The sequence below is a fragment of the Ambystoma mexicanum genome, chromosome 5q (genome assembly GCF_040938575.1).
Source record: "Ambystoma mexicanum isolate Mex_15411 chromosome 5q, UKY_AmexF1_1, whole genome shotgun sequence".
Classification (NCBI taxonomy): domain Eukaryota; kingdom Metazoa; phylum Chordata; class Amphibia; order Caudata; family Ambystomatidae; genus Ambystoma; species Ambystoma mexicanum.
In genome coordinates, this window is record NC_090933.1 from 1,114,139,647 (window position 1) to 1,114,211,735 (window position 72,089).

Here is a 72,089-nt window from a genome sequence, read left to right on the forward strand (position 1 = left end):
AAAGCAGCAGATTTGGAAGCCAAAAAGGCAATATATTTCCCAAACATTTCTGATTTTGAAGTAACAAGTGTAAAACAGTTGTCAGGATGGTAGATGATGGTAAAGGAGGGTTTTAATATGTTGTTTGTTGTTCGGTTAATGAGTTACAAGGTCGAGCCCCACAAGAAGAGCAAGATTTATGGAAAAAGCAGGAGTGTCCCACACTGAGGCAATATGGAGGCAGGATAGCACTGGAAAGCCAGTTATGCCTCTAGCATTATTGAGGGTAGCGCTGGAGCAGCTGCACTACCACATGCATTTGACTCGAGAGAATCTTGCTGTTATAAATGCAGAAGATTGGTTTTCACCAAATTTATTGGAACATGTGCCACAGTTTATCGTAAATGGTGTGGTGTGCAGAAATGTACAGCAGGGAACACTTTGCGGACAGTGAGAGGAGAAATCTCTAGGCCCAATGGGCCATTTCAACATCTACATATAGATTATGTGGATATGTTGCAGACATGCAATGGCTCTAGTACCTGCTGGTCGTGTTATGCCCGTGTTCAGATGTATTCTCATGAGTGAGGTGTTCTCAAGATGGGGTGTGTGCAAAGACCTATGGTCTGACAATAGGCTGCAGCCTATCACCCACAGGCAAATGGAATTTGTGAATGTTTAAATGGACTTCTTAAAGAGAATATAGTCAAAATCAAAATTACTTTAAAGAAGGGGTGGTTACATTGCCTACCCCTTGCATTATGTGCACTGCAAAAAAATCAGCCTGGCTCAGATCACCACCTAACTCCTCATGAGTTGGTGACTGGACGCCATATGAGAATACCTCTTGCTCCTCCTTCGAGGTTAGAAACTGAAGCCCACAGTCTAGTGAAAACATTAGGTGATGAGATGCATGATTATTTGGCAACTATGACCGCTAGTGTCTGTTTTATTTCTCAACAGTTCAAGAACCGGAGGGAGGGGTCAAAGAGGATTGAAGAAGACAGCAAACCAATTGATCCAAACAATCAATTGAAGCAACCTAGTGTATTTCCAGCAGACCAGGTGCTGGTGCGAAGGTTTGTTTACACCTCGGATAAACCCTGTTTCGAGGTACCATACGAAGTGGAAGAAGTTACTGCCACAGCTGTCAAGCTATAAGGAATACAAGCCTGGCTGCACCTGCATGACATTAAGTAGAACAAAAGAGAGACAGTGAAGCAAGAGAAGAAGTTACGTGCATTCAGACCCCAGATCGGTTACCAAGACCAAAGATAAAAAATATAAGGAGTATAAAAACACTGTGGAATAATAATGACATTTCTTAAATCTAATAAGGAATTAATGGACGTGCAGCTATTCTAGAACTATTTTAGAAAGGTACAAGGGACAATGGGCCTCATTACAAGTATGTTGGTTCGGAAATAGCATTGCCGGTAGTTCCATACCAGCACCTTTTTCCGGACCGGTATAGTCTGAGTTGCCATGCCGGTAACACCGGCATCGCAAGTGACCCACCGCATCTGGCAACACCATTGCCGGTATCTACGGAGATACGCGGCAGCTCTGCCTGACATACCGGCAATGCATTAGTAAGTGCACATGGGGAGGAAGGCAAGTTAGGTTAAACAAATGGCAGAATAATTTGTCCCTACCAAAGACACAGTTCTGTTTGAGGATCCCCCCGACCTGGGCAACCTGTCAGTAAAGTGTATTAACAAGCCCAGTCCATATAAGTTTAAAGTAGTCTTGTTTCCTGCTAAAAAATGTTCGACTAACCCAATGTACCTGGTTTAGCAGAGTTTCTTTGACGGTTCGTCGTGGGACCCTCGTGGGTGAACTCCCTTTAAATCAAGAGCCACAGAGTGTTGAGATTCCACGAAGAAAATGTGAACACTGTCGTAGGGAGTGCAACTTCGACCTTTGCGGTGCTCGTCGATGATTCGTCGTGTACGTCCTGTGAAGATGAGGCGTGCGGTGCACCTCGATGACAAGAGTGTGTTGCCGCAAAGATGACTTGATGAAGAACATAGGCCCGGCAGAGGGTGTCGGGTGTCGGCGTTGGCGTCAATGATTGGGACTGGACCACGGCTGGCTTTCGGATCTTCGTTGGTCTGTGTTTTTGTGGACTTCGGGTGGTGGGAAACCCACAAGCGGATTCTCCTCGGCTCGTCAACAACCTCGACTTTCTCCAGCCGGACAAATCGGTCGACGGTGATGGCAAGGGAGTCCTTGATTTCAAAGTGTTTTAGGCAATGGAGCATTGCAGCTCCGGTCGATGAGGTTACATTGGTCCTCTGAACCTCAGTCGACGGTGAAGGTCATCGACGGCCTGAACATCCTGCTGCTTACTTCAATGTTTCTCTGCGGTCCCATCTCCAGTCGACAGCTGTTTAGGACTGACTTCCAGTGGGCCTTGATGAAGATCAGCTTCTGCATGATGTTCCCTCATAGCTCAGGCAGAGGTCTCCTAGCCAGGTCCTCTCTTGGATCAGTCCTTGACAGACACGACAGCTTTCAAATTTTGACAACGGCAAGCAGCAGCAAAACCTTCTTCTTCCAGCTGGGCTTCAAGGTTAAGCATCAAGTTTCGACTTCAGCTTATGAACAATTCAGTTAAATGAGAGGTCCCCAGATATACTATTCTATCTCTCATTCAAACTGCTGAGCCAGGCTCAGGCAGCCAATCATTCAAAAGGGAATTCAGCAGGCAGGCATCCAATCAGGCTAACAGTGCATTCAGGCCATTCTCTTTGATCCAGACACTCAAAACAAGGTATGTGGATTAGGGCAAGCACCCAGCCTTTCAGCACACCACACTGCATTCATGTCAGTTTCAGGCAGGGCTATCTCTTTCTTTGTGTCACACACAGATACCAGACACCCATAACATGAAGTGCATATTGGTCACACACTCGATTCATCCAGGTCCCACCCCAAGGTTGTACCCAAAACATTCAGTCACTGTGAAGGCTCCAGACAGTGTGGCCTGGACTTCCCTACAGTCCCATATATGGTTCTTCCACCTAGCAGCCAGTCAGGGGAAGGGACAGAGTCAGAGCTTACCAGGACTTTGGGAAAACCAGGTAACAGGTTATAGAAACCAAGAGGCCACAGGTGCCATCTTGTCTTCTATCAGGAATCCACTGATTCCTATAGCAGGGCCTGGGTATCCCAAAATGGAGGATACTCAGAGCACCTGCCAAATTCAGCATGGAGCTGCCACCAGCCCATGCCCTGCTCTGTGGTCCACACACAGGTGCCCAGAAACATATACTAGGTGTACAGGGTTGTACCCCCACCCATGGGTGCCATAAGGGTATCCCAAGGGTCTGTTCACCACAACCAAAAAGAGGAAGAGCTGCTCTGCCATGAGTCCCACTTGGACTCCTGTGCTGAGAACAACACAGAACACACATGATAAGGGAATACAGGACAAGGACATGGAGGCCCGGTCCCTCCAATGCCTTTCCAGCATCACACTCCCCACATCGGCTTTTGGGTACCCTATGTACATTTTCTTTTCTTCTCTCTTCTGTCACTGATCCTATGTACTGTGTGGGAGAGGAGCTGGCTGGTTGGTGCTCAGTTTCGTCAGGCTCCTGTGTGGGTTGTGGCCCCTCATTAAAAAAGGTGTGCTTGTGCGCTTACCAACATGGCGGATAACGTGTATGCAGGAGCTGCTCCAGGCGAGGGTGTGCAGGCTATGCAAGGAGAGCACAAATCACACAACAACAGGGTGCTCTAGCCCCAATGCCAAAATTTGATGTTTCAGTGCCCCCCCCCAGCCTAGGCCCCAGCTGGAAATCATGGATTGACCATGTGGACATGTATTTCAAGGCCATGGGTGGGACTGATTATGAAAGCAAAGTTGCAACCCTCCTATATACGCCTGGTCCGGTGGTGCACCAGATCTTTTAGTCGTTGCAGCCTGTGGACGTTTAAACGAAAAATGCACTGCATTAACATTTAATGCCCCTCACCAACATGGACTATGAGAGGATTGTGATGTGCAGTCCGAGGCAGAAAGATGAGTCCTTGGATGCTTTTCATGGCCGTCTCCGGCGCATGGCAGCGAACTGTGCATAGGAAAATGAGCAGGACATGATTCACAACCAACTGATACAGGGTTGTGCATCTGGTAAGCTATGCCATCAGGTACTTCACGAACCGGGCCTCACCTTGCCCCGCATCCTTGAACGCAGACGTTTGCACCAGGTGGCGGAACCACATGCTTCCATGATGGACGCTGCTATACGCGATGCTCAAAAATGACGAGGTTTGTGGCATAGGTCATGGACAAGGGATGAGAGAGGCCCTACGGCCCACAGTGCAGGTGAGGGAGAGCAGCAACAGGTCACTGGAGTCATGTTTGTAGTGTGGGTATGACCTTCCGCAGTGCACAGAGTCCCTGGCGAAGGGAAAAGCCTGTGTGAGGCGCAGGAATGTAGACCACTATGCACGCATGTGCAGGGCTCCACTGCCGGTGGTGGTCCAGAGAGGTCCCATCCATGCTGGATTTTTCAGGCAGAAGCGCCCACCAAATGTGGCTTTCGTTGATCAGGAGGAGGAAGGAATAGGCCAGGAGATGGAAGATGAAGAGGATGAAGAGAAATGTTATTTCATCTCGAGTGTGAGCGTTCTGAAGGCAAAGGCCAGGAGACAGCCCAAGTGCTTGGTGCGAGTGGATGGTTCACCAGTGCCAGTGCTGGTGGATACAGGTGCCTCGGTCAAAGTCATGGCAAGGATGCATTATAATACCTTGAAAGACCCCCTGTCACTGCAGCATCCGAAGGCTAACATTTTCACATTTGGGGGTGATCCACCAATCTCACTAGTGGGACGTTCGTGTCGCAGGTGGAACATCGTGGCAGTCTGATCAGGGCCAGGTTTTTGGTGACGGATGTAAGCACCAACACCCTCCTGAGATGCGCTGCAGCGGAGGAACTGGGAATCGTGAGCTTCATATACAGTGTATAGTGAAGGATGTGCAAGAGGTGCTCTGAAAGTTTTCAGAGGTGTTTTTTGGCATTGGTCAGATGGTCGGGGATCCAGTGAGATTGCACATTGACGAGTCCATCCAACCGTTCACCCTGAAACATCGAAGAGGTCCGTTTCATCTAAGGGAGCTGGTGGACAAAGAGCTGGAGAAACACGTGAATCTGGACTTCATCGAGAAGGTTGAACACCTGACACCCTGGGTGTCGCCCATTGTTATAAGACGAATGCCCCAAAAGCCTGACTCTGTCAGGATATGCGTTGATATGTGCCTTCCCAACAAGGCTATCAAGATGAAGAGACACCTTACCCCAACAATTGATGACATCATAACTGAGCTGTAGGGTGCTGAGGTTCTTCTCCAAACTGGACTTGAGGGCTGGATACCACCAAGTTGTTCTACACCCAAAGACCAGGTACATCACCACCTTCACGATGCACCAAGCCGAGAACATCATCAGGGGTGCCCTAGTGGACCTGGATGGCATCCTAAACATCCACAACTACATCCTAGTGTTTGCAAGGTCAGAGGTGGAGCACATAGCACGTTTGGTCAAGACACTTGAATGCATGCAGACACTGGGCCTAACACGCCACAGAGAAGAGTGTGAGTTTCTCAAGACTAGCATCAAATTCTTTGGCTTTCTGTTCAAGGAAGGCGGTGTGTTGCCTGATCCCCATAAGGTTAAGGATATCATGGAGGCCAGACCCGCAGAGAATGTGACGGAGGTGTGCAGTTTTCTGGGGATGATAACGTACTGTGGGCATTTCAAAAGGAACCTTGCCACCTGATCCGAGCCCCCGAGGAGCCCACGAGAAAGGAGGCTAGCTGGCAGTGGGGCCTCCTTGAGCAAGCATCGTTTGAGGATGTGAAGATGGCCCTCATGGCTGAAGATACTCTTCGATCCCTCTCTCCCATCAGAGGTGGTGGTAGACACCAGCCCATTTGGCCTGGGAGCGGTCCTGACACAGATGGACTTCAAGGGCGAGGTAAGACCCACTGCGTTTGCCAGTTGCACCCTGTCTGAGACGGAGCAGAGGTACTACTAGATTGAGCGCAAGGCCCTCATGGTGCTGTGGGGGTGCAGCATTTTTGGCTGTACGTGTTGGGCAGACCAGTGACAGTTATGACATATCACAAACCCCTGTAGCCTATCATGCCAGGCTCATCATCCAAACCACCAGCTCGGATAGAGCGATTGATGCTGGCACTGTTGGAGTATGGCGTTTCGCTGGTGTACCGACCCGGTACGAACAATGCGGCTGACTATTTGTCACGACAATCCCAGGCAAGAGGACTCAAGAGTCCAAGACCACGTTTGAACAACAGTTGAGGGTCCGTGACAAACTGGCAATCGCCGACTCAGGGCTGCTACTGCGATGGGACAGTCTGGTCAGACCTGCTAGTAAGATTCAGGAGGTGATTGAGCTGGTGCACCGTGGCCACCAAAGAATGGCCAAGACCAAAGATTGTCTTAGGCTGAAAGTGTGGTTTCCTGACCTGGAGAGGAAGGTCATAGAGTTTGTGGTGGACTGTGTGTGGTGCCAGGCAGCAGCCCCAGTACCGAAGGAACCCCCCATTGAGTTCATGCCTCGAGGAATGCAACTATGGGAGGCAGTGCATGCATATTTTAGGTCTGCTAGACATTAATTTCCTGGTGATGGTGGATAGTGGTCAAGGTATCCAGAGGTGGAATTCCAGGAGTCGGTGTCATTTGACAATGTGGTGATGGCATTGGAAAAGATTTGTGCGACTCATGGTCTCCCCCAAGCCTTGTGCTCTGACAATGGACCGCTATTCCAAGGGGAAAGCTTCAGCCAACTCATGAGGGAGCATGTACTACACCATCGGAAAATTACTCCGGTCTGGCCGAGAGCCAATGGGGAGGCAGCACGGTTCATGAGGACCCTTAACAAGGTGTTCTAGATTACTCAGGGCCAAGGACAGTGTATCCAAAGGGCCCTCTATTAATTCCTGATGGAATATTGGACACCCCCCCACTGTTCTACGGGGGTGGCTCTAGTGGAAGCAATGTTTAAGACATGTCCAAGAGGCCTCATGCCTGACACAGGGGGCCGGGAGCTGGCGGTGATTGATGATGACCGAGATGAGGAGGAGAGAAGGTCCAGAAATTAAGGTGAGAACATTATAAGAGGGCTCTTACCATACCCGTTGCCCCTGGGAATGAGGTGAATGTAAGAAACCGTCACCCCAGGGAAAACTGTCTCTTCCGTATGAACCGAACCCCATGTACATGATAGCACTAAAGGGGTCAATGGGGACTGCATCTGACAGGAATGCCAGTCACAAGAAATGCAAGTTTCTTCAAGAAGCTGGGAGAAGGCACTCGGCCGGAGGTGTCCCATGGAAGAGAGTGTGCAGAAGAGTCTGAAGAAGGTGGAGGGTATGAATGTTCTCAGATTCCCCTGGCCCAAGGGGATGCATGTGAGGAGAGGCTGAGCTGGGAGGCGGGCCGGTGATATCCCCAAAGAGTAGGGAGGGGGAGACCTGCTTGCCTGAAGGACTATGTGCTGGACACATGAATCGAACAGTTCAGGATATCGTTGGAGACTGAGTAGACATATTTATTTGCTGGTGTGTTAATGGCCTGCTGTTTGTGTAATGGTCTTGTTGTTCTGTTGTTTGTTGTTATGACCAAGGAGGAGTGTGGTGTCCCTTTAAGTTATACACAAGGCGGAGTGATGTAACTCTGTTGCGTTTGCCATCCACATAAATGCGGCACATCAGGTACGCTGGTCAGAGCACGCGTGGGGCCCGGACGGGAAGCAGTGTCCTCTGTGCTATCTGCGGCGCAGGAGGGACTCACAGTGCGGTAGGCCTCACAAAAGGGGGCAATTCTTACATGAACCACACTGCTCCCTCTAAAACACAACACCCTTTGGGTTGACGTGAATGCAGACACCGTTTAATGTGGTGTATACTTGTGCAGTCATGGTTTATTTTCATTGCATTCTGGCAATTGTAAGTCCTGGATTTGCTACTGTAAATCCTGAATGCAGTGACAGCAAGGCTGGAAATGCTCCGTCTGGTGAAGTGATACATCTGGAGATGTATGATGTGATATGCCAAACAAAAGTCATGACGTTTCAGGGATTCCAATGTGCACAAGGTTTAGTTGCTGTGGTATGTGAGAGACAAGATGCTCCTCTCCTACACTCCATCTGTGGGAAAGCCTGTGTGTGGGAGGCCTTTACAGTGTGAACGGTGAAGTCACACGCAGCAACTCAGCTCCACATACAAAGTCTGCCTCACATGGTAAAACCACAAATGCTGCCCGCAACCACATGCAGAAGCAGTAGGGCTGTTTCCACCGGATTCTCTGCCCAGATTTAAATCAGCCTGCTATAGGTCATGGCCACAGGCTATGTGTTCTGGGTATTGAGAATTGGTGAATTGCACTTGGGGTGTGGCTTCAAGGCATGTACCGTGTACAGTATCATAAGTGATGTCATGAGTTACATCACCGATGAAATTGTTGGTGATGTTTTCTGTGGCTTCATGTAACATGTGGCTAGGAGTTACACTGCCAATGACCACGGCCATTCTCTCAATATTTGATAGGTTACAAAAGCGAAGAGAAGTCCACACGTAATTTATAAGGTATTGCCTCAAAAAAACGAATTGGAAAATAACAAGGCTGAAAATGCTGAATTATTTAAATGAAGTTTTTTAGATATTTGTGAGCATGTTTTCGAAATAAAAAGAGAGTTGGGTTAGGGAATACATTAAGGTGGGGGATGTGAGTGGGGGTGCAGGAGGTCTAGCCCCACATTACAATTTGAAAACGTGTAAAAAAAGATTTGTTGTCGAAATTCGATTAAAACAAATCAATGTTTTCAACCTCGATGTTTTTTCCCGTTATTTTAACATAGATCCATTTATAAAGCGTTAGAAGCACCCTCAACGCATGTATTCGGTGGCCTGTCTTAGATGGGGCAAACTATTTTACATAAAATGCATCGCCTCCAATGTGGACCTCAGCAGACGTCTGCCACCACCACACAGAGGCGTAGCCAGGATTATCTAGCAAATGGGGCCTGAAGCTAATGTAGTTGGGCCCACTGCACTGACAAAAATATCTGTGCATGCCCACACGGCGCGGCATTTACAGATTTCTGGTGGGCCTTGCCCCTCAGGTCCTAGCCTGTCTGCGCCTTCGCCACCACAGGGTCTACAGTGCAATGTGTGGCCTCTAGACTATCCATTGTGTGCACACCTCTCCAACCCTCTGCTGGGTGTCAGCCATGACCAGCACTTCTCATCTGGAGTATAAATATGTGCATGGCTCCGGTCGCACATGTTTTATTCTAGCTTCTTTTACTTAGCCGTGTCATTTTTAGATTTCAACGAAACACTGGGAACCAAGCCTGGAGCTGCTTGCACATTAACAGGAAATGGAGAACATCTGGCGGGATTCTCGCCTCCTGCAAGCTTTGGGACAGAACAGCTGCCTCAGACGTGTCATCCAACTCGGTCAGCAAGACGGCATCATTACCAGAGCCATACATTTGCACTGTGCTCTATGGCCCACATCACATTTGGCACGGAAGCCATGTTGCCTCCCATCAGTCCTTGCAACTCGTTAAAATGGCGACATGCATGCTGTGTGTTGAAACATCTCGAAAGTGGAATGATAACTCCATTCGTTTTCAAGTAGACAAAAATGTATTTTAAACCTAAGAGGACAAAGCAACTCAGACACATGTCGCTTTTGTAGGAATGAAACAAAGGTGGAAACCATTCGCCATCTGCTACTAAATTGCCCAGGAACAAAAGAAATAGGCGAGAAATTCCTGTTACTGCACCTTTCGGCTTCATACACTAAGGAAGAGGGATTGTGGTGGGAGCGCTTAATGAGCGGAGAAAGAAACACTTGGACAATTGCCACAACACAGACTCTTAAATGTATTCTTTCTCTGTGAAATCAAAGTCAGCCTCCCACACAAACCAAAGCCGCTACAGCGATGCTAGCCGGGAAGGCTTTGCAGCAACGCTTTTCCTCTTCTTTTCTCCCTTCTTCTTCCTCTTTGGACTGTCTTCTTGGACTGTCTCTTACACAGACTTTTTCTGATGTACAGTTCCTTCTTCTACAATGTTTGTAAAAATCATTAATTTGATTAAATCAACTAAATAAATAAAACATTTTTTTTAATTTCATAGTCACTTCGATGCAATGCATGAATGAACACCTACATTACCATAAATATAGGTTTGTGGAACGGAGTGTAAGTTTAAGAAATGTCAAAATAGAGAATACATTCTGGCTTCTTTGAGTTGGCAAAGAAATGACAGGCGCAATCTGTATTGTTTCAGAAATATTGTAAAGCAGAACGATGCTATAGTGTGTTTTTAGTTTGGGTGGTAGGAGGCGCTTCATAAGCCTAAACTATTGCGTTAGAGTGAATACAGGGAGAAATGGCATATGAGAAGGTGTTTGTTTTTTTGCCAACCCATTGGCTGGTCATGGTCATGCTAATCCATATGACCATTACCCAGTTCCTGCCCCCCCCTCCCTCCCTCTTGGGATCTCTTTGAGCTATCTTTATCAGCTAACTGCACTTTAAGTGACTGCCAGTGTTATTTCAAAGCAGTCTCCTGAGAGTTAATTAATTAATGGGAATGGTGCACTATAAATGTCTTAACCAGGTCTACCTTCAGCCACTCAATTTATATGTACCATGCGTGTCCTTTATTGAGGTCCAGTTATAAACAAGCATTGGCAAACCCAACCGTGTGTATTAGGCAAGTGCCTTTGCCATGTCTACACAAAATCCCAAACTGTTGGCCTTGCCAATGCTTGTTTCATTTCATTTTGCAGCAGCGTGTGCTTTTTTGGACTGATTTCACAGATGCTTTCTGTTAAGGAGTGGGCTCTTCCGGTGGGAGGCTGGTGGACAGAGGTCATTGCTTCCTGCCTCAGATGGCTGGCATACTGTACTGAGGTCCTTCCTCTGGATGGATCGTGTCCAAACTGGCAGGGAAGTTCACGAGGAGAGGAGAGGAAAGGAGGATTTCAGCAACACACACTTGGCTGTGATTGCCAACAGCGGAGCAGTTCACCCAGAGAGCCCAGGAAGAACTAGCAGGCACTGAAAGCAGCTGGAGAACCAGCAAGCATGTCATTTCACAAACAAGGACAACCACAGGGGGGCGGCGCACATTCACAGGATCACATAAGTGAAGAGATTGTTAGTCCGTGCCAAGTGAGGGGGTGGGGGGGCTGCCTTTGTTCCTGCTCTTGTATATATTTCAATGTCTTGTACCCGCCCTGGTATATATTCCAATTGCTGTGTGTTTACCTGGTTGCTGTGATACAATAAGTCTGCACATGCCATGTTTACTTGTAGCCTGGGAGACCCAGAAGGATTCTGGATTCCATCCAGATCTTTTCAAGATCTGGTGAAAGTGCGGTTTGTCAGTTGACAAGCTGGACAGGAGGGCCTCCATGCACTCTTATACATACTTCTGGTGCTCATCTCACCTGTGGCTCCAGAGGCTTCTTCATAACAATGATGAATTTCACTTCAGACAGGAAGCGGTTAAAGATTTGCAAAAGAGTGAACGGTGAATAAATGAATGAGCAAGCAACTGACTGGGGGGAAGATGCAATGCCTGAATGAATAGTTGGCGTCTATCGGCCATTAAGACCCCGGGGGCGTGATTCTGGGCCACAGAAACATCGTGCACGGATAAAAACTAGTTTAGGGTTCTCGGCTCGTGGTCTCCACTGTATGATTTTGCTTTCATTTCCTACAATTGCTTCCCGACCATTTGCATGCATCCACTCCATTTGGAGCTGCCCAACTGTATGATTGGGCAGAAGAGCCAGCATGATCGGAAATAATGATAGCATTTGTTAACTTAGCAATTATTACCATTTACAGAATGCTAAATTCACAGGGAACAGTCCGTACTGTAACCCTTATACATTCTTGCGGCCGCTAATTAGTTTGTGGTCTTCCGTATACAGTGTTAGGAGGCAGAGCACCAACTAATACTGGGCAATTTGATTTTCTGCTTCAGGAACTCCATCTCGAAAAGTATTGGCCAGATGTCCAGAAACCTCAAACAACCATCGCCAAAGCCAACAGTTTTGGCTAGTGCATAAATATTAAGCTTTTGCTAGGCACTGATATTAGATGCACAGGTATTCTCACCATTTTGAACCTGTTACCATCAATGCCCACTACATTAATACCGCTATGGCTGTGCCTGTCAATTGGCTTTCCCGTGCCTACACAAAAGCCCAAATTGTTGGCATTGGAAATGCGTGTTTTTAAAGGACCCACTTCCCTGGTTTCCCGCTTTCATGTTATCCCTAGCTTATAGGCAAACCAAGAATTTGCTAAAGTCCGTTACACCACCTATATCTTGAAAATACTGATTGCCAACACTTAGGGCCTCGTTAGGACCCTGGCGGAATGGGTTTAACGGCGCCAGTAATGGTGCCGGCGCCGTTAAACCCATTCCGCCCTATTACGAGGTTCCCTCACGGGACCCGCTCTGGAAGTCTGGTCAGACCAGACGTCCTTTGCGGGTCCCGCGAGGGGACCGGGGAGCTAACAACGGGGCCATTATTAGTGGGCCCGTTGTTAGCTCCCTCCCCATTCCCATTGAGCCCTATGGGGGCTCAAATGGGAATGGGGATGGGTAAATTGAATGAGGAATTACCGGGTCCTCCAAGGCTAGAATGGCCCGGTAATTTCTCATTCAAGGAACCCAGACCCAGACCCGAGTTTGGAGGCAGCCATGCCGCAAATAGCAGCATGGCTACCTCCAAACTCGTAATGAGGCCCTTAGTTACCAAGATTCCTTCTTTCTTATTAAAAAAATGTTTGGCCTTGGAAACAGGCATCCATGTTTCCTTTCGGTGATTCCTTATATTAGAAACTAAACTTTATCTCCCATCTCTAAATGAACTCTGGGCATGAGCTACAACCAGGCAACAAAAAAATGGTACACAAAAGCCCTTTCCATCAGCCTTTTAAAAAATATTCTAAAGTTTTCAATACACTCAACCCACCACAAAATGCCCTCACCAAATATGATTTGAGTCGTGTACTTATTCCTAAAATATGCAGAAACAGAGCAGTTTTGTAATGAAATGTCCGTGATTCTTTATTGCATGTATTTTGCATTTTTATATATTTGTAACTTTCACGTTACAAAAATCAGGCCTATAACTACCACAATGTTCAACCCCACATATATGGTTACCACTGTTTGCATGTCAAGCAAGAAATCACACCACAGGCTAGTCTGAACAGTTTGGTGCAAAACTGACGTTTATGTCGTGAAGTCATTTACTTTCAAGTAGGCTCAGATCAGGAAGCTGGAAGCTTTGAAATGCTAAAGAACCAAATTTAAGTAAGCGCTGGCCTGACAGAGAAATGGGCAATTCACCCTCCAAGTTTCATATTTTTGTCTCATGCAGCCTGCATTGACCATGTCAAGTGTGCTGCTTAAAAGAAACTAATACTGGGAGAAAAATATCTGCAGCCTCATGAAGCCCTGCTGGGACATGACCCAAACATTTCGTCAAAGCCCTTGACCAGCACCACACGTGCCCAAATAAAGCAACCTTTAACTAGGAAATCTGTGATTTACACATTAAAGAATAATGCCTTTCTCTGTTTCCAGAGACAAGGATGGGTAACGCAGTATTGCAATTACCACAAGTCTCCACAAGTCTCCACATTCTTTTTCATAGCATTTAAATTCCATAAACATTGATGAAATAAAAACTAGCACGCAAAGCTCGTGTCTGTCTAAAGTTTCGCAGGGTGCGTCACATAGCCGGCATTTTGTGATGTGTTTCAGTGTCCCACTCTGTTGGATCCTTCTGGTCCCCATGCGAGCACCAGTCCAATACATGAATACGTGCTGATGTATTCACGTCATGTTTTTTGGTGGCCCTAACGTTGCTGAGAAAAGTGGCTTTGGTGATCTTCACACCAGATACCACAGTTGCAGGTCTTGGAATTGATGTCAGAGAAAAGCAACTTTAATTTGAGGGGAAAAAAAGCCGCTCGCACAAAGTACAGGACTTGTTCAGAAGGCGGCTGACTTCCTGCGTGCTCCATTACGTGGCTTGCGCATTAATATCTCCTCTGCGTGTAATCGCCCACTGCCGATTTAATTGTGTCACGTCCTACCTTGCCATCTGTAGACACCCGTTTCCTAGTGTGGAGATATTCCTGCTAGGAATAAAACTGGCATCAATAATGTACCTTCCTTTAATCTCGTTTTTCCATGTAATCCACTGAAACTAAAAGATACAGCCCACGTGTATTATCAGAAACAAAGAAAGCATTCCTTCTGTGGCAGTTTTCTCACAATATTCACTAATCTACTGAAGTCTTTCTCACTCTCTATTTCCCAACTGGCTGGCACTAAATGTGACATAATTAACTGGATTCCTCGATGCTGACTCACCGAAGCGGAATGCAAGTCCATGCCATACAGTAACCCACTCTGTGATTTATCCCTGCAAGCAAACAAATTCACCATTAGTAAACATGTAGAGAATGGTGTAAGAGTCAGCTCGTCCAGCACTCCCTTCCCAGCTTGTCTGGGGTACAAAGGTTCACTTCGGAATTCGCATCAAGCCATGTGAAAAGAATACAAATAAAATGGCTGTCTGGAGGAAAACAAGCCCAGATTGGAGATCACATCATACTGACATCACTAACTAGAGATCCAATCGGGTACTACAGCAGAAAATGCTACACACCCGCACCTACAAGCAAGTCCATGGACAATTTGAAAGTCATTTTACCAAACACGTATCTTTAACAGTACACTCTTTATTTTGAAAACCAAATACATTAAAATATGGAACATAACTGAAAAGATGCATTAAATATTTTTAAAAGCATGTCAAATAACTTTTTCATAACATTAAAACATGGTGGCCACCATTTTGGAAGGAAAAATGGCCCACAAATCCACCACACAGTAGAAATTCAGCCAAAGAGTGCAAAAAGAGGAGTGTCATGGGCGGAGATAGGTGGCAATGGGAGGAAAAGCCAGTTGATTTCCCTTAGCGAGGGGTGTTAAATGGGTGGACAAACAGAACCTGTCATCTGCTGACAGGTGGTCCCTAACGGCACTCCAACAGGGGAAAGCAAAACCCCTACAATATTAGATGTAAGTACCTTCGCTATTAAATAAATATAAATCACACCAAGCATTAGTTGTTCGTGTAAAGTAAATTAATTTATCAAGGTTAATAGACCTTAGACTTGAACAATATTGCAGATTGGATATGTAACACAAACATAATCTTAATTTCAGACAATTAAATTTCGCACCAACACTCCTTCTTGCTAACTAGCAAGAATTCACATGAAATTGTAATACATTAAGTCAACAACTCCACATTGATTAGGGTTGAATCAAGTCAAATGTTAGATCACACTGAGCACATATTTTTCATATGGAAATTTAAGGAGTTGTAACATTCATCATAGGCATATAGAATGTCAATATCACAATGATACTTCCGGAAATTCTTTGTTACAAACAATTAGATTCCCTATATTGATGTCCCAATGTGTTCCAATTCAGTGGGCAGTGTCCACTTTATTATAATGCCAACGCGTTTCGGAAAAAATCCTTCTTCAGGGCGGTTACTGCTGTACATACATTTTCATTCAAATTCAGTCTGAGTTACTGTGAATAAATACAAAAATGTGTAAGGGTGAGTCAAGCTGTACTCTTACTCCTCTCAACAGACAAGCATCTGATCATCCCACTATTCAAGAATAACACAGAACTGACCTTCTGTCAATCACCAAACGGGGGCCACAATGGTGGAGCCAAAGGCTGTACTGGAATATGATTGAATACGGTAGAATGCACTCAAGGCTGAGGACAGGACCTCGCGCGGCCGCAACGGTCAAAAACCAGCTCAGAGTCAAATGATAAACAACTAAAAAGGAATAAAATAGAAAAATCTAATTATCCAGTATATCCCGCGCCTGTACGAACTAAACAGAATATCTAAATCCTACAGGGCACCATAATGTGAACAACATCACTTGTAAATATAAAGAATGTCCACACCAAACACTCCCCAATAACACAATCTACTACGCCTCACGTAAATAAGCCATGACTACATGCTCGTACATGGACTACACTTCACGGAGTGCACATCACGAGCAAAACAATATCTCCTGCTGGTCATAGTAACTGTGTTCCTAAAAGCCAAACTTACATTGCATAGTATCAGCGCTGGGCGTCCGGCTGCAAGCGATGTATCGCTGCTGTGAGCCCAATGTTATAAAAGAGTCAACGCCAATGGTGCACATGCGCACAACGTCACCCTGACGCCATGATGGTAGGGGCAACAATGTGTGTTGTCACGACGACGGCAACGTCAACACACGCTGGGACCACTCCCCGCAGCTGGCCGTTGCAAATAAATCTGCGTGTACCTGAAGCCTGTTACGAAAAAGTCAGCGCGTTAAAATTCAGTACTGTGCTCGTGGAGCGTCGCTCAACAAAGTGAGTGTAGAACGGAGGAGGGACCAAGCGCCAACCATGGTAGACGCCTGTGTCCCTCCTTACCGTTCAAAAGTACCTAACGCTGTGGCTGACAGTATGTAACAAAAGAACCACTGTACAGCCAGGCTTAATACTAGATGTTGAAAACTAGAATACCACGGTAAAGACTAAGCGAGTCCTGTCCTAAACCTTATATGCTCCACAATTTAAATGATCCCTCACAAAATGTAAAGGGATAACTTCCTAGTGTAAAACCCATACCACCCACTTACATAGCAAAACAACCAATGACAGCTTCACAGTGTATACAAATACGAATAGATGGTTGAGCATACATCAAGCAAAAAACCAAAATTCAAAAATAAAAATAAAACATTTGGACCGTGATACGGTCATCTACCCCAAAGAGCCCGGGGAGGCTGGGCTAGACACAACAATGTATAGACCATTCACTTGGACAGTCAATTCAAACATATACTGGCAATATGTTAGACATAGCACATAAAGTCTGTTTCGCAGTTCATTCCCTTTGGATACATGGAATCCAGATAATGAATCCACCACACTTCTCTTTGTTGTAATTTCCTGGTAATGCCTCCCCCTCTATTGCCAATAGAGACTTGTTCTAAAATCACACATTTGAGTTGTGCTATGGTGTGCTTAGCTTCAAGAAAATGTGATGTAACTGGGGATTTAAGATTGCCTGTCCGTATGTTGGACTTATGCTCTGTCCAACGGAACTTCGCTTTTCTGGTTGTGATGCCTACATAGAAAAGTCCACATGGGCATTTTAAAGCGTATACGACATTTTTCGAGTCACACGTGCATGAATGTTTTAAGGTAATGGATTTGCCTGTATAAGGATGTGTGATCGTGTTCCCTTTTATAATGTTCCCACAATGTTGACAGTTGTAACATGGAACAGTCCCTTTATGTTGTGGACTCATTGCGACCTGTTTCGTGAAATCAGCTTTAATTAAACTCTTCCGTAATGGTTTACTATTACGGTAGGCAAACATAGGAAGTTCACTGAAAAGGTGTTGTAATGTCGGATCCATTTGTAGCATGGGCCAGTTCTTTTTAATTATGCCTTTGATCTTGCCACTTTGAAGTGAATGGGTAGTCACATAGACCAATGATTGTCCAGTTTGACGAACTTTAGGGATAAGTAGCGTTTCCCTGTCTGTCGCTTCAACCTTTCCAGCAATTTCCGAAATCAAAGTATGGCTATACCCACGTTCTAGAAACTTTTTGCTCAATGTCTGTGATTGTAGTCTATACTCCTCGGGCTCAGAGATATTGCGTCTATAACGTAAAAATTGACTGAGCGGTACACTCTCAATGGTCCGCTTAGGATGGAAACTGGTTGCCATTAGAAGGCTGTTGCGGTCTGTAGTTTTGGTGTGAATCTTTGTGGCCAACTTATTGTTTTTGACATAGATATCGACATCGAGATAGTTGATTCTGGTTCTACTCGTGTTGTTGGTAAACTTGATTCTAGGGTGCATATTGTTCATCGTCTCAAAAAGATGTTGTAAATCTTCCTCCGGACCTGTCCAAATGCCAAACACATCGTCAATGTATCGCACAAATACCGGTAGATGTTGTGTCCATCTAGGCGAGGACAGAATGAACTCGTGCTCCAGATAGAACATATAGATATTGGCATATGCGGGTGCCATTGCAGCCCCCATACTGGTTCCTGATACCTGTAGGTAGTACTTATCGCCAAATTGGAAAAAGTTATTCATTAGCACCAGTTTCAAGAGAGTGAGTACAAATAATCTGTCCCCAAGACAGTCCGGGGCCCGGAGAAGAAGCCATTCAACGGCCTCAATGCCGGCCTCGTGTACAATGTTCGTATATAACGATGTAACATCCATCGTAAACAAGATATCTCTGTTTTCCACAAAGACTACATCTTTGATAATACTCAAAAAGTGCATTGTGTCCTTCACGTATGTCTCTGTTGTCTGTATTAATGGCTGAAGAATCTTGTCAAGATATTTGGCTAAAGGTTCTAACAAGCTGTCAGAAGCTGCGATAATAGGTCGTCCCGGGGGCTTGACTAATCTCTTGTGTATTTTAGGAAGGATATATATCACAGGTGTAATGGGATATTTATTTTCTAGGAATGCACGTGTCTTATCCGTGATCACTTCCCTTTCACTCGCTTCATCCAGCACTTCAGAGATTAACGCCCTCACTTGTTCCGTGGGATTAAAGGAAATCTCCTTATACGTCTCCTGATCCGCGAGCTGTCGCTCAATCTCTTCCAGATAATCTTTTTTATCCATTAATACAAGGGCTCCTCCCTTGTCCGCAGGTTTGAAGATGATGTCTGGATTATTCAATAGTTTCTCTAGAATATGTCTCTCTCTTTTGGTGAAATTACCAACTCTTTTGGTCTTGAAGGACAAACGCTTGAAATCCTCTATCACAGATTTTTCAAACACCGAAAGTACATGATTCTGTATGGGTGGATTAAACGAACTCTTGGGTGACATCTCAAGGAACTCCGATGGGGGATCCACTTCACTAGGATCTGCTTCAATGGGTAGTCAAACTACCATGTATCCATCATCATATGCCAACCTGCATTGAAAAGCATCCAAAGCCCCTGTTTCAAGCTCTCATGTTAAAGCTCTTATTTTAATGACAATAGTGTCGGCTTTATAGGTAGCGCATCAGTGCCACCTAATAGCCAAAACGAAAAATTAGCAGGGGGTCGGGGGTGGGCCTTGTTCATTATGGTGTTGCGTAAAAAGCATGCTTAGAAATAGGGGGCAGGGAACACAATTGCCGTTTCTACCACCCCTTTCCTCCCTTCTATACAATTGTACCAGCATTTTCATGCTGGATTAAGTAGTTTTGATTCCTATGGAATCCGTCTGCTTTTTACACCAGCTACAAGCAGGCAGATTACAAGGAACTCCATTGTACACGTTGCTTGGCACGCATAAATGCAGATAGCATTTACAAAGTGCAAAAATATAGGTGTGCAGGCAATTATGCCATTATTTGCACCTTTGATATGCACTTCATTTAGCAAATTACTAAATTTGGACAGAGGGGACCTGTTTGCACATAATTGCCAAAATAATAGGATGCAATTTATGAATCCTTGAAATGACCTGCCTTGCGGTTAAATAATTGCCTTTGTATTAGGGAGATTACATCGAGGAGTGTCTCCAGTTCTTCCATGATACATTGGAGTGTGGGGGCAACGAGAGCACATTGTCTAACCAGCTGCGTTCTCAGTTCTCCTAACAGCTTGATTATCAGACTGATTGTCAGACTGATCAGGCGGTGTGCAGGCTGTGTGTTTGTTACTGTGTTCTTCTGCATTACCTGCAAGATACTGTTGGCACCGGCCAATTCCACGTTGCTGACATCTAAGAAAAATAATTATTTTGACTATGTTGTAATCTGTCTTCAGCTCACCCACTGGGAGTCTTTTCCCATGATTCACGAAAAAGGAGGAGTGTTTTGTATGAACACAGTGGCAGGGCTAGGAGCGTGCATGATTTGTGGACTGTGTGTTTGATACTGTGCTCTGTGTTACCTGCGAGACACTATTGGCACAAGGCAATTCTACGTTGCTGACATCTAAGAAAAATTATTCTTTTGACTACGTTAGACCACGTTAGAGTCTGTCTTTAGTTTATCCACTGGGAGTCTTTTCACACACATCACTAGAAAGGAGGAGTGTTTTCTATAAACACACAGGCGCCGCGAGGAGCGTGCACAGTGTGCAGGCTGTGTGTTTGGTACTGTGTTCTGTGTTACCTGCAAGATAATATTGGCACCAGGCAATTACACATTGCTGACATGTAAGAAAAGTATTCTTTTGAATACTTTGGATTCTGTCTTCAGGGTACCCACTGGGAGTCTTTTCACATGCTTCACTCAAAAGGACAAGTGTTTTGTATAAACACACAGGTCCGGCAGGTCGCGTGCGGGCTATGTGTTTGGTTTGGTTGATGACGGAGGAGCGAGAGTGCACTTTGCATATAACTACACAACAGTATTTGATTGGGAGAGTAAATTGTCTACCCCTTGTTTATCTGAAATCTAGTTTGCTTTGTAGGACTCTAACGTGTAACAATTTGAAATAGCATGGCATACTCCTTATGTTCAGATATGCCATGTCAGAGATTGACTCTTCAAGATGTGGATTCGACATCAACAACAGAGTCGATAGGGAAACTTCTGTTTCAAGAAAATAAAGAGGAGGAACCTCTACATTTGAACAATACTGTTGGAACTATAAACACCTGGGTCAATAACTCACGTTTACCAATTTTTGCTGAAATTGTAACAGAAAAAAGGAACAAGGATGAAATATTCAAGTCTGTTCTTCACCTAAGGAAACAGTCCAATAGCTCATCATTTATATGCACTGTGCAAGTGGACTTTCTTGCTCAAAACTTCTCTGAAGTCTCATGCTCTTTGGAACATTTAGACTTGTAGGACATTGATAACTGTGACCACAGAGACCTTATTGCTGATTGCTTATTGTCCTCTACATTAGGACCAACGGTTTCTCATAAGTTAGCTAAACGGGTGCGACTTTCCTTCGGACAGGAAGGGGCTGAGTCACCAGCTTGGGACAAGAGAGAAAATGTGTGTCTTTATAGAACCCCTATGCTAGTAGGGGAATCATCTCCTAAGTCGGATAATAAAGTCTGAGCTGAATCATCGGGCTTGATCCACCATTCACATTCTTCTTCTTTGTCACCAGCAACTCGGGAGACACAGAACATACAAGGGGGGTCATTACGACCCTGGCGTTAAGGGTTTAACAGCGCCGTAAAAGGTGTCGGCCCCGTTAAACCCTTAACGCCTGATTACGAGGTCCCTTTGTGGCTCCCGACCTTAACGGCTGGTCTGGACCAGCCGTTAAAGTAGGGACCCGCAAAGGGACTTCCCAGGTAATTACGGTACCGCAATTTGCAGTACCGTAATTATCGCCTTCCCCAGTCCCATTGAGCCCTATGGGGCAAAAATGGGAATGGGGAAGGGCCAATGGTAAATGGGGAATTACCGCACGCCATCCTTGGAAGGGGGCAGTATTTCCCCATTTACCATTGGCGGACTTGTTACAATACCGGCAGCAACCATGGTGCTAATAGCGCCATTGGTTACCGCCGTTGTTGTAATGAGGGCCAAGGTCAAGAAAAGTGTCATCAAAATACACAAGTGGCATTATCTCCATTTGAGGAGGTGATAGATGCCTTTTAGGTTCCTGTTTTTTCCCGGATACTATCATCAATGGACAGAGGCCATGAACTCGTGCAATATGAGATTTGTGATGGCAAACTCTAAAAGAATTGATGGTTAAAAATATCTGTACATGAGGGGATCATTTTGGCCATGAATAGACCAAGTTATCCATCTGCACTGGTTGTTTAAAATGAGGGTCAACGTGCAGATCCTCTGGGAAGAGGTTATCCTCATTCTCAAAGACAAGTAGGGCCTAGTATTTCGGGAAAATCATTGTTTGGTGAGAATGTTGTAACTAAAGAAACCCAATCTGAACTGTTGATGTTAAAAGCTGTGAGTGTTAATTTTATGGCAATTCAGGTGTCCGAATTGGTCTTTAGGCAAAATCATGAGGACATCTGTAACACTTATAATCGTCGGAGACCAAAGGTGTTGAGGGCCTCTGTACTGATAATCCTTTGGGAAAAGGGGATGGGTTTCTGTTCAGCAAGTGACTAATGTTTTGTCAGGTAGTAGATCTATCGCTGATAAAGCCATCTTAACGCAGAAAAAACAAAGAACCAAATAAATACATCAAATAAATGCTGCAAGGGTTCACGCAAATTGTTGTGTCGACCTAAATGGCATTCCCCTGTAAATACTGGGCTAGTAGAAGAGTCATCGAGTGTGAGAGAAAATGATATGCCCATTGATGTCCCCCCAGATAAGTATGAGTCAGTCAAAGAAGAGGAACTTCCAGCAGCAAATAATATTATGAGGAAGCACAAGAAAAAAGGTGTTAAAGCTCAATGTAATGCACTGACAGAGGGTAAGGGGACTATTACTCAATGTATAAAGCCTGTTAGAACTCTGAACGAGATATTGGATATGAGTACCTTGACTGTCCATTTTGATTTAGAGATGGTCACAGAAAGAGCAGGTGGGTCCTGAGATGCGGGACTCACCAATGCTTTGGGGGAGGGAGTTTGGAACATACATTTTACATGTACAGGTGTACCTTTAAAACCTATGGCTCATGAATTTATACCTACAAATATTTTTTATTTTTTTTATTTACTCGTATATAATTGTTTTAGCAATTTTTACAAGAATCTTGCAGTGTTCCTTAGGAGCTAAGAAATTACAGACATAAAAGAAGGAGGAACGAAGGTAAGTCCAAAAGTCGAGCGGAGCAAAACCCTGGTGGCAAGGTTGCGCCCAAAAGTCAGGAGAAAAGAAGAAGAAGAAGAAATGTAGCTAGATTTATTTAATTGCCTCCATCAAGGTCTTTGGCTACACCGGTGGATCTCTGTTCAGTTCGTTCATTTACTTTTTGGAAGGCAGCTTCCAGAATTTTAGCTGTGGCCAAGGTCCCGAAGTCTTTTCACCTGACATTAGTCTATTCCACCAGGTGGCTTTTTCCTCTCCCTGTAAGCCTACCCAGCCGATACACAGGTTGTTGAGGAAGTCCGTCCGTATTTTCCTTAGCTCCGGGCACTCCATTAACAGATGTCTTATTGTTTCCGGTTTGTTGGTTTCTCCACATAGTCTGCAGTCTTTAGGTGCAGTTTTTAGTCGGATTGCCTGAATTTCTCGTGTCGGGAGGAGATTTAAACACGCTCTCATGTAGAATGCTCTTAATCTGTTATCCGGAAACTTTGTGCAGTATGGTAGTGGTTTGTTCAGGCTATTGAAGGTCAGAGGGAGATGTTTTGCCAGTTTATTTCCGTGTGTTTTTTCCAGGGTGTTTATCCAATCTTGGGCCTTCAATTTGTCTTTTACTCTTTCTGGGTTTGTTTGCAAGTCTGCTTCCGTGGATGTCACCTCCTCCAGTTTCTCTTTTAGCTTGTCCGCCCAGCTGTTTAAGGTGGTCAGTTTACGACTTGATATTTCAGTTCTGATAATCTTATATGTTGGTGGGGCCTCTGGTAGTAAAGTATTTCTTAAGATTTGCATTGCACTCAATGTTACTGATTGTTCTAGAGAGAGCAGGCCTAACCCTCGTCTAATAAGGTCCATTGAAACTGAATTTGGTAGACCTAGAAGGGATTTCCACAGATACCCTTCCAATTTCCTCCATATGTTGTTCGGTATATTCAACATGGCACCCATCCCGTAGGTGATGGTCGGGACTACTTTCCCTTTATAGAATTGGATAACCAGAGTGATAGAAAATTTCCCGTATTTTCTATCCAGGGTTCTCATCTGTGCTGCCAGGTTTTTTGCTTTTTTCCAGAGAGTTGATTGCGTGGAATCCTCTTGGTTTGGGGCATCTATCAGGACTCCTAAATACTTAGTAACCACCTCGATTTTTTCCTTATCCAGATACCATTTGTGATTTCTGTTTTTTTTGTAGCTCTCCTTCTTAATGTCAGAATTTTTGTTTTTTTCTTGTTTATTTGTAGATTGTTTTGTTCCATGTATGTCGCCAAGTTGTTTAATTGGCGCTGTAGGCCTATCTCCGTCTGGTCCAGTAGAATAAGGTCGTCTGCATACAGTAGCCGTGAAATGGTTATGTTTCCTAGTTTAGGCGGAAAGGACCTTACTGAAAGTTCTGTTTCTTTAAAGTCATCCAGGATTGCGATAAAAAGTGCTGGGGCTAACGGGCAGCCCTGCTTTACTCCGCGGTTGGCTGTAATTTCACGCGTCAGTGTACCTTGGGAATTGAGGCAAACTCTTATTCTGGTGTTCTCGTGAAGGGCCCTCACTGGGTCCAGTAGCTCTCCTGGGCATTTCCAACTTTACAGTTTGCTCCATAGTCTTTTCCTGTCCACTCTGTCGAATGCTTGTGACAGGTCTATGAAAGCCATATGTACTGGCGCCGCTCCTTGCTTTACCTTTGCTTTTCTAATGTTCAACATAAAGATGTTTACTATGGTGCTTCCGTTTTTGAGGAAGCCCATTTGAAAGGGGTCGTTTGCCGGTGATGTCTTGGCCCAAGTCTGAAAATACCTTAACAGTAGAGTTGCGAAGATTTTCCCTATTATGTCCAAGAGTGCTATCGGGCGATAATAGCCCAGTTCTTCTCTGTCGCCTTGCTTGAAAATCGGTACATTCACCGCTTCTGTCCATGATGTAGGGATCGCTTGTGCATCTCTGCAGTGTTCAAAGAGCATACTGATGAAATCTGTCCACGCGTCATCATTTTGTTTGATATCTATATTACTCAGGCCATCCGGGCCTGGTGCCCTTGATTTCTTGAGTCTTGTTATTGCTGAACTTATCTCTTGTTTATCAGACACATCAAGCCATCGTGGACCTTTCGTTCTTTGTATTTGCGTCGTAGTTGATGACGGAGCTTTGAACAGATCTTCAAAAAAAGTGGCCCATTTTTCTTCACTCACCGCATTGGTAAGTAGGTTGACTGATTCTTTATTGGGCTTTTTGATCAGTGTCCAAAAATCACTACATTTCTTGGAGCTTAGGGCCCTAAGCATCGCCTCTGCATCCCTTTGATACTGCACGTGACAGTGCCCTAAAATCCAGGTTTTGTTTGCCCTTGTTACCAGTTGCAAGTTTCTTCAACCTATCGTGGTATTGAGTCTCTTAGCTTGTTTTTTTTGTGTTTCTTAATTCTCTTCTTCTTTCCACTACCTCTTTATCGTATGCATGTATGTTGTTCATTTTAGCAGGGTTTCCCCCTTTCCTTTTCTGTCTGTGCTGTGAGAGGAATGGTAGGTAGTCTGGTCATGCTGTTTTCTGGTCCGTAATAAGGGCTTCTCTTTGGTATTTCTCCGTAATGTTTGCAATGTCTGAAGCAGTTAGGCGCAGGCGAGTTAGCTGGCTGTTCGCCTCTATCGAGCGTTGATACGTTTGGGTAAGAGGGCTTATTGATGACCATGTGATGGTTACCAGATTGTGGTCACTCTCTATGGTTCTAACTACTGCAAAGTTTTCTATGTAGTGTAGCATACTTTCCGACGTAAAAACATAGTCCAGGGTAGCTTTCGATTCACCTCTCTCCCAGGATGGTATCGTCTCCCCCCATGTTCTCGATGTTGCGACTTTGTGTAGGTTCCTTGATTTCATTAAGGCATTCCATCTGGCTCCCCTTTCTTCTGCTTGCGTCTGCACGTTCATCCTCTCACTATTTTCCGTGTTTTGGTTGCAATTGGAATTCAAATCTCCACATATGATTATGTGTGTTTGTGGATCTTGCACTGAGATGGTATCCAGCACGTCTTCTATTTTTTTGCAGAACGCCGAGCTTGATATTCTCTGCGGGTTCCAGTATATTGTCACAATTGCTCTCTTCTCTGTTTCTAGGCGACTAGTTCCCTTTTGTTCTTTTGTCCAGGTGGTCAGTACCATATGATTCTGTTATTATCTTGGTAATTTCAATTCCTGAACCCATTCGGACTGCTACAAGTAGCCCTGCAGACGGGCGGCCAAAGATTCCTTTAGTTGCCGCCGAAAATGCTATTTCGAAACCGTCCAGTGCCGGTTTCTCCATTAACCATGTTTCCTGGAGACAGAGTATATCAAAAGCCCCGAGGTCTTGCTTGTCTGGGTTCGTTAGGTGATGGTGTCCTCTCGTATTCCATGAGGCCATTTTCAAGGTGTTCTTTATCTTCGTTTGCTGAAGTTGGACTGGGGGAGGTCGTTTTCCCGACTCACCTCCTAGTGGTTGCTATTTATCCAATTTAGAATTTAGTGCCGCTTTCAACCATTTCCACAGGCCTTTTGGTTTTCTTGGGTCTTCCCTTTCTGGCTCACCCTCTCCTCTTTCTTTGGTCTCTTCATACCTTCTGTTTTCTTTAATGCCCTCTTTTGCTGGTCTTTGATATTGTTCCTTGCTTTCCGAAACATGACTGTCATTGTAAAGTCTCTCATTCTTCCATGCTGGTGCTTTCTGCCTTTGCCCCACGGGGTAGAGCTCTCTTCTACCGCTTGGCTCCCGTCTGCCTCCTTGGTTGCTGTACTTCCTGTTTCTGAAGTTTTCCTCTTTCTTTTCCAATCTTCCTTCGTATCTTTTCTGCTTTCCCGGAGACTGAGGATTTGTCATCTGTTGGGATATACCCTCTTCGTTCTCCTTATTTCTTCCCCTTCTACTCAATTGTTTTTCTTGTTGCGTGATGTCGGTCAATGTGAAGCCTATCTTTTTTAGTTCTTTATGAGGTTCGTGTGTCAAACTCTTTAAAGCCTTGCTTTTAATGTGGAGGTATGTTTTTGCTTTCTGATCACGGTGGTATGGTTCTATCAGTAGGAAGTTGTCTGTGTTCTGGTGTTTTAATGAGTTGATTTTATTCAACGTTTTTAGCACTGTTTTCCTGTTTAGGATGATGTACTCACTTTTACACGACGATTGTTCCAATTTGAACACTCTGACTTCTTCCAGTTCTTTTTCTCGTCTAGTTAGTCTCTCTCTCCTTGGCGTCCTTCTTGTCCTTTCCTCCCAGGTTCGTTGTAATTTTTGTTTTTTCGGTGTTAGCGGCCGTCTGTTCTCATTTTTTGGATTCCATTCTCGTTGTTCTTTTGTGTATTCCAGACGACTCTGCTCCATTTGGTTTTCACCTTGTTTTTCGCCAGGTGTTTGCCCCTTCTTTGTGTACATCTTGTGCTCCGTAAAAATCACTGTCTCAATTTGGTCTCGTGTAAAATGCTCTTCTTGTGGTATCTGTTCATGATGTTTTTCATGGACGTTTTTTTTATCTGTCGCCACCTCAGAATAGACTGATATATCCATTAATGAGCTTGTCATTAGGAACTCCTCCGTCATTCTTGGTGAGTTTTCTATGTGGATAACCTCTTTTTGCTTCTTTGTCATCTTTTTGGTATCTCGGCTGGGACTTTTAGTTAGATCCACATTGATTTTCTCTTTATTGTGTACTACTCGTGGGGTTGTCTTCTGCGTTTCTATTTGCTTTGCCAACTGTCGGGCTATCTTTTTTTTGGATTGCTTTTGGGATTTGCTAATTTTTGAGCAGATCTCAAATTTGGCCTTTGTGCGAGGGTCTCTTCTGGCTGTATAGATTGTCTGTGGTTGTTACAAGTCTGTTCCATATCATCTTTCTCCTTTGTTGGACATGTTTGAGTTGAACTTTCCACGGTCTTGCTTTGTGGCTTAGTTCTCTTTGTCCCTTCCCTGGAGTCTATCTCCATTTGTGCCCATTTCGCCTCCAACCTTGATATTTGTTTTCCATTTTTGGCTTCTACCGCCGTTATGTAGCCTTCCATAAATTCAAATTTGGATAGTAATTTCCCTAGGATAGTTGTATTGTCTTTTGTTGGTTCGTTCATTGTTTCATACAATTTGCCAAAAGGGACAAGAGCGATCGTTATTGCTGCCATAATTGTTGTCATGTCTTGTTTTCTATTTGGTGAGTTTTTTTGTGTGTCCATCGAAATTTCACTGTGTCTTCTGTTCTTCCTTGGTGTTTGTTCTTGGGTATGGAAATGGAGGTAGGCCTGTGGCATGTTTTCCGGCCCACTGGGAGTCCTGGGGGGATATGGGATTGGTTGATACATTCCGTGATCCCCGGTAGTGCCCATTGATAGCAATGTTTTTTCTGCAGTTTGGAATGGTCGAGTTTCACTTCTATTTGAGTTGTGCAGATGAATTTTTGTCCAAGGCTGATCACTCATTTTCTCCCGTGCCCCTTGTGTTTGGGGTAGCACCCTTCCACCCTCTTCCTGCAACTTTTTATGCCTCTCGGTATCTTGAGCCGACTTTTTATTTGTGGGGTCTAATTGTTCCTGTTGTAGTGGACTCCCCTCTAGCTGCGGTTCTACCTCGGCGACGGGAGAGGCATTTTCCCGTGGCCGGAGCACCTCTTTTAAAATTTGAGGTATCGATTCTTTCGTCATCTTGCCAGAATGCTGACTCTCCTTTTCTTTCCTTGATAGAACAGTTGCATTTTTTTCTTCTAGTTGAATTGTGGGTTCCGATGTTATTGATTCCTGAGTTGGCTTTAGAGGCCTGTCAGGTCCCGTTTCAGTTTCAATTTCAGGACTTCTGATGCCTTTCGAGTCCTCAGTTTTTCTTGTTTTATTTGCAGGTAGGATCCCTTCTACCACTTCTAGCATTTCTGCGTCAGACAATTCTAGTACTGAGTCCATTTTTCGTTTGGATTGTTGTTTTTTAAAGAAGTTCAACAAAGCGTTTGAAATTAGTGTCTGTTTGGTTTTCACCTCTCTTTTTTCCCCCTTTTTTTCTATTTTTTTATCTTTAACTTCACTAATTTTGTCCGTGCCTCTGCTACTGGTCAAAATATTTTGAATAGGTTTTACTTTTCTTTTTGCTTTTGGCACCTTTTCCTTTTGTCTTTTGGTGGCAGTTATTTTCATTGGCTTTGCCTGAGACATTTTTGAGGTAATTGTTGATAGGTTTCCCTCTAGCTCCTTCGCTTGTCTTTCTTCCGTAATTGCTGGATTGAGTTCGACCAATTCTTCTCTAATCACTGGGCGCTTTGTTGGGTCGGCGCTTGCTGACAAGTCTTTATCCTCCGTTATGTGGATTATTAAATCATCTGGATTTTGCGTCCTTAGTTGCATATGGCGATGAATTTGCGCTGTAATCTGTATTGTAACTTTCCCCTCTTTTCCTCACCAGATTTGTTTGTCTGGGCTCCTCCTTTTAGTGGGTCACCCTCAGGGGCTTCCCTACTCGTTGTGTTCAAACTTTGCAGTTTTATCCGTTCCAACTCTTCCGCCCTCGCTGTGGATATCGACTTCTCTGCCGACTTTAATGCATTCTTATTTGCCTGGACTGCCGTTATTGCCTCCGCCGGCTCGCGTGTATTTGCTGGGCGGGCTGGGGCAGGAGCAAGGGCCAGCCCAGATAGCCCTCCGGCCATCTCGACTGGAACACCTCTCGCCGAAGCGGGGCTCCTGCCTCTGTCTCTGTCCCCGTTATACACTGCCGCTTCCGCTTGACCTGTTAGCGAACTAACTTTGCCTCCAAGTGCTGTCCTTGGCATTTCCTGCCCCACGCTGTTTACAGCTTTTAACATTTTCCGTGGTTTATTTTGATGATCCGAGGGGACCTCTGGCAAAAAGTCAAAAAGGGAGTTTGTGGCCTGTTGGGGCGTGGGTGTAGCGGAGGCGTTCTTACCTCGTTTTACTAGAGGTCATTCCTTCTCCGGCAGGTGCTTCGCGTTACTTCTAAGGCATCTCGGCTCCAGCTCGTCCGCGCCCACGTCCGCGTCTCGCACCCCTGTGGGTTCCGCTTCAGCCATTCTGTTGTTACTTTTTTCTGGGTCCTCAGGCTCCTCTGGGTCCGTGCCACTGACCCTCTGCACCGTCTGCATGACTGCAGACTGCTCGACTCTGCTGACTCCGCTGGTGCTCCTCTGTCCGCTCCGCGGACAGGAAACAGTTTTTAAAGTGGGTCCGCCCACAGTAAAGGAAACGAAAAGCAGACTCCTGCAGACTGCTCGACTCTGCTGACTCCACTGGTGCTTCGCTGTCCACTCCGCGGACAGGATACAGTTTTTAAAGTGGGTCCGCCCACAGTAAAGGAAACGAAAAGCAGACTCCTGCAGACTGCTCGACTCTGCTGACTCCGCTGGTGCTCCGCTGTCCGCTCCGCGGACAGGATACAGTTTTTAAAGTGGGTCCGCCCACAGTAAAGGAAACGAAAAGCAGACTCCTGCAGACTGCTCGACTCTGCTGACTCTGCTGGTGCTCCGCTGTCTGCTCCGTGGACAGTATACAGTTTTTAAAGTGGGTCCGCCCACAGTAAAGGAAACGAAAAGCAGACTCCTGCAGACTGCTCGACTCTGCTGACTCCGCTGGTGCTCCACTACACAGTAATGCCTACAAATATTTATGAAGGTGCAAATGTGGATGTAAGCGTGGTTCTGCCAGGAGGTACATTTATACCAAAAAAGTCCCCTAACGTTCGAGAGAAACATTGTTTGGTCGAATGATGTGATGAGCTCCAAAGATGTGCCTATAAAAGTGGTTGAGAACATTTTCCCAGTATTTCTATCATTAAAAGAGTGTAGGAAAAAGGTGCATGAGAAAATTGGGAACGAAGTACCAAAAGTTGAAAAAATAACCAGAATGACATTTAAGCTTCCTAAAAGGGGGAAGATACAACCCGTCCAAGACACTGGCTACTGTAAGTGTCTTGGTAGTGTACCATGTGCAAAATTGAATTTTCTACACGTGGAAAGGAGGTTTAAAGTCCAAGAATTATTTCCTCTAATGTATTGGCTCTATTTGAAGAAATACCTAAATTGACCTTAATAAAATCGAGAGATGTGACAGAGGTGCAATTTACTCATCATGCAAGAGTTGACATAGTGAGGCTTGGATTTAAGACTGAACTCATTAGAAATATAATTCTGTCAGAAACCCAGGATTTTAATCATATGATGTGTGCATCTCGAAGGAGGAAGTGACCACCAGTGAAAGTGAAGAAATGGAAGTGGCCCCATGTGATTCACTGGTGTTCAAAGTAAATCTTGAAGATAATGAATCTCATAAGGTGACCAGCTCAGCAGGCTCCAAAAGAACTGTTGAGTATGATTGGTCATGTATTTTGAATTCTCTACACACACAAAATACTGGGGCCAACTGGGAATGTTGAGGAAGAACATTTAAAATATTCTTTTGGAATACGCGCGGCTCTACCCATTTATCTAACCACTAATAGACTTTGCGGCATGTCCGAATTCATAGCTCGACAAGAAACATGGATTTTAGAAACTCCTATATTAGAGGGCTATACTCTCTGTTCTGAACACGCAAGAAAAGGCTTCATGGGACAGTTGTTTGGAGGTTTGGCATGTGCAGTAAGAAATGATTGCAAACTAGTCATCGGAAAACGTCCATTGAATGATAAAGACATTTTGGAAGTCTATCTTAAAACGAATGAGAAGGGGGATTCTGACATACATGTTTGTTTAAGATTGAATGTGTATTTCAATTTTAATAATGGAGATCTAACCCATTTTCTAGTAAGGATAGATGAGGCAATGGAAATATACTTGAAGGAAGATAATAGTTGTATGTTAGTAAGTGACCTGAACATAGAATGTTTAGAAGACAAATATGATCAAGGATTGCAGGTAAGGTATGGGATCTGGAGACCCGGGAAAAATGGAGTGCATGGAAAGAAAGAAACATTGGAAATTTTGGATTTGTTCCCAGTAAATAGTAATGTTAAGGCGGCTATTCCCACATATTTTACTAGGTTAGGTCTTGGTACAGACTCTACATTAGACTATATTTCTTTGTCAAAGGAACGTTTTAATCATTTTTAAACATTAGAGGTTGTTGATTTGGGAGGGAGGGATCACCGTTGTTTGACCCTTACCCTACATTTAGGAATTGAATATGAATCCCCCCTCCATAATATGTGTGTTGAAATAAGAGGGGGGAATAGTATAGAACTCAGAAGACCGAGACTTGCTTTCAGATTCAATACTAAAATGGCAGAATGTTTATATGAGGATAATAGGGAAAGCTTAACTCCAATAAGATGTGCCTCTTTTGTACAAGATATCCTTGTGGGATTAATGCCTGGCAAAGAGCTCCTTAAGGGTGGCAGAAAGAAAAAATGACATAAGTATACCTTTGACGATGATACCCAGAAGGAAAATAAACTTTTAGGTGACAACTGAGATCCATCAGTAAAATGGGGAGCCTAGGTTTAGCTATGTTGAAAAAATAAACACAACATTACTCATATCGGATGAAAGCAAAGAGGTCTTGAAGTATCAGCATGATGCAGAGAGAATGCCTGTGTTGCTGAATTCGAAGAATTGTGCCTCTTTTTGGTCTTTGATTAAAGAGAAGAACTCGGACAGATCACCGCAGGCCAATCCGATTGCAGCTAACATCTGGGTTGATTTTTTCTCAAAATTATATGGGGAGGTTCCACTGTATCTGGGTTAAATGAAGTTTGGAGACTAGAGCCATCATATTGGGATTTTCTTGACATTAACTTGCAGGATTTTTATGGTACTATTATTAGATCCAAAAAGTTCAAGTGCGCTGGGACCTGATGGCCTCTCTAACCTTACTTTAAAATCTGATTCTGATTTATGAATGCGCATACTATTAGAGCTATTCAAAAACTTTCAAAATCAGAGAAAATACCCCCTACGTGGAGACATACAACAATGGCACTTATTTACAAGTCAGGTGACAGTTCAGAACTGGCTAATTACCACCCTATTTCTGTACTGGATGGAATTTATAAGATTTTTATATCACTAGTTTTTAAATACTTACTTAAAGAAACAGAAGTACTGCTGTGTACTGACATATTTCAATCAGGATTTAAGAAGGGTGTAAATATATCCCTGACGTGCCTCATCATATCCCTTTTGACGTGTCAGGCTCAGGATGCAGGGAGACAGATATTTGAGGCCTTTCTGGTCATACTAAAGGCCTTTGATTGTGTGAACTGAGCCCTCTTGTAGATAAAGCTTAAGTGTCAGGGCTGACCAACAGCGCTGCTTGATATTTTGATCGCCTTACACTGTGACAGAAGATTAAACGTGAGGTTGGATGGCATTGGGAACTCCTCAGGCTGGATAAAGAGTGAGAGCTGCCTGCGCCAAGTATGCGTTTTGGCCCCTTTCCTTTTTAATGCTTACATAGCTTTTCTGGGGACTGCTTGCAAGGAGTCAGTACGTATACTCCTAAATTGGGAAATCTATCCTCCCTCATCTCTTGTATACAGATGATTTAGTATTAGTGGATTATATGCAAGTAGGTCTCCAGAGAGCTATGTTGGCAGTTATTGAATATTCTAGAAGCATATGTTTAGAAATGAGTGTGTTAAAATCCAAAATTCTTGTCCTAAATAAAATAAGAAAGAAGGAAACAAATAAGCATGGCGGTCTGGGAACTACGGTACCAGTAAACTTGCCGGTACTGTAGTTCCCGGACCGCCATACTACGAGCTGTGCTTGCGGGCACATGTCAGCCCGCCAGGTCTGGCCTGGCGGGCAGAGCGGCACCCAGGAGCACAGCATGTCGGATGCACGGGCACCGTTGTTGACGGTGCCGGTGCATCCGACGTCTCCATTCCCAAATGGGAATGGGGACTGACAGGCACCGGCACCCGGCAATGCAGGAATTACCGGGTCCAGCAATGTCGGAATTACACGGTAATTCCTCATTGACAGGTGCAGGAAAAAATGCAACTCCGGAGGCAGCCGTGCCCGTTTTATAGTCACGGCTACCGCCAGGGTTATAATGAAGCCCAAAGACTTTTCAATGGTTGATTAATGAGCAGAAATTAGAACTACAAGTGTAATATTTTAAATATTTAGGAAAACTGATTTGCAGTAATAATAAGTTCTACAAATAATGGGCTGTGAGTAAAACTGCAGTCGCAGCTGAGACAATTGGAAAAGAAATGTGGACGCTTTTCCTTTTATCCCTTACTAAAATGTTATCGTCAGAAGATCATCCCATGGTTACTCCATGGTGCTGAGGTAGGTAATAATGAGGGGCTTGGCCAAAGCTTGAAGGAAAGATTTGGCGTAAGGCGCTCTCTTTGCCACAGGGTACCCCAGTGTCGGCAATAAGACATATATTAGGTATTAGTTCGATCCAGACTATGATTGACTGGAGAAGTTTGCAACTATATAAAAGCCTATTAGTCCCTCCGGGTGGTTCTCTGTTTGTAGAGTTATAAAGTACATTATTGTTAGGCACCGGTAAACCCCACTCTTTATGGGCTAAAAAGTACATTAAGATCATGGCACATGGACAACAGTGGAAATGCTTCTATGTGGACCGAATAGAGCCAGGAAATGCCTCTACGGAGTGAATTGGATAGAGAATGGGACACTGCTGTCAACGTATTGAGTCTTCAAGCACTTTATCTATGATATAGGCCCGTTGGTTCAATGAATGATGCACTGCAAAAATATCCTTCTAAAAAGTGTATGAGAGCTTGGCTCTACTTAAAGTTGAATCTGTTTGCAACATATGAAGTGAGGGGGGCTAGAGAAAGTATTCCGTGATAGGAGAGATTGTGTTGGTTTTGCCATAGGGAAACAGAAACCTTGCCTCACCAGGTACTCAAATGCTCTCAGCTTTGTAGAATACATGATCATATGTTGGGAAAATATGTGTGCTCTACAAGACTTGAAGGGACTGATAGAATTGCATACACTTTGGCTGGAGACCCACCAACCTCCTTGGTGATTGCAGTTATGAGATTTTTAGACTTGATTTTCCTGTGTCAATTGCGTCAATATATTATATCACCTGAGAATTTATGAATTTTAACTTAGAGGAATATAAGATTGATTTTATAAAGAACACATGTAGGTCTTTTTTCTCTTCTTTTAATCTGTGATATATTGGATATTTGTGATGAATTGTCGTGAAGAATTGTTTTTCTTTTACTGTTGTTTAATAATGAATTGTAATGTTTTAGATGAACTTTAAATATGTTGAATGTTAATAATGCTATTTAATTTTGCATTGTGTTTTATGTGAAAAGTTGATTTTTGCCAAAGCGCAGCACAATAAGATATAAACACCCAGGCAAAAAGGTGACACCCAAGTTACGAGCAGATGAGGAGAAGGGGAAGGGCGAAGGAGGAAAAGAAAGAAATGGAGAAGGAAGGGAGAGGAATGGAGGTAGCAGGGAAAAATAGGACCTCAGTCTTAGATGCATTAAGATGGAGAAAGTGGGAAGAAATCCAGGCTTGAACAGTGGAGAGACAGAATGAAACAGTAGAGTGCAAAGACTCATAAACAGTACAATCAGGTGAAAAATAAGCAGAAGTAATGGGGGATGAGGCTCAGTTGTTGGAAAGAGTGGATAAGAAATGAGATTTAAGATTAGTTTGAGAAGTATGTAGATAAGAAGAGGAACAAATGGAAAGAGGGAGAGTGTTAAAGCGCTTGGGGACGAGTATGGCGAAGGATTGGAACCGAGTAGAGGCACACAGGGGCTTAGGGACAGAAATCAAGAAGCGGTTCTCGGAGCACAACATGCAATTGGGATAATAAAGCAATGTAAGTGAGGAAAGATAGGTAGGGGCGAGACCATGGATACACTTGAAGAAAATAGAAAGTGAAAGAGCAGATAAGACTCAAAAGGAAGGAGAGACATGGATAGGAAAGAGGAGAAAATAGACGAGCAAGAGGGAAGGGAAAAAAGAAGACAAATAGATGAATTAAAGACACAACGTAGGGATACTAAATGAGAGGCAGGAGGACCAAGCAGAAGGGCAGTACAATAATCAGTACGGGAGAAAATCAGAGCGTTTATAAGGAGTTTGGTGGCATGAAACGAAACAAGCGCTAAGGGCGTGCACGAAGGAGGTTAAATAAGGCAATGTATGGAGAACCAGCTATGCTAGAAATATGGAGGGAAAAGGTGACACCCAAGTTACGAGCAGATGAGGAGAAGGGGAAGAGCGAAGGAGGAAAAGAAAGAAAAGGAGGAGGAAGGGGGCGGAATGGACATAGGCGGGAAAAAGAGGATCTCAGCCTTAGATACATTAATATGGGGAAAGTGGGAAACAATCCAGGCTTCAACAGTGGAGAGACAGTTAGAAACAGTGAAGTGCAAAGAATCAGAAAAGGAAGAAAAGGAGAAAAACATTTGGGTGTCGTACACGTAGAGATGGAATGACAGGTTATAAGAAGCAATTAGGGCATTAGGGGGAAGAATGTAGTAGGAGAATAACAAAGGCGCCAGGACAGACCCTTGTGGTACTCTGTAACATAGGTAAAGGAGCAGAGGTCTTACCAGCCCAAGTAACAGAGTGGGAACAGTTAGATAGATAAGAGTGAAAACATTTGAGAACAGAACCAGAGATACTCAAATAAGTGAGAGTAGAGAGAAGAACCGTGTGTTCGACAGTGTTGGGAGCTGCAGAAAGATTGAGAAGGATAAGAATAGAGTAGAGCTTGGATTGGCGAGCAGAGAGAGGTGAGTTGGAGACATGCATAAGGGAAGTCTGGGTGGAGTGGGATGGAGGAAGTGACTGAAGATTGAGCTAAGAGGAAGTCTGGGACTAGGCAGTGCACTCAAAGAGTTAAGAAAGGAAAGGGAGAAGAGAGATAGGGTGGAAATCATCATCATCTATAACAAGTGCTTTGAAAAGTCCTTTTATCTGTCGCAGAAAAGGTCAGGGTGCTGAGGCATTGTTTCGGGAGGTCAAGACAGCGAAGTTGAAAAGAAGAGAAGATAGATCTCTGGAGAGAAAATGGTCAGATAAACTCACAACCCAATGCCCCAGCTAGAACAAGATGCTGGGCCTCTGAAGCAATTCAGAAAATGCAAAACCAAAGCAGGAAATAGTACATTGTTTTCAGCCTGAATGGTTGGTATGGTAATATAATGTCCCCATGGAAGCTGAAAATGTCTAATGTACCTCACTGTGGTGGCTTCCCTGGGATGTTCTGATGAATTTTGCCCAGCTAATGTTTTATATGGCTAGGCCCAAGGAGCAGAGGTCACAAAATGAATGTACCCTGTACTTCGAACCATGTGCATAACCTTGTGTTATCTCACTAGCTCTTATGAGTTCCCCAAACTGGTGTCAGTTCCTGTGATTTTCATGGACTACAAATGGGATGTGTCCTAGGCTTGCATGTAAAAGCCACCTTTCTAAATATCCAGTAGTGAGGTCCTGCAGCTGAACCTTAATCCTATGGGCAGTGTTAATGCAGACATGCATGCTGCTATATATGGTCATGGATCCACTGACACAGACTATTAGATGCAGATAGGCCCATCACCAGATCTAATCAGTGTGACTGGCATGTGCAAAATGGACAGTAAGGAAAGTGACAGTTGAAAGATTTTGAATAAATCATAACCACTGCCATTTGAGGAACCTTCGAAACCATTGATTTTCATCTGGGTCCAAGACTGATTGGCATATGTTGTTTCCCCATTTGCAATGACATGGCAAGCTCAAAAACAGTGGTTTAAAGGGATACTCAGAACAATGCCAAAGGTTATAATCAATACAAACATTTCCATCCATCACTATGTGAGTGGCACATAGTACCCTAATTGTGATGGGAATCCACAGACCTGAGTCCCCAGAGAGCTGTGTGCAGAGTCCCAAGACAAACTTCATCGATCAAGCCTGATTTGCATATGGTGTGTCCTCTTCTATCATGGCATGACAGTCTGGACAAACAATATGGGTAATGGCCAGAGCAATGCCAGTGGTTATGATTGATGCAAACCCTTCCCCCCTTCACTCTTCAGTGTTACATAAGTATCCCTGATTGGGATGGGTATGCCCAGAAGTAGGCACAGAGCCTTGTTGTGCCTAGAGCCTCAAGACAAAGCTGACTGATTATGTTCAAGTAGCTGAAATATATCTCGGTTGCTTGTCTTTTTGTGCCCAAAGGATGTGATGTAACAGTTTGGCTGGGTTAGCTCCATACCCGATTTGCTATGTTTTTCTCCTTCTGTAATGGTATAGCAGGTTGAAAAACAATGGTTTGGGAGGTTGCCCAGAGCAATGGCAGTGGTTATAGTTCATTCAAATCAGTGTCCCCATGAAATATACCAGCAGAAAAACAGCACAGAGAATAATAACCCAAACAGTGCTTTAGATGGCATAGTGTGTGTGTCCAGAAATAGGCTCTGCAGCAGAGCAGAGTGGCATGGAGAAGAAAAAGAATAATATAAACAGGCTGATGGGCGTGGGGAGTGGAAGGATGACGGCAAAGAAGGGGGAGTCTGGCTGGGTTCCCCCACCAAGATAGTCATAGGAGTGATGCAAGAGGGGACAGAGGATCAGAGATGCGGTGGAAAGAGCAATGCTGGGAGAACATCATTCATTGACACTTTGCCCATGATAGGATGATCCAGAATGTCTAGAATGTTTGAATGCATTCGTGAGTATGGTTACGTTTGAGCCAGTTACCCTCACCCATGTACCCAATATTATGGAAATCTTAGGAAGAAGCCACATAGAGGAAGAAAAAGTGCAGAATCCTTCTGAAGGATCCTCTAAGATGTCCTGATGGTGTAGCTCTGCCCAGGATCTTAGAGAACAAATCCTAAACTATTGGACTATCTCCTTGACCATGCTGCTAAGAGAGAAGGGCTGAAAGCAGTGATATGTATTGCAGCTGACAGACACCTGGAGAGGTTAAGCCAAATCTGTGTCAAGCCCAAGAGGACATCAATGCTGGGTTCCCTCTTCTCATTTGCAACCAAAAACCCTTATTGTCACCTTGTGACACCTCCCTATTGTACCTGCATGTGAGGAATTCGACCATCCGCACTGGGAGGGTGCGCTCGCCTGGGCTTTTTGATTTTTGTTTATTTAAAAAGAATGAATGATGGGAGATCAACCTCTGATAAATGTGTGGGGCCATTCCCGCACATATTTTCCACGCTCACCGCACAGCAGAAAAATAGTCATGTACTCTGGGAGGACACAGCTTACCTGTGCCACCCTCCCCTGTCATATGTAGCTGACACTTGACAGCTGTGGGTACATAAAAAGCCTCGGGCCATGGGCAGCCTGATTAGCATTTCAAGGCCTCATGGATTTGCATCTCCATTGTTACACCTTGCTGGTGGTGGTGAATATGGAAGACTGTTAATTAGCAGGCCTCAGGGAATGCCTGGGTTCAGGAAGCAACAATGGAGACCAGAGACCAACATCTCTTTGTAATGCAGTGTGTTAACCTGGTATTAACACCACTCCTTGGTATGAAAGGGCAGTGAATGTCCAGTCTGGAACCACTCCTTTCATAGCATGGAAGTATGTGAATTGTAGGAGACGAAAGTCTGCCTGCAACCCCATACTTCAAGGGAGGCCCATGGTGTGACCAAGCGCCTCATAGGGCTCAGTTAATTAGGGAGACACTTTGATGTATAGCAGACAGGAATATGGGTGGGACTTAGAAGTATATGTTGTCATCCTTCCCCTGTCTGTTACCAAGCGCTCTGATTGTGACCTAAAGCATCACTGAAGATTGTTAGTGGGGACCCAGGATTGGTACATTAAGGTGGGTGCAGCCTGCACCAATTACTGGGCCTGTTTGGCTTTAAAAGAGGGCTAAGCCCCTCACTGATCAGATCATCTGAAGACTTTGCAAGGAGTAAGAACAAGGACTCATTTGGACCCAAGCTGGAGGTACAGTCTACCTTACATCTTCCTCCAGTGAAGGAAGGTCAGGAGTTCCAAGAGGGAAGCAATATCCCTCCCCTAAACATCTCTCACGGAACAGTGGGACATACTGGACTCATAGAACCCATCCAGTAGCTCCAGAACCGGTACCCAGCCAACACACAGCGTGCCCTGGTAGGTTCTGACAGCAAGCTTCCTAGGTGGGAAGTGCTGGAGAGTCTCTGGACAAAAGACAAGGCTGTTGCCTGCTAACACCCTCCTGAGCTCTGGGCAGTCCGCCTTGAAAGGACACTATCCATGCGAAGAGGCTAAGAGGAGTGCCACACAAGCATCATCCAGCGTCCATCTTTTTAAGGACAAGATCGAGACAGTCGAGTCCCCAAACCGCATCCGGCTGCACTGCTAACTGTTGTCACGCAGCAGTCACCAGAGCCATCCGAGATGCCTCGTCCAGCATTCCAGGTCCGCCAACCAGCACAGAGACGATAGGGGTCATTACAAGGTTGCCGGTCCGGAAACAACGGTATCGGTAAACTTGCCAGTACCGTTGGTTCTGGACTAGCAAACTACAAGTTCTGCAAGCAGGTGCCTCTCAGCCCGCCGGGACTGACATGGTGGGCAGAAAGGCACCCGCTCGCATACCTTGACGGATGCACCGGCACCATTCATGAATGGGAAAAAAAATTACTCCGGTGGCAGCCGTGCCGTTTTTACCGGCACGGCTAACGCCGGACTCATAATGAGGCCCAATGATTCTTGGCCCTGAGCCACCGCGCCAGCCTGCAGACGTCCGTCCAGCCTCATTTGCCGAACTGCCTGCTGCCTGGTACCCGCAGCTGTCTCCTACCACTAATTCTGGTTCACCGGCTGTGAAGCGCCCTGGAACTGCCTCGACACAGTCGAGCACCAAGGACATCTTCAGCACCAGGTACATTGTGGTTCTGCCCCCCTGGTCCTTCTCCAAAGGACCATAGAGACCATTACGTCCCTTTGCTCTTTGGTACTGAAACCAAAAAATCTTGAACTATAAGACTGATTACTTTACCAACTACCCCTCCTGTCAGTATCCAGAGTGCATCCCTTTCCTTTGTGAAACTGTGTGTGTCCTCTGCCTTCCTTTACAGTGGGGTTTGTAATTGTAGTGTGATAGAACTGTCTGTTGTAGTAATAATAAAGAAGATATTTTTATACAACCTTGACTGGACAGTTCCTTTTATCATTGGGTAATAATTGTATTTTCGTTGTGTTGCAACTAACCAACGATCCACGACCTTGAGATAAGCCTGCCGTTCCATCCACGTTACCAAAATTGGACAAGGAGGTCTTATAATTTACTTGTATTCCAATCTGTTTGTGTCCCTAATAGTGTGCTAGAGGTATGGGGTTGATTGATGGTTTAGAAACCAATATTGATCCGCGCTTAAACACCCTTAAACACCCAGAGGTTTCTAAGCGCGGACCCGGGGATCGAACCTGTGTTGCTTCGTGTCATCTTGCTTCCAAGGCACGCACGTTGCCTTGCCGCTGTGCTATCCTCCCGGGACTGTTCTTCACAGATGGAAGCTTTAGGTATCTTCTGTCAAGGCAGCTTTGTCTCCAATGTAATGTAAGTTCTACACTATTACCCAGTATTATTGACAAGCACTCCATGGCCACTCATCTGCACTTACACTATCCAGCACTATGAGTAGGTATAGACACAGATAGGCCAAACCCGTGACAAAGATAGAAGCCACAGGAGACAGTAGAACTTTACCAAATAGTATGTAACAAACCCTAATTATGAGAAGCTGAGCTTTTGACAGCTAGGGCAACATCAGCAACTTGCTGCCCATTGTTTGGTTTGCTGATTTTCTTCTATACTGAACACCTTTCTTCCACGTTTCAACTTGGGGGGTCATCAGGAGTTGGGTGGAGCGGTACAAATGCAGCAGTAATGCTATTACTGCCGCATTACCACTCTGCCCAATCCCGAGTTTGAGCAGAAAGGGGGAGGTTTCCCTCCAGCTCTTTGCTGGAGGTACAAATTCCCCCTTTCTGCCCATTTGTGGCAGTATTACAGCAGCACAAATGTTGCCACGGTAACAGTGCCCAGCATGCCCCATAGAGTTCTATGGACTCCTAGACAAATGGGGATTTACAGCCTTATTGCAACTCGGGAGCGCCAGATCGGGTTTTGGTAACGCTATTTTCAATGGCAGTAACTATCTCAGAGGATTTACTGCCTCTTGTGAGATCCCTTGGAGCTCAGTCCTTCGTAGGTTGATCGGAAAAATCTGCACCGCAGGAAGCAAAGTATGTCACAACTATGCAGTAGCTGAAGAGCACAACCATTTACTTCACCATTGGCACAAATGTTAAGCTAGCCAAGCATCAGGACAAATTCCCACTGAGTCATTGGGCCTGTGGTTGGACTAACGCCTGAAACGTAGGTTACCCCATCTTTGCACGCATTGTGATACTAGACCCCATGGTTGACCCTAATAATAAGGTTTTTCTGACACTACCACTTTTCATCAAAGAATATTGTCTGTACATAAATAATATATGGGAATTTAAGTGTAGCATCCCTTTGTTTAGACAGGCATTTTGTTCAAATTGAGAATGTGCTACCATATATCTTTAACACATCCCTGTGTTCTTGAAGGTTAGTGTAGAATGCGTGAGTATTGCTTCCAGTAGGTGAGCAAAGGGCAGCAGTAAAACAGGCTCGGCTACCGCCAAACTCGTAATGAGGCCCATTGTATTTCTTGTTTCATAAAAGAGATACCCTTGAGCACTGCATTTCTGTTGTGATAATTATACGTTGTAGTTGTATGCTTGTACTGTGTCTGAACATATAATGGCAGAAGGAGTGATTTTATGTGTGGCTATTGCAACACCCCCCAGATGATGGCAGTCTGGTGTGCTTGTGTTGGCTCTCCCTAGTTTGCCTGATTGTGAGCAGCACAATTTCCTTGTTTAATCCAAGTTTTAGCGAGCGCTCACTGGTGGTCGGGGTGTACATGTATGATTGGTGGGTAGTTTTACAAATAGAAATGGGATATATATATTAGTTAATGTGAAACCTATAATCCATAGGAAAAGCAAAGATTCTATGGTTAATAACTTTTGAGCCAAGAGACGGATCAGCACAGCGGTTGTTATTCCTATATTAGGCCCCCGGGTCCCTCTGGACTGGAAAGTTTCATGCAAATCCGTGGTACGGTTCAAAAGATAATCACCCTGATTCATTGAATTATTTGTGTGAAAAATGCAGATTTGCGCGCCTTTCTGCCCGAAATCAGGCAGATAATGGGCCAAAAAAGTGTGTGTTTTTCACTTTTGCATTCATTTGCCCACAGGGAAAATGTCAAATATTTGCTCACACGCACAGCCCAAACCGCTGGTCGCTTTGCATCAAATAATACATTTGGTGTGGTGTGGTGTGCCCCTGTAGCCAAAAAATTTGTTATATCTCCCATGATGCATTGCTGTTGCCAAGCTTTTTTTTCAGTTCTGAAATGCAGCCATTACGCAAATCTCGATTTGAGTTCTGAATCTATATTGAAAAGTGCCCTAAAATGATATGGAGGGTGTTAATTAAGGAGATTTGGGGGCAGGGAGCATGTGGTCATGGTGAGGCAGGATGATTGGTGAAGATTTGGGCTTGGGTATAGTGTAGTTTTTTTAAAGTTTGTTTTGTGTTTTGCTGAACGTGGAAAAGAAAGAGTAAATACTTGTAAAATATAATACATTGAGATCTGGTAATCAGTATGGTTACTAGTCAGGGGAAGATGAGTGTTTCAATTTAGGATTTAAAAAAGAAATACTTAAATGATAAAATAAAAAAAATGCTTTCCAAATTAAATTAAAATATGTAGCGATTTAATGTCACATGTTTGTGTATTGAGATTGTGAACTATATTGTTTTACTTTGTTTTGTGAATATAAAGTGTGCCACTTAGACACGTTTATGGCCCAGCCATGGTTATATTGTGCTTTGTTTTGATTGGGTGAGGTTTTCACGTGATGTACAGGAACATTTCTCGATTCAGTTCTCTTTGCAGTGATTTTCGAAGTAAAAGTTGATTTAAGGTTTGTTTAATGGTTGATTTGTTTGAAGGGAGGATCTGAGAGGTATAAAAGGTAGATTAGTGTTGTCAGATTTGGGAAAATGGCTGTGGGCATGGAGATAAATCTGCATGATTTTGCATGGTTTCTCGATTCGTTGGACGTAACTAACAAAGAGTATACAATTTAAAAAAGGTGCTTCTCAATCGAGTGTTCTCTATGGAGCGGAACCTGAAGTTGGATCTGTACAGAAGTTGCTTTTAGGATTGTTAAATGTTTGATTTGTTTGAAGGGTGAATGTGAGGAGTATAAAGGGGGTAGGGTAGTGTTGTTTGTTTTTGGAAAACAGGCATTGGGCACAGAGATGAATTCACACTATTTTGCATGATTTCTCGATTCGTGTAACAAAGAGTATACAATGTAAAATAAATTAAAGTTTATTTTCCGAAAGCAAAAGATTCATGAGTATTTCTTCGAGAACTGTGATTCTCATTTCCAATTATATATTTCTATATTTGTAGTTGACGTTGTTGAGTTTACTTTGTTATGTATACAGTTCAGGCGGCTTGGGCAGTGGTGTAACCACTATGCTTCATTACATTTATGGAAGGAGCGCTAGCCAATCAGGATGCTTGGAAAGTGGGCTGTATTTTCTGGTATAAGTCTGCATGATGAACAACCTGAGTGCTTCTGGCCAGAGCATGTTCCTTACCCTCCCTGCTCCTTCCTCGCTTCTTTGCACCTGTGTAGTTTACTATGCTGGTGCTAAGTGTGTTTAATAAATATATATATATATATATTTATATATATATATACTTGCAGTGTGTCGTTGTGCTGTGCTGTATTTTCTCAATTCAGTTTACCTGTTGATGTCACGGTCAGCAACAGAGAAAATGGATTTGAGGAAGTAGGGAGTGGCGCGAAGTAAGCTACAAGGCAATTGTGTTTTTGTTCCACATGGTGCGAGTGGTGTTTATAAAAAAGATTACCTTGCGGTATAGCACTGTGCTGTACTTTCTGAATTCCTGTACTCTGTTGATGATGTACGGTCATGCACAGAGAATATGGATTTGTGGAAGTATGGCATGATGCTGAAGTGTGCCGCAAGGTAAGTGTGCTTTTCTATCGAATTGCATGGTACTAAGGGAGTAGAATTTTTAAAAGGAAATATGACATTGTGGCGTTGTGCTGTGCTGTACTTTCTGAAGTCTGTCCCCCTGTTGATGATGTCATGGTCATCAACAGAGAAAATGAATTTTGGGCAGTAGGGTGTGGTGCTAAAGTGTACTGCAAGGTAATTGTTTTTTTTTTCCAATTAAACATCCTTAGCACCTAATGGTCCTAAGGGTGTTTAAATAAAAACTAAAGAAATTGTGGTGTGGCGCTGTGCCGTGCTGTGGCATACTTTCCGATGTCCGTTTCTCTGTTGATGATGTAACTGTCACCCTCAGACAAAATAGGATCAAGGAAGTGAGCATGGTACCGAAGTGTGCCACAATTGCATTGTGCTAAGAGCGTACATAAAAAAACATTATGAACTTGCAATGTGGGTTGTACCGTGCCATACCTTCTGAAGTCTGTTTCCCTGTTGATGGTGGCATGGTCATCAATAGAGAAAATGGGTTTGAGGAAGTAAGGTGTGCTGCCGAAGTGTACTCAAGATAATTGTGTTTTATTTCCAATTATACATGCTGAACATTTGCATGCTAGTAAGGATGATTAATAAAAAAGAGGGTCTTGCAGCATAATCCACTGCAGCAGATCGAGACTACTGGGAACAATACTGCTGCCTGCATTCAGGGACCCTTGTGTTATTTGGGCCTTTAAATTGGGAGGTGGGCGGTTAACAGTTGTGTTAGCCTGTTGCCATTGTGCTCAATATTAAACCCACCTCCCCCAGCTTATATCTTTCTTTGAACTTTCATGGTGGTTCTGAAAATAACCATTGGGGCCTAAGGAGGGCATGGGGGGGAGTAGATGTAGGAAAGATAGGTGAAAGGTAGACAATTTTATTTAACAAGTTTCTTATTTTTAGGGTTTGGTTTGTTTAATTAGCTGTCAGGAAAAAAACAAACCTGAACAAGGGAGAAAAAAAAACTCCATAAAAAAAAGAACTATTGGCAATTTCGCCCATGCTCCACCAAGGCAGTCTCAATTGCCCCAAATGTTGTTACATTTAGTGCTATTGGCAAATAGCACTTCCTGCAGGTTAAAACACCACCTACTGTAGACCTGCATTTGTCATGAGGGAGCAGCACGGGGGTGGCAGAGGCGGCGCTCTCATCATTGGCACCAGATGAATTTGATGGGAGAGGTCCAGCAGATGGCACAGTTAGGGAAGATGGTCCTGCTTCCTCCTGTTGCCTAGAATGTCCGGCGGTGGGTTCCAGGGCATTTCAGCCAAGACAGAGTCCCTGTTGATGGAACCTGCTCCTGAAACGTTCATCCACCTGCTGCCAGTGGTAACGGATCAGGTGGTTGATGAACACTGTCTGTACGAACTGTGGAATATCCTCTTGCCACAAAATGCGCACCGTCCCTTCCCGACGTCTGACAATGGAATGTCTTTAGACACCTTATAGTATTGCAAGCACAGGGAAGGTGTGAAGGTCCTGTGGCAGTACTTCTAGGATGGAGCTAGCTGCTCTATGCACTCAACATATTCCGGGTCTTCAGGGACAGTAACGAGGTCGAACTATTCATTGCTTGAGGGTGCCTCTGGATGTTGTGTCGCCATCTCCAGAAAAAAAGAAAAGAAAAAGGATTAAAAAAATCCTTAACAGGGGAAAATAACAAGAATGAATATAAAACAAACAGACAGAAAAAAGGTACAACAAAGGGAAAACACAAAAGGAAAAGGTTTGCATATGAAATAGTGCCAATGGGAACATTTGGTAGACAAAGTGTTCACTATATCTCCCTGAATTTGTCCCCAAAGCAATGAGGAAATGTAAGGATTTCTCCAGTATATATGTTATCGTGATCTGTGTCTCTATGAACCAGTCAGCTCTCGAATTTCATACCGTGCATGTGCCCTTAGGCCAAACCATTTGCAGAATTTTTATATCCTTGAATCGCGAACCAGAAAGAAAATAGTTTTATTTGTTCTCTGTTTTTATTGAACTTTTCCGAAAGAGGATGAAATTATCAATGTTTTTCCAAAGTGGTTACATTCTCACTTCACATAAAATAAAGTTATTGGAAGATTAAGATGTAGTTTTCATTTCATTGAGTGTATACATGGTTCTCGATCTACATTGTTGTTCAATGTACTGCTGCTCATCTCAGTATGGTCTGAATAATGTGTAACATTATGACTTCTCGATTCACATCATGTCTTCATATATTTCCTTTCTGTCCATTCTCAATCTCAATAGTCAAAGACATAGATATTGTTCATGAACCTAGATCTCATATCAGCAAGTCCCTCTTCCTTGTTTCAGCACGTAGTTCTCGATCTGAGTATTGTTTGTGATAAGAAGTTCATATTTTTAGGTAGTCCTTAAAAGAAGTTCAGTGTTTATACTGTGTAAGACATTGGTCTTAAAACATGTGTACCCTGGGCCCTGGCTTGCGCACAGCTTGTCTACCTCTGGTGTAAAGTATATTTGTGTACCAACTCAGTCTTCCTCGTGAAAGTCCTCTAATCACACCTTGCTATTCCTCATCACAGTCCCCAACTACCCCACCTCACTCTTCCTTGTTACAGTTCATAACTACATCTCAATCTTCTCTGTCACAGTGCTCAACTAAACAACTTCAGTCCTCCTCATAAAAGTCTCCCAATAAACACAGCTCGCTCTGCCTCATCACAGTTCACCATTACTAATCCCATCTTATCTAGTGGACACAAAAATCATAAAATACTTGATACACCTGATGTTGCATAGCTCAATAACAGATATCATTATGTCATCAGAACAAATGATATGACATCAGATTGGTTATCAGAAAAAGACATAATTGCAGGTGGTGGGAAAACCCTTGAAATTCAGTGAAAAAACATTAGATGCAGCAATGGTTGAAACAATCTGATGGAACGAAACCCTCGAAATTCAGTGAAAAACCTTTAGTTGACATGACATTAAGGTGTTGATTTAACACTATAAACCCCCTAAAACGACCCCATTGTTATACAACCAGTTTATTTTTTATTCAAGAATCAACTACTCAAACAACATAAACCTCATCAGGTTGGATTACTTTACTAAGAATCTTCTAAGCATCCAGAATGCAGCAGCACGACTCAAGCTCAGACTCAACAGGAGGAGAAACATACCACAAGCCCTAAGAGCTCTCTGCTGGCTGCTAGGCGTCAAAAACAAAATTCTCTTCAAAGCATTTGCATTGCTCATGGAGCCCTTTTGGGCCATTGGACAGAATTAATCTAAGGAAGGATCCCCCAGTACCAACCAAGAAGTACACTGAGAACTAGTGATGATCAACTACTAGAAACAATGGGCAACCCCAGGAAGAAGATCACAACTGAGAGTCACATTGTAAGTAAGTAATTATAACACACAGAAATGTAACACTTCAACCATGTGCTCTGGAGTTCACCCACCAAATTACCATGGTAGCCTTTATCAAAATGTTATAAATTATAATCTAGTAGTGCAACTACAAATAAAACAGTAATTGGTCACATTAGGGCCGGTAGTATAGCTTAGGGGCAAATCACTTGCCTTGCAAGTAAGACGACGCAGAGCAGTACAGGTTCGATCCCTGGGTCCGCACTTAGAAACCTATGGGTATTAAGCACGTTATAAATAACCAATTACAATTCATTACTTTTACTTTCACTTACATGTGCTTGCAGAACAATCCACACACGCATCCTCTGACAAACACTATATTGTCCAAATAGTAACCATCAACACCTTCATTTGTTACAGCATTAACCTTTATTATATCACTATATCAACACAAGTTCTGTCTCATCCACAGTAGGTTGCATGACTCATATATACTTGGATCATTTGCAAAGTATTATGCACAAAACAACAAAATAATCCATACTGGGATGAAAGTAATCTGCATACACCAAAATTACAAAATTGTTACTCCAAGTTAATTTTGCCATTGCGATTCACAGAGACAAAACACAATATTCCCATAATAAATTAGTAATATGTTGAGAATTAATATAAAATTTAAGTTACTATCTATAGAAGGTTGAAATCTGGAAGCCTTATGAATACCAATAGCAAGATCTAACAACATGATTTGAAATAAAACAACACTACATATATAAACACTGCATAAAAGTAGATGCTGTGAGGAAGTTCTTTTAGTATGCGTAGGTGTACGTTTGGTGGTTCTTTACTTTACAATGTATATTAGTGGTAATTATTTACAGTGTATGCTTGCAATGTATGTTGGTTTGTTGTTAGTGTATGTTGTAAAGATATACATCATTAATGATGTTACTTTTACTTGTCATTTGTAAGAGTGAGTTAAGGTTCTGTTGAAGAAATGAGCTCACACTTCAATTTAGGCACATGGCAAACAGAGGTGATTTATGGCTTGCAAGTCAGAGAGAAGCTTCACAGTCTAGACCAAACCCACCAAATTAACCTAATCTGCCTTCCCAGCCCATTATCGTTTATAATTTCACAGTCATCTAACCTCAGAAAATATCTGTTTAAGCCTTCCAGTGTGTTTATCCTGCCTCCCATCAAACAATGCAGCAATTCATAAAAAAGTGTTGTCCTAGCTCAATGTTCATAAACAGAAGTAACATTTGCTGAAGTAGTTCTGGTAAAGCACAACCTGTTCGAGGTTGGATATTACTTCTGGGGAAGGCATTCCTGTTGTGTCTTATTGGCAGAGGGGCATTCTTCCCTCAACCCTGTAACGACTTCCAGGGCCAGACAACTGTCCATTGTTCATACAAGTTCAGGCTGGCCGAATCCACTGAACACGGGCAATGGCCTTGCTACAGTAATCTCAAAGGAGATGAGGCTTAACTGTCTCTCATTACTGCGCAGGTGCTCATAATCAAGTTTTGCCTTCAACCAACCATAAAAATGGAAAACTAATATAGAGTCTTCTAAAGCGAAGAAAATCTAACGACATTAGGGAGTATGTTATCATAGGTCTGGGTATATTCATTGCTGAAATTCATATCCTTCCTGCAATACCTCATCATTTACCTCAATGTTAATGGTCCTACAGATATATTTGTAAATCGTAACCCCACAGTTTCATTAATAATGTTGGTTTTACTTTATGCTCCGTCTAGCGTTTAATCAAACTTTAAACCTTAATATTGCAATTCCCAACATGTGTAAATGTGATGTGATATACATAGTAACCTTGATTTTTTAGAAAAAAATACTTCCCCACTGCGGATTTATTTGTATGGGAATTAATTAATTAAATTAATCCACATACGGTGTCAATTGTATGTCGATTAATCTACACAAATGCATGTGGGTAATTTGTTAGATTGTTTGGCAGTTCAAAGTTTAGTTAGGTGAGCATTTTGTAATCAAATTTTGCATGTAGCTTTGATAGTGTGTGCAGATTTTCTTTTCTAATCAACATTTATAGAATGCACTATACGCAATTTAACGGAAAGGGTTTGGGCTATTGGTGATGTATTGACAAACTGTTGGTTAACGCTGTAATGCATGAAGATAGTTGCTGTTTCCTAATTTTCTGAAGTTATGTTTGTGATTGGATAAGTGGGTGAAGTATTCTAGATTGTTTCCTACCAAAACAGTCAAGATTTATGACTAGCACTGTAGCATTTCATGTTTCAGTCCTTTTGCATTTTTTGGTACAGACGACTTTGATAAGTAGCAAAATGGTTCATTACAGAAATGATGACTGGAATGTGTCTTTGACTTGTGGTTATGATGTTTCTCCCAACATTTCCCTGGCTGAGTCTTTTGTTGTGGCAGTGTTTTGGAATTGGTTTTGTGATAAATGTACCAGGTATTTTTAGATTACCTGATATCAGTCATGTGTTATTTGTCTTTCACATTCTAAATGTAGGCAATTTGAAGTAGAACCTCCCACCTGTATGCACTGTATACAACTAAAAATAAATAAACAAATACATAAATCAGTTCACCTCTTTTAGCACATTCTAAACTGGATTGAGCATTATCATTGGCTTCTGTTACCACTAATTGTACCTTCTGCGTCCTTGACAGTTTGCCCAATTAAACTGGTGGTTTCAGTTTCTTCTTCTTTTTTTAATTTACAGGGGTCCCCTATTTATCTTTTCTTGTTGTGGACATGATGACTTATGGTGATGGTGTGCAGTTGTTCGTGACTTATCCAGTTCTAGAGGAGCAGTTACATGCCTCTGCAGGAAGTCTCGCCTCCATGCCTCCAATATGTTGGAAGCCTGAAATTTTGCTGTGTTTGACACCAGCAGTTGTGCCATTACCACAGTGTATATTCGAAAGAGGATACCCATAAACACAACCCTATCGAATGTATCCCCAAAGAGACGACAATTTGAGGGAGGAACTCCCTGAAGGAATCTGAAAAGAAGCACAGAGAGAATCTAATGACATCACAAAAGACATGTTTGACGTCTTAAGATGTTGGCTGAAGAGGATGCATAGATTTTACAGACACTAAAGACGAAATAAAAGAATCGAATGAACTCTTGATTATGAAAAAGAAGATTACACATGCACGAAGTGCTGCAGAGAATTAACCTTTTAATAATTGTACAGACACTGAAAGTCATCATAGAAGCTGGCTATACATAGTGAATAGAATGCCGACATAGCCACCATTGTACAGAAGCTGGACATCAGTGTCATGAATTTAGTAAGCCAGAACCCATGAAGAGAAAAGGCGAGAATTGTGTTGCAGCAAGAATAACCTGAAATCGTTAAGCTGCATGGCAAGGCTGTCTGGCCTGATATCTAAACTGAAGCAGCCAAGGCCGGTTATTTATTCTTGAAAGGGGTGAACGTGCAAAGGATGAATCATCTCTTGATAAGGTGCAAATAAAGAACAAGGGTGCCAAGTTTTATTAATTTAAGACACTTAAAACCTGCAAAACGGACAAATCATGGTCTCCTAGAACACGAGCCAAGGATGAAAATAGAGTCAAACATGGAGTATTAAAGCAACAATAGTGAGTGCTTGCACTCCCATGTATTCCCAGAGACAAGGATACTTTGCAAGGCCAAGTTCAAAGAAAATCTTAATGGTAGAAGGCTTGGGTGATGATAGATGTTGGGCTAATTGGGTGGGGAGAAGAATGAGGTCCACCTCCTTGCACCTGGGTCTTGGCTTACGTGCTGCTAAATGAACCAAATATTCCAGACATGGCACAAGTGTGCCAACCAATTGTAGAGGTCCATATAACAGAGGACCTTATAGTAAAACCATGTACCTAATTGTTTTAAAGATTACATGTTTTAGAGGTAGACATGTATTGTCCAGCTGACAGTGGGCAGCCAATCACAATCCTAGATCCTATGTAATGTGTACTTAGATGTTCCCCTTAACCCTATCACAATCCCTAGTAGGTTTTCTATCATTTGCCATGTAGTATGACATCACCTCTGATGCATTTATGGTATATAAATGTGTTATTATGAAATGATCGGACAGAGAACATTTAACAAAAGTCTGTTGATGTCCATTGTAACTCCCTTCTTTAGAAGAAACGTAGGACGGCGGCTAATATACTAACCATCAGCGCCCTGAAAAGTAAGGTCCTGGAGGGCAAACCGAGGATCTTTGTGGCTTTCATTGACCTCTCTCAAGCCTTCAACTTGGTCGATAGTCACAGCCTTTGGAAAAAACTAGAAGGGTGGCGCTGCCCTCAGGAGATTCTGCAACCAATCAAGGCGCTTCATTCAGAAACCACCCTCAGGGTCCGCCTGTCCCAAATGGGCAACCTGTCAGGTGAAATTCAGACGGGCCGAGGCGTGAAACAAGGATGCCCTCTAGCCCCAGCATCGTTCCTAGCATACATAGGCGACTATGGCGACTCAGAAGATCTGTCAAGGACCTTTCCACCGTCCATGGCCACAGTAAAGATCAGCCACCTACTGTATGCAGATGACCTCATCTTACTCGACCAGACCCAGATTGGCCTACAGAGACAACTATCAAATCTGCTGCATTACATATCTGAGAACAATCTAAAAATAAATAAAGAGAGGATGGCCAGAAAAAAACACAGACAAATTAAAATGGTGTCTGGAGGAAAATGAAATCGAGAAAGTCACAGAATACAAATATCTAGGAGTTTTTATGGATAGCTCGAAACACAAGATCTCCATGCAGGCCAACCTCCAAAAAAAAATAAAGAAGCTGACGTCCCAAGGAAAGGCGATCGACACAAAATTTGGAAAATTCTCATGCATTCCAGTGATAGATTTTTACAGGAATAAAGTCGTCCCTTCCATCACTTATGGCGCCGAAGCTATGCCTCTGATCCCCAATAGAATTTGGCAAAAACTGGAAAGTGTGTTCTGGAAAGGGGTTTTGTCCCTTCCAAAATCCACATCCATAGCTGCAATTCGGAGACAACTTAGTCTTGTTGCACTAAAGACATCAGTAGACATTAAAGCCCTCAGGCTATACCGAAAATGTATCATGGACGAGAGTGAGGAAATCTACGGTCTGATAAACAAGGAATTAAAATCTGGAAAGGTGCAAATGCTAGTAGCATGGAAAGAAGCAAACACGGCCTTACTCCAGTCAGTTGCTTGCTCGGAAGTCGACCACAGTGCAAATCCAACCAGAGTGTTTAAAAAACTAAAAGAGCTTGATTGGATTCAAACACAAGAGTCTGCCTCAAACACCAAATTACTCCATTTTTTGCCTCCATCGTTCTGCAAGCTCAATGAGCCAATGAGGTACCTACAAAAATTCCCCAGCAGGGGGGCACGGAATTCTCTCCTAAGGATAAGGATGAATCTGCTGGCCACAAACGAAATCCGCAGGGTTAGAGGCCTTTCAGACTCTAGCGTTTGCCGCTTGTGTGAGAACAAAACCGAATCCATCCGACATCTGCTCCTGTCATGCCCGAAAAACTTGAATCTGAGACGGGTCTACCTCAAACACTTAACAGTGGGCGATCGAGGGTGGGACGAAGAAACATGGTGGAACAGATTGATCGGTGGAGACAGAACAACCTGGCTTTTGGCAACTGTCAAAACTTTGGAACACACAATGAAAATAACAGGCCCAGGGTCCCACCCCGGTTAGTTACTGCAAAATTCAGTTTTTCAGCTTTTTCTTTTGCAAAGTTCTTTTTGAACACATACAAATAAATTAAAAAAAAAGATAATTGTTAATAAAACAGTATATTTGCCATCTCCCTGAGTTGGTTTGGTTATTTGTACTCAGAATTACTCTGTGAACTCATCCATTGCATGCATGTCCCTTAAGAGCCCTAAGCTCACTGTTTTCCTGGTGTAGACAGCATCTCTCTGTGGGATCTACAATATAATGAGTACCATTACGTTTGGTAACAAAACCCATCTGTTAACTGTCAACAGCGCCAAGATGCCCCTCTCTGGGGGTGAATGTGAGCTCTACAAATACACATGTTATATTATGTTACAATGATGTGAAACTGTGAATGCATATCTAGTAAAGTTACACTTGTGCATATTGTATTTGTTACTACAGGTACTAATCACAATAGTTGTTATTTTACTAATACTGTACAGCTGTTGGGCTACTTGTCTGAGTTCCTTATGTTTCTTGAGACGTCATAGCTCAACCCATTGTGCTAGCACTGCTTAGTAGTGTGGTAGTTATGTAGCACAACATAAGTTATTTTCATTCAAGTCTAATTGTGTGGAGTGATGGTGATGATGTTTTGGAGAACACAGCTATTTTGTCATTTCTTTCCTTCACTAGTATCTTGCTTCTCATCAGTTTGTTTGCTGTGCTTCTCATTTTCTCAGGTTCATATTTCTTGTTTTGTCTGGTGTCACTGTAATTAAAGAGCAGATATTTATTGTTACTGTTGGATATGTTAGCTGTGTTAATCCAATATTTGTAAATGGGTACCTTTCTAGATGCGTTTGTAGGACTATGGGTGGTGACTTGGGCCATGTTAGTTTTGGAACTGTAGGACAGGGCCTGGTCAGTGGTTCTTTTCTAAGGTCCACCAGAAGGGTTCTTTTCCTGAAGCATTGAATATCATGTTTCTATAAATAGGTGCGTGTTAGTTAATAAAGATGTGGTTTGTAACGTATTCATTTTTTGTATATGTTCCGTTCTGGTGATTAGATGTTGAAATGAACAGTGCTGTGACGTTTTAAGTAGTTTTATGCTGGTCTGAAGATGTAACATATCTATGTTTGGATGCTTTGTGGAAAGTTTGGGGGTTGCAATGACCTTGTTAAACATTCCTGGATGTTGTAAATTGAATTGCAATGTGTGTGTTTAATCTTAAGGGATGCATGCCTGGTATCATGCTTCGCTTCACTGGTGTGATTTAGTGCATCATTTGCAGGTGTGGTATGGACCCCTATTACATTTGTGTGTTTTTGGTCTTTTACATGATGTTTTGTGGCATCCTGTTCACTAATTACATATACGTCAGATCAAATTTGATTATGCAATATTGTGTTGCGGCAGGGTGTAAGGGAGTGCTGAGGGTGTGTGGTGTATGTGTGTTTCTTTTGGATAATGTTTAGGGGATGGATGTTGTCTAATTGTCCATCTTGCAAAAAGAAATTGATTATACAATGTTGTGTTTCGATAAGTGCTGAAGGAGATCCTATGACGATTCCTTTTCAGTACGTGAAGAGTCTTGTGATGGTTAGATTTGTGATATGATGCATTTTCAAATTAGGCCTAGAAACCCAAGCTACTCCTTTCTAATGACACCAAATGAGGCCGATAAATGTTTGGGGATTCTTGTGGTCTCGTGCAGAAGGGATGTGACCAAGCCTGACCTTTCCCCTTCTGTAATCGCTTGGCAGGCTAAAGTCATCAAATTTTCATGAGCCACAATGATCCTCTTTTTAGGGGCTGAGTGGGTGAGGATGATTAAACACAAAATCAAAAGGATCCCACAAATCAGCTTCCTTCCCTTACCGCTCCGAGTGGGCTACCCTAGATGTATACATATTTCATCCTTTGCATCTTTTACCCCAAAACACGGGCTCTTAACCATGTAGTTGTTGAAAAAATATACATATTTTAATATTTATCACAACATATCTTCAATTCAAATACACAATGTTAAAACAACACATAAATCTGTTCAAACAAACACGTCAGAAACCTTATTTATGCTTTTCTATGGTGTATTCTCCACAAGGAGCCACTGTTCTTGTTTATGCCCTTCCTAATTTATACGGGCAAAAAAGGAATGTGCCAACACTTGATACAACAATGTGTTTCTAGAACCAACATAGAAATATATCTCTTGAAAAATAGGCACGGCAAATATTCCCTATTGCGTATCCTGTTGGTGCTGTCCTCAGGGCACTCGGGCTTAGTTCATGTTCTGGTTTTCACACACTGAATGGTATACCACAATTTGCAATCTCTATTTTGTTGAATCTTCAACTGTTATGTACTTATTGAAGTTACTCGTGTATCTGCCATACAGGCGGAGTTGCCTCCCAATTGTGTTCTTTGTCACTGGCCAAAGAAAACCATCTCCTATTTGGTACACGGTCTTAGTCCATGAGGTTCTCTACACTACCTTCAAATTACTTCAAATTATACGAGGAGAACTTCGTCTTTCCTTCGTCTTTCCTAACATGTGCTAACATTGGACATCCCCTGCATGCGATTTACACTTTGTATATAATGGTCTATAAACTGTTTTTCGAAAATTTACAAATTAGTCAGCTCAATTTGATTGACCTTTTGTTGACCTGCTTCTTTTTTTATGGTATCCAGCTCATACCCCTCTCCCTACTGCACTCCCCTTCTACATCTTGAACCCCCCACTGCACTACTCCCCTGCTCTGTAGTTATGGTTAAGTTGCTCAACCCAAAGGAAAAGCACTTTTTGGCCGGCTTATAACTTTACCCCTGTCCCCCCCAGATGAATCCTCATGAAATGTTGCAAAAAAATTATATGGCCCGGTCAGATTGATTCTGTGAAGTTCAGTGAGGTTTTGTGCAGGCAAGCAAAGTTATGGGGGGTCCCAAAATGTGTGGTTTTTTCCATAGATGCAATGGAAAAATATGTTTGCTCATGCATACAGCCTAAACCGCTGGACGGATTTTGACCAAATGTGCGGCAGGAATAGCGGCTTGTTCCCGAAAGCGTGCTTTCGTAAATTTGGTGTAAATCTGACAAGTAATTCTTTTTTAAACGGACAAAAAGTAGGTACAAAAAATGTGTGACCTCTGGGTCCGGTCTGCAGATTAACATCAGTGTGCGGTCTGCAGATGGGCCTCCTATTGGGCCAGAAGGTGATTTGAAGACTGCGGACATAGGACGCGCGTGCTGATTGGTCAATAAAACACATGAGAGGCATCATATTTTCTGAAACGGCCACCATGTTGGATTCGCGGACATACGTCGGTGTCCCCGGATAGCGCATTGAAAACATATTAAAAAACACAACATTGCACTTGTTAAACTAATGAAACAATCTCTGGGGAGTTGAGGGGTGATGAGGATGGGATGGGATATGGCTATAAAAGCACAAAAAAAACAGGCGTTTTGCCCTCTCTGAAGTCCGCGAACATTTCGGCTGTCCGGGGCAGCCCTGCGATTTCTGTGGATATATCAGATGTTCTGGAGGCATGAATACATATTTCTGCATTGCAGGGTTGGTGAAAAGCAGTTTTTGGATGGCTTGTAACTTTGGCACAACTCAATGAAACTGCATGAAATATTGCAATACTATTTTGGACCTGACCCTGAATGGTTTTGTAAAGGTTGGTTCTGTTTCAGCAGGAGTGATTGAAATTAGAGTGGGGCTCCCAAAATATTTGAAAGGTTTAGAAATGTGGTGCCATTTGACCAAACTGCACAAATGTTTTCAAAATGATTTTAGACCCAGATTTTAATGTTTCTGCAAAGTTTGGTGGGATTTTGTCAAGAGATGCCAAAATTAGAGGGGTGGGGGGTTGAACAATTTTACGTGGTTTATAGCTTCGTGCTGTTTGACGAATCTGCACAAAGGTTTTCAGAAACATTATAGACCCAACTTTGAATGTTTGTGGGAAGTTAGAATGGATTTTGTTACGTGTGGGCTAACTTATATGACTATTTTATGTACGTACATTTTGACACTTTTGAAAAAATATAACATGTATCAAACTCATGCAAGGAGTATTGGCAGGGACCTTAAAGCATGGTTTTGCAAAAGTGCCTGTGTTTTATTTTTTGAAAAGTGTTATAATGTAGGTACAAAAAAAAGTGATATACCTTTTGTCACTGAGGTATGGCCTGTGGACCTGGGCAGTGGGCAGATTGTCTGAGTTATGGCCAAGGCAATGACTTAAACAATCTGGCTCCTGGCTATGGCCATGAGGTAATGGCAACAGGGTTAAAGTGGGCATGGACATCATGGATCGGCCATGTGTTTACGTTTTTTGAAAATCGGGATAGCTTCCAATGTGAGAATAAATTCTTCTTACAGATACAGCCTGAAGTGGTGGATACCATTGCAGCAACATTTGCGAGGAGCATCAGCAAGGACCTCAAAGCATGATTTTGCAAATCTGTCCTGTATTTTATTTTTTCTAAAGTGTTAAAATATAAGTACAGAAAATGTTGATATAACTTTGGTGCCTGGGCAATGGGCCTGGCCCTGAGTAAGGACAAATGTGTACTGTGATTTTCTTACTGGGGCATGTGGCCTGGCCAAAGCCCTAGGTTTGAATGGGAAAGAATATTCTGCTTGCAGCTACAGCTTGAAACGTTGGAGAGGTGTTGAGCGAGCAGTATTAGCAAGTACCTGAAAGCATGCTTTTGCACATTTGCGTTTTTTATTTTTCAAAAGTGTCTAAATGTAAGTATACAAAATAGTGATATAACTTTAATGCATGGACAGTGGGCTTGGCTCTCAGCAAGAACAAATGCCTACTTTGATTTAATTATTGGGGCATGAGGAAAATAAGTCTGGAAAATATATTTGGGGTCGTTTTGTGGATGAAAAATGGCTTGGAAAGCCTGGGGGAGTGGAAAAAAGTTAATTGTATAGGTGAAAAAAAGCTGTGTAGGTGATGGCGTGTGTGCTGTGAATTTTTGTGTCCATGGACGTTATTGGGATTGGGGACGGGTGGGGGATTTGGGTGAGTTTTGTTATTAAAAGATGTATTGTTCATACTTGTTATATGGTTTAACTGTATTGTGGTGGCTGTGGCCAGTGGCCAGGCCATGCCCCCAAGAATCGGCCACTGGACACATGCACTAGAGTAATATATAAATAGTTATTATAGGTAGTATAAGGGGAGAATACTGTATTTGTAATATGGTGTAATTACGTAATTGAAGTAGATATGGTATTTTTGATTATAGTACAATTAAGGATAGTTTTTTTTTTTTTCTGCCCTCCGCCATTGGACAGAAGTCAACTATTCTATCTTTATTGAATGCATCCATGATACCTTTGGGATCATAGACTGGCCACTGGACTGGCTGACATCTTTCCTGACTAACTGCCCTTTCCAGTTGCAACTGGGCCATTTGTCCTGCACCACCTCGCTTTCTATCGCAGGGTTCTATTCTATCAGTGTGGCTCTTTTATATGTATGTCGTTCCTCTGGCTCACCTCATGTGCTCCTTCTCTCCTAATTTGCAGTTTTATGGTGATGCTACAAAACGTTGCTTGAAACTTTCCTCTACTACTGTCTTATCTGCCTCTCTGTTCCCTGATTGTCTATCCCTATCCAGGCATGGTGTGCTGCTAGCAATCTCTGTGTGAATGCCAGTAAGACAGAGATTTTTGTTATTGGGACACTTGTGCCCTGTTTCCTTCCTACTTTCTGGTTGCTGTCCTTGGGCTCTAAATCCTCACCATTCTGTGGGGCCAAAAACGTTGGGTTAAATTGACTGTTCTCTTTCCTTGACTCCTCACATGTTGGACCCTTTGAAGAAGATTCATTTTCACCTCCACCTCTTTGCAGGAATTCTACATTTCTTTACATTCCCTTACAAGGTGAATGTTTCGAGAGACTTGGTCTTCTGTAGGCTGCACTATTATAACAGCCTTTTCGTCTACCTCCACTTTTGTTCTGTACGGACCCTTTAGCTAATCCAGAATACATCTGCAAACGTTATGCTTGGCCTGAAGGCTATGGATTGTATCTCAGCAGCCCTACAATTTCTACACTGGTTTCTGGTGGCTGTAAGAATAAAATTGAAGACCCTCTGCATAATCCACAAGGCTTTCTGGTCTCCTGGACCACTCTATTTCTGTCTGACCCTAAAAACTCTGAAATGCTTCTCCAGACAGTGAGGAGAAGCGGATCTCTCTGTTTTGCTGGTGCCTTTCTTTGGAACAGTGTTCCTGCCCATTTTAGGCTTTGAGCCAGACCTTTGTAGGTTTCCAGAAACATTTCAAAACTCTGCTTCTGTGTTCGTCTTTCCTTTTCTCGTTTCTCTGCTAATTTATCCCAGTGCCACACACACTGGTGGCCTGGTGCCTCATTAACTTTATAGGTTCAAGGCACTACATCTAGTTGAGACCAGTACCTCCTCCTTTTAGTCCCCCCTTCAGCACTGCCCTTGCGGGTGAACTGTCTGGAGGCTGTGCACCTCACCTTTGGCCAAGCAGTTAGGTAGTGGCCTCCCACATTGGCACCCATTGGCTCTTCCTTCCTGGCCTTGCATGAGTACTTGCTCTTCCCTACTTCCCCTTTCATTAGTACACTTCTCTTACTGTACAATGCATATGTGCAATTACAGCAGTACTGGGTAGAATGTTTTCTATGAGTCAAGGAAATGCAAATGGAAAATATGTGTAGAACATTGTTAAGTGACAGTGTGTGGAAGTTTAATATGTTCATAGGGTTACATGAAGAGTTTTTGGAAGTCATTCGTGGATGGATTTGTGACTGCTCGAAGGCAGTCAATGAGGGAGTGTTGCAAACATAAAAGTGAAAAAGGTAGAAGGGCTGTCTTGTCTGATGGTGTGCATGTGCTATCCGGGTGTTTCAATGATGCCTGGACTAGTCTGAGCAATGCACGGTGGTGGCGTGAGTTATGGTTGCTTAGCTTGCCATAACTGGTGAACTTCAAGGGTTTTTCAGTTTTAACGTCCCTTTAACAAAGTTTTTTCATTGTATTTCATGGGTTTTTGTTAGTGCAACTTAACCGTAACGTCCCTTTAACAATGTTTTTTCAGTGAATATATATATCTGTGAAATCACTGCCTTCACGACCCTGATCTTTCCTACACTATTGGGCCTCATTTTCCCAGCGCACAGAAAGTGGTGTAAAAGGCAGATGTGTATGTGTCACTCATGCATCAACATCCCTTTTTGCACTTGGGGTTATTTTACATGCTTTTGGAAGTGGAGTGGGGGCACGGAATGGATGTTCCATTTCTGCATTGAAATGCCCACTTAGCCGAACAAAAAAGCCACTTTTCATGCCCGCGTGACATTTTCATGCTGTTGTAAAATATATGGATGCCTGGTGACTCTGCCTGTTTTTAGCTCCAGTTTTTTTAGCATCAGAATCCATTGTAATAATGCCTCCTGCAAGCGACAGGCATTTGAACTACACTACAAAGCGCAAAGAAAATAAAAAGGGCGCCTATTTTATACTACGTAGTGCAAATATTAAAAAGTGTATGGAAGAGACCATTTTGCACGAAAGTGTTTAATGAGGCCGAATGTCTCTCCCAATCTCACCCTCCTCATAAGAGGGGAGCATTGCATTAATGAAATTAAAGTCCCACTCTTGATATGGATGGGGAGAAACTGATTTTTAAACCTCTTCAGATATGCATTTCTCAAATTAAATCCAATGATAAAAACATAAAAACTGTATTGAATTTCACCATGTGAATGCATATTGATTTGTCTGTGTGTTGCTTCAGTCATTCATCCATGTACACTATCTGGCCTCCTAGCAGAATGAAAAGGCAGTAAGTACATAGCCCCAATAAAAAAGCTCTTTTTACAAAAAGGTTTCCTAGCACTTTTGACTGAGGCAGCTATATTTCATCCTTTCCAGGGAACCGAAAACCTTTAATCCGTTAAGAATGCGGCCGGAATCAAAGTGCAAGGGGAGAGCTTGGGTTTCCAGGGGGAAAGAGAGACGAATGCACCAGCGTAGCGTATCAACACGCTTCCCCTGAGCAGGATATCACGCAGGCACTGCAAAGCCTAAGTGCAGGGCAGAGCGGATCAGGGGGGGCAATGCGATACACTGGAAGCCCATGTCAAGGCCATGATCAGGTTTAACATAATGCCATAGACGGTGGCGTGCTTAAAGACCTTGACGCCATTTTGAAGCTTGTGCAGAACAAAGCATGGGGGAGAGGGAAGCAGACACATACGATTTATGTGCATTCAGCTATATTTAATGGAGGGGTTTGCAGTATTGCTGAGGAAAGAGATATATAGCATAATAATTTAAAAGTGCAGCTCAAGTGCATTATTCCTTTATTTGTTGGAGAAAAGGTTTCTTCACAGTTTTCATAATGCAATCCTGTAACCGGCAATATTCCACTTACTCCGCCCTCTGGAGTCAGGCGCCTGCATGAATAGTTTAGCACCTAAGACAAAGCTGTCATGTCTTCTACTCGCTGGTGTAAATTCAGCTACACATTTGGGCTCATTCCAAGTAAGGCGGTGCGGAAAACAATTGGCAGTAACAAAATTACCGGCACTTTACCTGCACCGCCATACTGCGATTATGGCCCTGGAGTAGGGGATTTGCCTCCAGCATCATGCTGGAGGTAAATCCTCCCACTTTCTGGCAATGATCGTCAATATCAGTGGAATTACTGCAGCAATAATGCCGCCAAAAAAGCCCCATACAGTCCAATGGACTCTCAGAAAATGGGGATTAACACTGCCACTTGTAATCCGGCAGACATTCCGCCAGACTAAGTGGCAGTAACAGTAATTCCATTGGACGGTATTCCATTGTATTTTTCCCCCGGAATACTGCCCCAACTCGTAATAAGGCTCTTAGTGTCTACTGCCTCTAGTTGCAGCAGGAGGGTCCTAAAACATGTAGCTATTGATGGGTGATTTATAAAGGCAAGAATCTAACATTATAATGAATGGCAGGTAGAATTACAGTACATTTTTTCACCTGTACAGTCTAATTAGAGGATACATTTTCATTGTATTTGCACAGACGCGTAAGTCATTACGCAAGTGCAAACTATATATGTTTTGCATTTGCCAACGCATCATTTACCCACCAGAAATGCTTAATTTATGCCCAGTACTGGTAGTACGATACAACTAGTTTTTGATTCACAAGCATTTCACACCTTTGAGTACATAACTTGAGTACATAACTTGCACATGACATAGTTCATACACTGTGGTAGGGTAGTCATGAAAGCATCTTGACGGTGTGCAAATAAAAAGGCATCACGCCGATACATGTGCTCAGTGCGGCGGCGGAGCCCAGTGAATCACCAACTGCCTCCATGTCCAGTTATTGCTGCCAGGCCCTTTGTAATCAGAGGGGCCCACAACAATGGTGACAAGGCAGCTCTAGGTACCTGCCGCCACCAGAACACTGCATGCTGTTTCACTGTGTAAATGGAGCACAGAGCAACCAAGACACCGGCGTGTGAGTGCTGTCGCAGCCATGCTATCCGCTGACTCAGCCTGCCCCTTGTAAACACCGGTGGTGGTGCATGTCAGTTTGCCCAGCCCAAACTTTGGGTCCTCACAGCCTCCTCCCTGTGGCTGCTCATGCAAGCCTGCACCGGCTGCAAAGGAGGTTGTTTGCACTGCAGGACTCCCTTGGGCTGCCAACACTGATGGACACCGTGCCTGTGGCTGGGGAAGTCTTCACACCAAAAGTAGGTGGCACTAGTACCCCAATCAAGTACACCTAAATCCTTGGAAGAACACAAGGGAAGCATTTTGTCTCCAGGAGGGGAGCCACTTATGAACGATATCCAGTGTACTCTAAAACCACACCGCCCGGCTCACTTAGATGGGTGGCAGGTGTGAAACACACAAGGTCCTCCTGAATACAGGCCATCATGCCCACGTAGCACACCCAAGGCAGGCAGTCTCCCCAGAAAATCCCTACTGTCTGCATGGCAGATGAGGAAGGCAGAGCACCAGCGGCTGGCAAATTGCCTCACCAGCAAGGGAGCACTAGCCCTGTTGATAGAAATTGACATGTACAGAACCCCCTCGAATCTACGTCCACACTGGAACCTATGGGTGGACCGACTGGACATGTACTTTTATGTGGTAGGTGAACTAAATGACCACGCTAAAAAGTCTGCGGGGCCTGCTGTACATAAAGTGTTCAAGACCCACCGCCCCATAGACAATTGGTATAATGCTGTCATCGCTGCACTAATAGAATACTTTACGCCTATGGTAAAATGGTTTGTTATGAGGTCAGCAAAGCAGAAAGTTGGTGAGATGCTCAACATGTTTTATGGAAGGCTGAGACACCTGGCAATGTTGTGCGCCCTGGGGAACGAAGAAGAGGAGGTCCAGCAGCAGATCATTCAAGGATGCCATTCAGTCAAAATGCACAGACAAATCCTGAGGGAACCAGGGATAATATTGACCAGAATCCTGGAACTTTGCGGAGCCCACAAACCCGCTGATGTGAGAGCGTGCGCCATGGATGCCACAATGCGGTGCATAAAGCTCAAAGAAATGTGCTTAGTGGGGAGGCAGCAGATGGGTAAACCCATCCGAAGAAGTCCATGAAGAAAAAGGAATATCGGGCTGATTGGACACCAAGTGGCTCTCAGTATGCCTTTGACTTTCCACATATGACAGACTGCCCATCCAAAGGCCACACATGCGGAAAGTGTGGGATAATGAACCACTTTACAAGGGTATGTAGAGCACTGATGCCGGCCACCCGACAGCGGGGCCAGACCAAACCAAGACCGGGCTTCATTACGGGTCCGGTAACCTGCGGATTGCTGCTGGATTCGTATCATTTTACAGGTGCCTGACTTCCCGGTGCCACCTGGAGATTACAAGTCCGGTGGCCCGGGAAGTCAGGCACCGGTAAAATGTTAGTCCCCATTTCCATAGAGTCCCATTGGACTCTATGGGAGTGGGGACTCAGAAGCAACGGCACCATTGTTAACAGTGCCGGCTCTTCCGTGAATGGTCTGCCTACCGTGGCTACTGCACCCAGCAGGGTCAGACCGGTCGTGCGCAGCGGCCCCGGGAGGCAAACTCAGCTTACATTGAGCTTACTGGCACCCTTGTTTCTGGACCACCAAACTTGTAATGTTGCCGAAGTGTACAACGGCCCAAGCAATTAATCACAGTTGAAAAACCTGATGATGGAGTAGGGGAAAATGAGAAAGATGTCTTTTTTTCTCCAGTGTCCCGGAAGTGAGGAAAGAAGGGCAAAATTCAACCAGAATGCATCATTTGCATACAGGACAGAGACATCTCTGTCCTCATTGACACTGGGGCATCCGTAAATGTGATGCCGTCTGCTCACTATGCAATGCTGTGTGGCCCTCCCAATCTCTCTAAAACAGCATTGCAAATTTTTGGAGGTCCGAGCCCTGGATGGTATATTTGTGACTCAAGTACTCCATGACAAGAGGAAGACAAAGGTGCGGTTCTTTGTGATTAATTTGAGTGAGGTAATACTTTTAGGGTGCGCTGCAGAGGAAGCCCTGAAGACAGTTATCTTTGCTTTAGGGGGGCACATTGAAGATGTGCAATCGCTCATCGATCATTTTCAGGATGTGGTTAAAGGCATTGGATGAATGAAAGATGACCCATTACACCTGCACATTGTCTAGACAGTTAAGCCAACTGCGCTAAAGCACCGGCACATCCAGTTTCATATCTACGACCAAGTGGAGAGCGAGTTGAAGAAACCCATACGACTAGACCTCATAGAGCCGATGGAAGGGCCTACGCCCTGGGTCTCGCCGACTGTGGTGGCGTGAACACCAAAACAGCCTGACGCAGTGTGCATCTGCGTAGATATGCACTTCCTGCATATAGCCGTATGGAGGCAGCCCCTCGTATGCCAACTATTGATTACATTGTTGCTGACGTACATGGTGCTGTGTTTTGGGTTTTTTCAAATCTCGACCTTTAGGCCGAGTACCATCAACTGCTCTCTAACTGGACTCACAGTAAATAACTATGTTTACCACCAAAAAGAGCCTGAACCGCTATAAGTGCTTGAACTTTGGCATTTCCTCTGCTGACAAATTCTTTCAGAACAAGCTAAGGGGTGCCCTGGCAGGCCTCATAGGCACTCAAACAGTCAGTGATGATAACTTGATCTTCGTACGCTTGGAGGTAGAACATCTAGAATGGCTTAAAAATGAGCTGATCAGTATGAGACTACTGAGTATGATGCTCCAAAAGGAGAAGTGCAGCTTCCTGCACCGGAAAATGCAGTTTTTTGGATTCATCTTCCAAGCAGGCGGGATACTGGCGGACCCTGCTAAAGTGCATGACATTAAGATGGCTAACCCCCCAGAGAATGTTTCAGAAGTTTGCAGGTTCCTCAGCATCATCAAATACTGCAGTAGATTCATTAAGGGCTTAGCCACCATGTCTGAGCCTCCCCAGAACTGAACCAAGAAAGACAAAGCGTGGCTGTTAAAGCAAGCCACGTTTGACAATTGGCATTTTTCAATCCCAGGGAGCGGTCAGAGCTCATTGTTGATTGGAGCTCATTTGCACTCAGTGTTGTGCTCATCCAACATGACAGCCAAGGGGTGGTGCGGCCAATTGCCTAAGCTAGCAGGACTCTCTCAGTGACTGAACAACAGTATTCCCAAATTGAGAGGGAGGTGCTGGCGATACTATGGACCTGCTGGCACTTTCATCTTTATATCTTTGGAAAGGAAGATTTCCCGCCGGCGGTAATAGCGTGAATTTTCAGCGGATTTCCCCCCAGCTGAGAGCTGGAGGGAAATCCGCCAAAGCCATGACCCTGTGGACCCTTAAATGCGGCAGTAATAGCGCTACCGGCGCATTTAAGGGTTACCGCCAGACTCGTGATGAGGCCCTATGTCTCGAGATGAGATAAGGAGCGCATCCAATGTGCATGAAGGATTCTGCATAATGCAAGATGCCCTTACCAAAGGAGAGTGGAAGTGGGTATTGGCTAAACTAGACAGGCAAAAAAACTCCTTAGGGCAACTATGGCATGTGAAAAGTAAATTGACATTCATGGAAGGGCTATTGCTGGGAGGCTCCCAGACTATGATTCCATCTAAACTCATCCCCCAGGTCATCGTACTAGCCCACCATGGGCACTAGGGGACTGAAAAGACAAAGGCCCATCTACACATGAAAGTGTGGTTCACTGGGCTAGAGGAGAGCGTGAATGAGTTTATGATGCAAATGTTGCCAAGCTGCTGCCCCCTTGAAGAATTGGTCATCGTTGACCAATGGTCCCGATACCCAGAAGGGTTGTTCGTACCCTCCACTTCTCTCTGCGACATCGCCCTAGAGATTAAGAACATCTTTGCCACCCATGGTTTCTGGAGGTGATGTGCTCTGATGGGCTCCATTTCAGAGTGAAGTTTTTGCAGAACTCATGCACATATATAGCTTCCGGCACATGAATATCACACTAGTGTGGCAGTGCACTAATGGTGATGACAAGAAACTCATGAGAACTTTGAATAAAGTGTTCAGAATCACGCATAGCCAAGGCTTGTATCTTAAAAGGGCACTTTACCAGTTTCTTATGGAATACCACACCACATTGTTCTATGGGAGTGCCCCTCGACAGAGGCATTGTTTCAGAGGTGCGCTCATGGGTTCATCCCAGATGGAGAAGACTGTAATCCTGAGGTGGGTGATGATGCCAGCATAGAGCTTGAAAGATGAAGGACCATTTATTACGAGAACGTGAGGAGAGACCTGCATGATTATCAGCTGGCGGTTGGGGATACTGTTCTGGTAAAGACAATGAACCCAACAGGGAATCTTGTCCTGATTTACGAGCCAGTCCCGCAAAAGGTGGTTGACATGAAGGGATCAATTGTGATTGCATCGAATGGTCACAACATGGTGATGAAGAATTCATGCTTCTTCAAGAGGTGTAGCGCCCATGTCCTTGTCCTTTGGCGATCAGGGAGTTCACGGGAGAGAGGACCAGAGCATGCACTCTGGCGCAGTGGCAGAGGAGTTGGCCCTAAGTGATCCCAGTGAAGACGGTGGTGAGAAGTAAATGGCAATTGAAAGATGATACCCCATCAGAGAGTCCCGAGGGCACCCAGTGTATTTGCAAAACTATGTTTTAGATACTTAAGTGTAGGTGGGGAAGGACTGCAGTATACCCCCAATTTATTGTTGTTTGAGCAATGTTTCTGTAAGCTTGTTCAGTTCTTTTGTTTGACGGTGTGCAAATCAAAGGGCATCATGCCAGCACATGCGCTCAGTGCGGTGACGGAGCCCAGAGAATCACCAACTGCATCTTTGTCCACTTATTACAGCCAGGTCCTGTGTGATCACAGGGGCCCTCAACATACACATTGGTACTGGTTTTGGTACTACCACATTCACTGTAGTGGCCTTATTGGGCCACCCTCCCTCTATCTGTAGTTAGCCTGACTGTAGCTAGTTAGCCATACCTTGCATTTTAACTTTAGTGTGTTCAACTAGTCGTTCCTCCCATTTGACCTGATTGCTTTGAGGACCATCAGTTTAAGTGTTACTGCATGTGCTGTGAATATCAGCTTGTGTCACATCTTAACAGAATTGTGAATAATAGCTGGTGCAACATCTAGTCAGAACTGTGAATACTAGTTTGCGCCACATCTAGGCAGAACTGAGAATACTAGCTTGCGCAACATCTAGACAGAACTGTGAATATTAGCTATCGTCACATCCAGACAAAACTGTGGATATTAACTTGCGTCACATTTAGACAGATTTATGAATATTAACCTGCGTCACATCTAGACAGATTTGTGAAAACTAGCTTGCGCCACATTTAGATAGCCCTGTATAGATTAGCTTGCGCCATATCTAAACAGAACTGTGCATATTAGCTTGCATCACATCTAGACAGAACTATGAAGATTAGCCTGCGTCGCATCTAGACAGATTTGTGAATATTAGCCTGTGTTGAATCGAGAAAGATTTGTAAATATTAGCTTGCTTCAAATCTAGACAGATTTGTGAATATTAGCCTGCGTCACTCCAGACAGAACTATGAAGATTAGCCTGCGTCGCATCTAGACAGATTTGTGAATATTAGCCTGCATTGCATCTAGAAAGATTTGTAAATATTAGCTTGCTTCACATCTAGACAGATTTGTGAATATTAGCCTGCGTCACATCCAGGCAGAACTGTGAAGAGCAGCTTGCGTCACATCGAGACAGAATTGTGAAGATTAGCCATGCGTAACACTTAGACTACGAAATTAACCAGGTCTATCACTATATAGAATTGTGTAGATTAGCCACATAGAAGAATTTAGAGTTTAGCCAATGTACTAACCACCCACTCCTGCTCCCTCCTACACACTACCATATGCTATACATTCCCACTGGGCTAGCCAACCTATACACTAATACACACCCAACACACGTAACACAAGCTAACAACAACAAACCTGGACATTGGACCATCCCCTTATGGATACAACAAGTCAGTGCTCACAACCTGAAAAATCCCTTCCAATCTACACATAAAAAACACAGACACACTCCTACATAACAGTCATAGAAACAACCCAGGCACTGAACCATGCCCATATGGATAAAATAAGCCAAAGCATGCAACCAACCTACTGCAAGCCCACACACACAGACGCCAGTTTCTCCTGGTTCTGGACCTATCCTATCGCTCTTCCCTCACTAACCAACCCTGTCCTTTTTCTTGTAGAGCCAGGTGAGTGCCTAGAAACTGCACGTGAGTGGTAGCGGTGCACAGTATAAATCAACATAACATAACATAATACTGAGCCTCATGGTGATGTAGTCCTACATGTCGGCATTGCAATCATTATGCAAGTGAAGTGCTGAGAAATTAGTGGAATTCATCTTTAACTGACTATTTCTTCCCCTTCGTTCACATTCCTAGCAATAGTGGATATTTTGATGCATCTTCCAATATTTCCTGAACCCATTTACTACCACACGGTGCATGCATAAACAAGAAGCCTCATTTAGAGCTTGCCGGTTTTTCTTCTACAAATACCAATAAACTCATTTGCTGTTACTTACATGCAGTAAGCATGCAGTAATTTGAAGGGTCTGCACGATTCAGACTCATTCCGTTGTTCCCCATTTTGAAGACCAATAGATATTAATGGAAAAATCCCACATAACCACATGCAGGATTTCTGCATGCGGTAAAGTCGCACATAGTACCATTTTTGATTGGAGGACATTTCGTACACACAACAGAAGAAGATTTTAGTGAATTTCCTTTCATAAACTCAATTTGGTGGAGAGGTAAAAGTGTCAGTAATTCCTGTCCTGACACTTATTTACTCCACAAGCACACTCTAAATGTAGCCCTAGAGGTGCCGATATGTGTGGGTAAATCATTGGAAAAGGCATGTGAATACATATTGTAAGTTCACGGTTGTGTGGCTATTCACTTTGTTTACACTCCTAGACATAGTAGACACCCTATCACAATTCCTGGAATATTGACTAATGCAGTTATTTCATGTGTGTAATGCATGCATTCTGTCCATACATTGCACACACACCTATATTGGATTTACAGGTGTAAATTCTACAACCATTCTCACCAGTAAAATGCATATAAATGACACATTTGCCATATAAATGACACATGTGCAATTTCATTTTTTTTCTCGTATAGGTCTGCTTTAAGTATGAAAGTGCTTTCTCATTTGGCCCCTGCATATCTACTGAAAAAAAACAAGAATATTCTTCTGATAAAATATCAACTGGAACCAATAGAGAGCATTACACATCAATATCGGTAAAGCGGATTAACTCAAATCAAACTGAACTTTTCTTGTGTGCAGTTGTCTATGTTCAAAAACCTTTCAGCCAGACAGTGGATCCTTCAGAAACGATATGTGGTTAACTGGAGTTCTTCCATTATCTCCTGGATGCTTATTCATCAAGGAGGGGTGTCATCTCTGATTCTTTGAATCGTTTTCTGAGATAGTCAAAGTGTTTGCAGTTTCCAGTTTCACTCTGTGCAGTCGCTGGAGCCAGAGTTACCAAATGCATCCAGGACACTGTTTGGAAACCAAGAAAAGTAAAGCTGACCATTTCACAGGAAATTGTCTTGAAATACTGTGGTCCTTACTATCTACGCTGGGGTCATTTTGTAATGAACTGGATCGCAACGTGCATTCGCACCCGGGGAAGGGTGCTGAGCCAATGAGGTGGCTGGATCAATGGGTGAGAATACTCATTCTCTGCCCGCTCTTTCCAGCTACCCGAGTCCCGTCCAAGTGGGGACATCTTTTTTTTTTCCTCAAATGTGGCAGGACAACAGGCAGCCTGTCCCAGTAGCCACCCCATGACCCCCAAAACAAAACAAACCTCTTGCCCACCCTTACCCTCCCTCCCCACGTACCTGCTGGACCAGAGCTTTGTGCTCTGGTCCCGGCACTCCTCCACCTCCCGGCAACCACCATAGAAATGGAAAAGGGACGTAGGTGGTGGGCATTTTGTTTTTTGTGTTTTTTCTTGGGAGATTGGTGTTGCTTTCACAGCCAATCTCCTGAGGAAAATAAAAACATCTGCACCCTATATAAACCCTGGGTTGCAAAGGGCTTTCACCCTCGCTCTGGAGGGCAGACATGGCCTTCAATAGCCCCCAGCCATCGCTGAGGCTGAGGCCCTCACAGGGTGAGTGCCATATCTATGCTTTCCTTTTGTGCTCCAGTTCATTTTACAGCTGTCCTGAGGCATAGGAGGGCAGCAAAGCAGCGATAGCATCTCTGCTTTTCTTTCATCACCCGTCTCAGGAGAGTATTTGGTTTTATACCTGCATGAGGATTCCATTATAAATAAAGAGTAAAGTTGATTTCACCAGTTTTACTCTTTACTTTTACGCTACGATTTGAGAGTGTTGAAAATTTCATGCAGAGATCCAGCAACACGTATGTGTAAGAATTAGTGGCCTCCTGCATGCCATTGACCCACTATAAGTACATGCAGGGGTTAATTGTAGATTGCTGGCTAAATCAATCTATGAACGGCAGCAGTGCACAGTGACCTTTCCTGTCTTTTTCTTTCAATGG

At 43.6% G+C, this 72,089-nt stretch overlaps 1 protein-coding gene across 1 annotated transcript; it reads right to left on the reverse strand.

Moving 5' to 3' along the window:
• Positions 1-26,345: 26,345 nt before the first annotated feature.
• On the reverse strand, positions 26,346-27,482 carry LOC138498355 (troponin T-like). Its single transcript, XM_069622142.1, has one exon. It carries the CDS (start codon positions 27,480-27,482, stop codon positions 26,346-26,348), a length of 1,137 nt encoding a protein of 378 aa, XP_069478243.1.
• Positions 27,483-72,089: the final 44,607 nt, after the last annotated feature.

Bases quoted from the DNA above. Each gene is read 5' to 3' on its own strand.
- LOC138498355 (XM_069622142.1), bottom strand. From the start codon at position 27,482: ATGACAAAGAAGCAAAAAGAGGTTATCCACATAGAAAACTCACCAAGA.